Genomic DNA, 72,089 nt, shown 5'->3' with positions numbered 1-72,089 from the left:
CTCGCAACGACAGTTTGTCGACTGCAGCTGCTTCAGTTGCAAGAATATGTGGAGGCTATTGGAGCAGGCGTTCTTGTTTGTGTTTTTTGGTCAGGTCGTACGACAGCTTGATCGTTTGAAAAATTTCTTATTGAAAATTCCTAATACAGTGTAAAATAAATCCCTAGATATTGTATTTAGTTTTCTTAGAGTCAAATATGGATTGATATTCTCTGCGTTAAGTTTGAATACGATTTGCAGGTCTCCTAACGGACAAAATATTACTCACGGCTGCTACACATGTTGGATGTCTCCTGCCATCCAACAGCCCGAGTTGTCTCACTAAGTAATATAAGTGAGCTATATTGAGCGTAACTTGATACCCCAATTTGTTTTCTGGTTGCCAGTACGTAAGGATCAAAGCACATCACCATCATCAGATGGGCGGTTGATAACCGTCACGTGCCATCGATGAACAGTTTGTAGTGAGCGCCTGATCATGTTCCGAGATTCTATTTCAAAATAATTGTAGTGCCCTGAGGAATGAAGAGAAATGAAAAAGAAGATAATCTAGCCAAGGAAGCTGTACTACTGGATCAGTGAAACATGATAAAGCGTCATCCGACGACCTTCTTCATACGGTAAGGACTAAAATCAGGGCCCATTGGGATGAAAACATCCAATAGTCATATAAAATAAAAGGGAAACACCATGCCGCAGTGGTGACTAATCTCCCATCACTTCTTTGCACCAAAACAGCAGTGAGAGGAAAAACTTTATAGTGACAATCGCATGAATTCGATAAAGTCGCTGGATATTCCGAAGACATCTCTACCACCGTAACATGACACATTTTCTTCGTCTGCCACAGAAGGTATCTAGAGAAAACGAAACTAATACAACATCTGTTGACCTCTGTAAATGCTTTATCGACATGCTTTAGCAACAGAAGACATGAAAGTTTGCAAGCTCTTATACGACTTTACAGGGTGTTGCAAAAATGTACGGTCTAACTTTCAGGGAAACATTCCTCACACACAAAAAAAGAAAATATGTTATGTGGACATGTGTCCGGAAACGCTTACTTTCCATGTTAGAGCTCATTTTATTATTTCTCATCAAATTACATTAATCATGGAATGGAAACACACAGAAAAAGAACTTACCAGCGTGACTTCAAACACTTTGTTACAGGAAATGTTCAAAATGTCCTCCGCTAGCGAGGATACATGCATCTACCCTCCGTCGCATGGAATCCCTGATGCGCTGATGCAGCCCTGGAGAATGGTGTACTGTATCACAGCCGTCCACAATACGAGCACGAAGAGTCTCTACATTTGGTACCGGGGTTGCGTAGACAAGACCTTTCAAATGCCCCCATAAATGAAAGCCAAGAGGGTTGAGGTAAGAACAGCGTGGAGGCCATGGAATTGGTCCGCCTCTACCAATCCATCGGTCACCGAATCTGAAATGTGCAGGAGCTCCATCGTGCATGAACCACATGTTGTGTCGTACTTGTAAAGGCACATGTTCTAGCAGCACAGGTAGAGTTGGAATCACGTTGGAATGAAGCCTCATCCGTAAAGAGAACATTTGCACTGAAATGAGAATTGACACATTGTTGGATGAACCATTCGCAGAAGTGTACCCGTGGAGGCCAATCAGCTGCTGATAGTGCCTGCACACGCTTATATGGTACGGAAACAACTGGTTCTCCCGTAGCACTCTCCATACAGTGACGTGGCCAACGTTACCTTGTACAGCAGCAACTTCTCTGACGCTGACATTAGGCTTATCGTCAACTGCCCGAAGAATTGCCTCGTCCATTGCAGGTGTCCTCGTCGTTCTAGGTCTTCCCCAGTCGCGAGTCATAGGCTGGAATGTTCCGTGCTCCCTAAGACGCCGATCAATTGCTTCGAACGTCTTCCTGTCGGGACACCTTCGTTCTGGAAATCTGTCTCGATACAAACGTACCGCGCCACGGCAATTGCCTCGTGCTAATCCTTACATCAAATGGGCATCTGCCAACTCCGCATTTGTAAACATTGCACTGACTGCAAAACCACGTTCGTGATGAACACTAACTTGTTGATGCTACGTACTGATGTGCTTGATGCTAGTACTGTAGAGCAATGAGTCGCATGTCAACACAAGCACCGAAGTCAATATTACCTTCCTTCAATTGGGCCAACTGGCGGTGAATCGAGGAAGTACAGTACATACTGACGAAGCAAAATGAGCTCTAACATGGAAATTAAGCGTTTCCGGACACATGTCCACGTAACATATTTTCTTTATATGTGTGCGAGGAATGTTTCCTGAAATTTTGGCGGTACCTTTTTGTAACACCCTGTATAGCAGAGGATCAAATAAGGATATAGGAGCAGAGAATTTTTTTTACGTTGTAATGCAGTAAATATGTTAATTCCCTTAGATCACTGACTTCAGTTCATTTAAAATGTGTGTATACAATTTCTTTTTTCTTTGTTTCTGAGGCTGACTCTATGAGTGATGACCAAAATCCATTACTACATAAAAAAGAACCTTTGAAAGTCTTGAAGAAGACGAAATTTAATCGACAGAGTATTAGCGTTCTCTGCTCGATCTCTGTAAATTTTCTTGAACAGACATTCAATGTGTTGTACTGAAGGCACCTTGTCGTCGCAAAACGTTTGATGCCAGCAAAACCCTCTAGCACAATGGTCTGTCAACCTTAACGCAAGTTTAGCACACAAACTTGTGACAATTGGGACTGAATAAAAACACACCGAACCACATTCTGATTTTTTAATACATTTATCTGCATTTTTTCGTAGTATGTGGGTAAAAACTAAATCAGTGGCATTCCTGTAGTGCACTGAAAGTATCGAGCAGTACATTAAAAATAATGCTTGATATTATGTTAGAATGTTTTGATGAATGCCTCAGAACAAGGTTCATGTGTTTCGCTGTACAGAGTGGCTAGGAACCTTAAAGGCATAATTTCTTAGGTCATTTAGGAATTGTTTCTGAGTATTTTGGTGTGTGGAACACGTAGTGTCTGGTGGTTGTTACAGAGTAGTTGCATTTCGTTTGGGTTCTTCATTGCCTTTGTATCTATATTGCACTCAAAATATCTGCACAAAGTGCAAATGTCTACGGTATGTACTGTGTGTCATGTCTGAAAACAAGCTTGTTCCCTTCATTTATTGTCAACAACAGTAATGCTCCCTGTACTCTTCGCTCTCAAGTTGTTATTGAGCACTACTTTGTTCTGGAGACCATGGCCAGTTCTGTTACCAGACATGAAACCAGCGGACCTATTTTTCTACTGGGGGCATATGAAAGGCCTAGTTTACGAGACTGGACGATACTCGTAGATCTGGTAGCTAAGACTGTCGTATCAACGGAAGTGGTACGCCAAACTCCTGGGATTCCTGAGCGTGAAATGTGGTCAGTGATGTGTCGCTGTACAATCTGCTGTGAAGTTGGTGATTGTCATTTTGAACAATATCTGCAATTTAACGGTAGTGCAGTTGATACGTTGTGTACTGAAATTTGGCTGAAGAGACAGGAGACACCATGGGAAAGCTCCACATTGCTCATCTGACGGACGTTGTATTACTGTGTGGATTGTGTTGAATGTGTTGGTGTTCGCATATCAAAGGCATTTCCACAGAAGCAAAGGTAATGTAGAAACCGAATAGAATAAATGACAACTGAATTATTAGTATGTGACGAGTTGAAACCTAGGTAAACACCAGGTAGTTTGTGGAATCGAGGAGTATTTTTTATAATTATTTCAATACTTACGATTGCTGACGCGCTGCAATGCTGAAAGTTCTTAAAGAGACGATACCCATGAATTCCGCGTGCCACTCTGGGGCAGGAGCTGCGGGCCTTGGAGCGCTGTTAAATGTGGCTGTGATTGCAGCCGCTCTTCGACGAGTGTCGCTTCTTACCTGTTGCACAGCATAGTCGTCATCGGATGCTGTAGCTGATTGTGATCGACCATCTTTTTCCCTGCGGGCAGCAGGGCCTGTGTTTCGAAACGCACCTTGTGCACGTGAAACAGTGCTGTGAGTGTTTGGTTGGCTGAAGAGCCAACACTGTGTTACTAGAGGAGGCCGAAATGCACGCGTTTTAGCTCACGCAGGCTGGCGTAAGGAGGGAAGGACTATACTGACGTGAGGTCTGGAACGTGACAAGGAATTAGAATTCAGAAAGCGGACGGAATTAGTTTGATACTTAACTTTAATCCATTAATGATGAACGTCGCTCTTGACGGTACATGATTCACAATATCAATTCAATAATAACTGAATATGGCGCCTTGCTAGGTCGTAGCAAATGACGTAGCTGAAGGCTATGCTAAACTGTCGTCTCGGCAAATGAGAGCGTATGTAGACAGTGAACCATCGCTATAAAAGTCGGCTGGACCACTGAGGCGAGTGTTAGGGAGTCTCTCTAGACTAGACCTGCCGTGTGGCGGTGCTCGGTCTGCAGTCAGTGGTAGTGGCGACACGCGGGTCCGACGTATACTAACGGACCGCGGCCGATTTAAAGGCTACCACCTAGCAAGTGTGGTGTCTGGCGGTGACACCACAGTGAGCAATTCCAAACGCCTGGGCTACACTCATCCTACTTCCAGTTTTCCGATAATTGCTTCTCTGATGAAGTCATTGAAATGCTGTCTCCGTGCCATTTAATGAAGACCACCACCACAGGACACCACAACTGTTCGCTGATTGACAAACGCTGTCATTTCCCGTTCCTTCAACTGCCTCGTATTGCGGGGCCGGCCCCATTTGGAGCTAGAGTCTAGCTGACTTCAAGCCATGAGAATTCCAGATTTCTCAACATGACTGACAGGTGTCTGGCAACATGCTCCCGGGGTAGTTAATTTGTTATGTTATTTTATCTAGCTCACCCTTTTGTTCTGTAGGGCAGTGTATTTTCTGCAAACTGTTGGCGATTAGGACATCGGCGGAGTGCTAAAAATCGTCGAGGCAGTAACAATAAGGAAATACACCACTCCGATTAACAGTTGAAGCAACCGCTTTCGCTAAAATCTTTTAATTTTAGACAACGTGCGGCGAACTTTGCGCTCATTCGACACATGCACCTGATTTCCGGACACACAGCGGCGACGTCCTGCGTCCAGGTGCATGAGCAACTCTTCCCTTTCTCACCCGAACACCGCTCCAGCCGCCACCTGAATTCCACGTATTCACCAGAGGCAAGTCGTATAAACTGTCATGCTACAGGGCTCAGCCGCACGGGGAAGCCGCGCGGTCTCAGGCGCCTTTCACGGTTCGGCTGGCTGCCCCCGTCGGAGGCTAGAGTCATTCCTCGGGCACAGGTCTGTGTTGTCCGTAGCGTAAGTTAGATCAAGATAGATAAAGCAGTGTGTAAGTTTAGGGACCGCTGACCTCAGCAGTTTGATCCCATAAGACGTTACCACAAATTTCCAAAATTTTACAGGGTTCCTCATGCACAAGGCATTTCTGAGTATCCAACAGGTCATATTCGTTGGGTTTATTGTTTCAAGATTTATTACCACTGATTACTATTACTTTTCTCTAAAGAAAAGAGAGGAATTTTGTCTGTTAGAACTGTCTGTTTCATTTTTCTTCTTCATAGCTACACTCGACATTACAATGCCGGTGACAAATGTGCTGCCGGCTACAATAAAGGGAAGGTAAGAATGCTACGAATACAGGTATGTCAAGTGCGGCAGAGGAAGCAGACCGCAGAAAGCGTTCCATGGCGGGCGCCGGCCGGCTGCTGGGTCGCGGCGCGCCTCCAGTTTTAATCTCCAGCGCATCCGCCGCGGCTCCAAACTTTTTCCAAACTTGTTACATACACAAAAAGCGGCCGCGCGCTGCCACAAAACACAGAGGCGCGTCTTGTCGGCCGCGGCCTGCGTAGCCCAAGCCGTGCCCTGCAAGCCGTTTCCTTCATTCACCAGCCTTCCTTCATCCGCAATTGTAAGAGGGATTTCAATTCACCAGCAGCGACTGACTACATTATATCGCCATCCGACCAACTTTTCTTAGACTGATTTTGAGAGCTCCGAGGAAGTTCTTGGCCGTATCTAACATTTTATGCAAAGAGAAGTATGTTAACAGCCGTGTCAGAAATGGGAGACGTACCTTATACACTTCATGTAAGAGAAATATATACGAACATTTGTGAACAATTCTATACCGAGAAAGAACCTGTGGTTGAATGACATTTTGTATCGTAAATTAGGTGCATTATAGTAAATGAATGATTACCGAAGTCTTATGTGATGAAGAGAGATGAGTTGAAAATTTTTCTCTTTGCGGATTTCGTAAGTGGTATTGCGAAAGACGTGGAATATAATGTAAGTGTTATAGGTAATAAGGCAGTCGGTAATCTCTGGAAATTGTTTCCGCAGAACCGATTAATACTTACAAGCAGAAATGAGATGCATCAGGGCTTGCCTAGGAGCTATGCGTTCACGTTAACAAAAGCATCTTTAGCGGAAGCAGCAGAAATACCCAACTCCTTAAAATGGAAACTAATGACAGACATACTTCTCCTCAAAAGACTTTCCGCTGTACTATGGAGAATGGAAGGAGCATAGAATAAACACTGCCCAAAAACAGGAACTGTTTACGAGCTTCTTAGAATTATCGGAAATTTTAACTTACCTCTGAAGAACGCCAATGCATCCTGATTTCGGTCATCAGTATAACTGTATAATGGAATGATTTGGGTAATCAGCGTTGTCTATTTACCAATATAAATATTCTTCTGAGCAGATTAATTAGTACAAAACTCCATTGTTGATAGTTTCCCGTAGTATTTCGAGAGTAGAGGGTGTTTGTTTTAACTTGAGTCAATCAGACGTGTAGAAAACGACGCACCGTACGAAAAAAAATGATCTAGGTGAAAAGTTAATATTAGTGAAGGGGACATGTGTATTTTCTACAACTGTCCACCTCCTAATCACCCCTCCTGCGTAGGCGGAGTCAACTTTGTATTTTCAAATTAGAACCCACCCTATTTATTGCATATTCGGATTCTAGGCCAAAAAAATACACGCGGCTTACTCAAACCACTATTTCCCATTCGTGATAGATAGTGCAGTAATCGATAAATATCAAGTATGCCTATTTTTATAATTAAGAACCGGCCGATATGAGTCTACATTTCGTTTATGATGTGAATTTAAACATTTATGTTCTTACATTTAATACTTAAGTTTGAAATGATACTTGAGTGTCGCAAACGTAATTGTACAGTATAAAAATTATGACTACACAGCGACATCTGAAAATAAGCTGCTTGTATGGTAGTGTGGTTTTCTGTTCCCGGTTGGGTAAAAGTGGTGAGTCCCCAGATTTAGTTGTGTGTTTCCATCAAACTGCCGTAAATCCCGCGCTGGACGCTACGTGGCTACCGGCGGAATACAAACCAAAACCACTGTAATAAGGTAAAATGCCCATGAAGTGGTAGTGATACTCGCACCAACCATAGACACACACTGAAATCAAGCACCCCAATGGCTAGAGAAAACGTGACCCCCCGAAATCAAGCACCGCAATGGTTAGAGGAAAGAGGAGCCACTGAAATCAAGAACCCCAATTGTGATAGAGGACTAATCAATATCAAACATCCCCTTGGGAAGAGAGAACCGTAACATCAACTTCGTTGTTGCCGGATCACACTAAACGTAGTTTCTAAGCTTCTAACCAGATATTGAAACCGCTAACCATATCGTACTGCACAATAAAATTTGCAACACTAAAGTCAATATTGAACGTGTATGTCAACCGTTCGAACACTAAGATTTACTTTTACATCGTATATAAAATATACAACCCAATGTGTGGGTTCTTAATTGCAAATACAGCGCATTTGTTATTTGTCGATCACAGTGCCATCTCCCTGGAATAAAAAAGTGGTTTGAGTAAACCGTACGTACTTTCTGGCGCAGAATCCGAATATGCAATAAAGTAGGGATTCCCATTTGAAAATAAAACGTTGATGACGCCCACGCAGGAGGGGTAGATAGGAGATGGCCAAGCATAGCACAGACAGATGTCTCCTTTAATACTACTGACATCTCAACTAGAACATTTTTATCGTAAGATGCGTTGTTTTCGAGATATTTAGTTTTCTCAAGTTAAAACAAACATCCAGCATGCTAAAAGCTCCAGAACCACAGGTAATGGCAGAATGGGTTCTGCGTGCATGTGTTCCAACATGGGTTATAAGGAGTCGATTTCGCTTCCTAGTGCGGTTTCTAGTTTTTCTGCAGAAGCCATGGCTGTACTTGTAGCTTTCCACTACTTGCAGAACTTCATAGGAAAAAACATTTTGACTTTATCGGATTGCAACAGCTTCCGCCAAGATATTCAACCACTAGCCCTTCTCAGAGAAGCTAAACCACAGATAGTGGACGTCATGAAAGTCACCAAGAAAAGTGGAAATCCGAGGAAACAAGTAAAATTTATGTGGATAAGGGGCAATATAACATTAAATGTAATGAATGAGACTATACAAACGAAGACAGCAGCTCAAACGACACATTTAAAAACATCTTATTACCGATCTCCGACCTGAAGAATACATTATATGTAAGAACCATGCACCCATGTTAAAATTAAAATCAACTATCGATACTCAGTAAAGGGAAATATTAGGGACGAATACAGCCAAACATTCCATAGAAGCGTTGATCCCACACAATGTTAACCAATGAAACCTAATGAATGACCATAATTCGCATGAGATGTAATCATGGATCATTCCGCATCCATCTTCAACGAATACACGTTCCAGATAGTAATTTTTCGAATGTTATAGAGTTACAGTAGCAGCTACCGATAACATTTTTTCGGTTGTAAACTGTATGCAAACCAGAAAATTAATTCATGAAACAGATAATCTGATCTCATCGACCATTACCGACTAATATGGTAGCTCTCCTTCATGAAAACAATATGTTGATTTTAAAAAGAACTATGAACTTTTAGTTAAACGTAACGTTACAATATTATATCTAGGAAATTTGTGAAACACTGGAAGATGGCTGCACGCCCTCAGGCCAAAAGCCACAAAAAGCAGTATAATAATGCCTCTGACACTGGAATTTCATAAAAGCTGGTGTGATTACTATATGAATAATATCCGCTGCCTGTAATAATCAGTTGCAAAGGCTCGTTTATTTTGCTTACGTTCACTCTACTATCTCCTACTGCATGATTTTTTAGAGCAACTATGTACCCTTAACGAAAACATTTGTATCTCATAAAGGCTGGTCATTTCACCAACTGCGTGTGGGCTCTCGTTTAGGTACCTCGGAATTCTAGCTCTGCCATCCATGTACATATATCCCGTTGAAAATATTGACTCATTCAGAAGAAACTGAGACATTCATTCAGTGAACATTAGACGAAATATCGACTTGCACCAGGTAACACTTCCTAAGGTATGGTAAACAAGTTATAGAAACGTGTGAGCTATTCAGAAACTGCCGGCCTGGGTGGCCGGGCGGTTCTAGGCGCTACAGTCTGGAACCGTGCGACCGCTACGGTCGCAGGTTCGAATCCTGCCTAGGGCATGGATGTGTGTGATGTTTAAGCAGTTCTAAGTTCTAGGTGACATGACCACAGCAGTTAAGTTCCATAGTGCTCAGAGCCCTTTGAACCATTTTTATTTAGAAACTTCCATTTACAATAGCTTTCCAGTAGAACTGAAAAAATTGAGTGATAAACAACAAGACGTTAAGCTGAAGTTGAAAGGTATCCATGTGACACGCTCCGTCTGTTTGTACAGGAATTCCTAGCAGTAGTTGCGAACTTTTCCCTGTAAAACGTTACTCGTTCCTAAGTTCTCGTTCAGGTTTTTTTTTCGTGTTCCATTCACTTCTCAGTTCTTTTGTTTATAAATTGTCTATTCAGCATTCTGTGAAATATTTACTGCCTTGTTCCATGACCCGATAGCTTTGACTTGCGTGGTCACATGGAACCTGATAAATAATAGGTAAAATCACTGACAACTAACACTCGTTGTAATGTGAACCGCCAATGTGCTGAAATAAAAACAATTAACTGTCAAGGCATGGAATTAGGAAGGAGCCCGGAGGTTTTAAACGGGGAGATCTAGAGTGTTCAACCGAGATGTTGTTTCTATTTTCCTCAGTATACTTCGACGACAGACCTAGTCGCCTTCTTCAGATTCTACGAACTTTGTTTTGTGTCTACTCGCTGCTTGGGCATCGAGCAGACTCTGAAGTAATGTTGATGTTGTCCTGCTATTTACAGCCGAATTTGACTCTGGGCACGCTCTACGCATTTTGACGGTTATTTGCATTTCGGTTTCCACACTGTTATTTCTTGAAACGCAAGTTATCTCAAGTTTTGCAAATCTTATGAATGGGTTGGGTGGTGTTGTTCTTAATACGTGCGGGTTCCAAATCCCATATTAATTGGAATTATACGTTACCGTTTGTTACCTTTTAAGACATACATTTGAACCAGCTTATTGCCGTCAAGTCTTACGCACCGCACTCCCCTCCTTTACCAGCAAATGGAGTGAAATCGACCGCGGGGATGAGGCCGACCGCACGGTTGAAGTTGACCAAAAAGTTCAAAAAACATTTCATATTAAATAACTACGCACTGGTGATGAAATTTCTTTTATTTTAGTTATTATAGTTACTGTTCAAAAGGTCTTATTTTGAGGGAATGGCTTGATGTGTAGCATTCCGAACATCTGTCTGGTTATTAGTCGTTTTCAGAAGAACAGAATTCTTAAACTTTTCTAATGAGCTAAATGCTTTATTCGTGTGACTGATATAAAGCAGCTCCTGTGTCTAGGTCGTATGTATGTCGTGCATTGACACTTCGCAAGAACTGCAGCAATAACAAAAGTGAATCTGTTACTCTTCCCCATTTGTGCACACAAAAATAAAAATATTCAAATTCTTGGTGGAACTGGGCTGAAACTGGGCACCTGAGAAACCTGGAAGGAGGCTGGCCGTCTTTTCTCGAGAGATTCCTTTATTGAAAAACATTCGTGAATACGGGCGGCATCTGACCCAATGGTGAAAATGCTGCATGTATTCACACACAAATCGGATGAACTGAAGAAATATAGCCTGGGTGTCTTAGAACTGTGTCGCCTAGAAATTTTAGATGAGATATAAGCGTTAACAAGGCTGGGCGAGTGTGTAAGATTCTCAAAAGAACGCTAATAAACAGGATTCATAGTCGTCATGGTAAAACACGTAGGTGTTCAGGCAGTTTGTACAGCTAAAGAGGAAGAGGCGCTACTGATGTGACTTCTAGATTTTGAAAACTATGGATTTACGCTTTCTACCAATGATCTTCGTTAGTGGCAAAGGTATTTCCTGATAGAAATGACGTTAAGTCAAAATTTACGAATAATTCCTGATTCGGCAAGAAGCTTGATGTCCTGACACGAAGATCAAATTTGCGTTCGACTTAGTAATAATGTACACAGGGTTAGACCTGATGTGGGCGCACTTGCAAAAATAATAGATGGTATTGGCATTGACATGTTGTGATTCTGTGTACACCGAACACGTTTTATGCATGTGTTGGAATTTCATGAAGCTAATTTGTGATTACAATTTTTTCCCTGTTTGTTACTCGTAAATTAGTGTCATAATTCATTTATTACGCCAGTTTTATTTCCCAGGTATTGATAAAGTTACACAACACTTAAAGCCGTACTAGACTCATACACAATCCATGGTTGTCACATGACAAATAGTAGATCTAACTCTCCCCGGGCTGGGGTGAAGTCGAACAACGCAGATTTTTAAAGATTGTCTGGTTTGAAACTTACTGGCAGATAAAAATTAGCCGGCCGTTGTGGCCGAGCGGTTCTAGGCGCTTCAGTCCGGAACCGCGCTGCAGCTACGGTCGCAGGTTCGAACCATGCATCGGGCATGGATGTGTGTGATGTCCTTAGGTTAGTTAGGTTTAAATAGTTCTACTAGGGGACTGTTGACCTCAGATGTAAGTCCCATGGTGCTTAGAGCCATTTGAACCATTTGATTAAAATTGTGTGTAGGACCGAGACTCGAACTCGGGACATTTTCCTTTCCCGGGCAAGCGCAAACTGTAAGGACGGGGTGTGAGTCATGATTGGGTCGCTCAGAAGGCAGAGCACTTGCCCGCGAAAGACAAAGGTCCTGAGTTCGAACTCTGTCCGGCTCACAGTTTTAACCTGCCAGAAAGTTTCATATCAGCGCACACTCCGCTGTATAGTGAAAATTTCATTCTCTATTATCTGGTCTGTTATTATAAAAGGTAATAAAAACAAAACAAAAAATTTTATTACAGCTGAATACTCATTCTCTGAAAGGAAAAGAAGTGTATTACTTTTACTGGTGTCTCAGGATGTATCCTAACAAACTATACACTCATTTCATCAAGTTGTCACAAATTTCTTTTGCCCTCTGTTCGATTCTGTATCTACTCATTTCTTAACCGACCTACCAACTGATCTTCAGAATTCTCCTCATCAAGTTGTCACAAATTTCTTTTGCCGTCTGTTCGATTCTGTATCTAGTCATTTCTTAACCGACCTACCAACTGATCTTCAGAATTCTCCTTTAGCATCTCATTTTGTAAGTTTCTACTCGCCACTTGTCTGACCTGTTTATCGCTCCCATTTCACTTGTACACAATGCTACACTCGAGAAAAGTGTGTGTGATCATCCCATAATCTCTTTTTAAGACTTTTCCAACTGCTCTTCCAAATTGCTTGCCGCCTCTGGCAGAGTTATAAAGTCATCGTCTCACCTCAAAGTATTTAATTTTTTCCTAAATTTTAATTACCTTCTCGAATTTCTCCTTGGATTACTTTGCAACTAGCTCATAATTATTATATTCTTCTTGAAATATTGGGTTTTTCAGCTATTTGATACAGCTTGCATACCAGCTGGAATATTTTTGTCACCGATGGCCCTCCCATGGACCTCAATAAACCTGAGGGAATGTCGACCACTCCAGAGGCCTTGTTTCGACGTAAATTTTTCTGTGTCCTGTCAAAGTCCTCCTGCAGAACCTTCTCAAGGAACTAGAAATTTATATGTACACGAGAGAATACCAGCAAAAATTACTAACCGAACATACAGAATTTAGACACAAGTACTACCTTAAAAACTTTATTTAACTTTTGTAACACGAAAATGGATACATCGGAAGTAACCTATGCATCAACCAAAGATAATCGTAACCAATTTTAGTTAACAAAATTATATCGCTGTTCATCTGCACAATCTTTGTAAACATATAGTCTCGTAATAGTGGAACTGTCAAACTGCTGTCACGTCGTTATGAACATTTCAATATCTTGACATCATTTACGATCTTATTAAAGCAGTGAAAGTTACAAAACACTCCACTAACGACACAATATGGTAGTGACATTAATCTAACCGTGAGTACAAGACAGCTACTTGAATATGAAAGACATTGGCATCCATACTTGTTCTCACCAAAATTGTAACTGCAGGTACTTGAAAATGGCGATTAAGCCGAGACAGTCTGTCGTAAATAAAGGTTACTTATCATAAGCAGCTATTTGGTGTATGTACTGTAATAATCTTGTAATTATTTCTTTACTGTATGTACGTGCTTCAACGCCACTACATGGGTAATGTTATGAAATAGTGGCATCCATTGTCAATTTGGTGTCCAGTGGCTCATATTTTTGGGGAGACAAGCCCCTAATATCCACTCCAAGGAGATGGAGATAGACGCTGCGTGTGGCAGTGATATAATTTCTACGGCACTGTTCCGCCTTCGGCTACCACGATTCCCAGATTTACGAGAAACACGTCCTACAGGGATGGCCGTTGGCTGTCTACAGGAAAATACACACACCTGCGGGCGGATTGACAGTTCTTATCTCACCATTGCACCTTCGTTATTTTGATTCTGGAAGAAAACTGTTACATTAACGTGGTTCATGACAGTGACCTACTCAGTTAGTGTCAGGCTGTGACACAGTTGCTGTTGTCAGGAACTCATAAAACTACTTGTTTTTATTGCAGCAAAGTTCAATGAGACTGCAACAGCCACAACAGGAACAGCAAGTACAGAGACAGTTCGACTTGCTAAATAAACAACAAGTAGACCTTCCGAAAAGCCGATGGAGCAGAACGACGTTTTGTCAGCAGTATCAAAACCGCTGCTACCTACGAAGCCGTTGTCAGTATGTAGTTTTCTGGTGTTTGACGATATGACCCAATAGAAGAACGCACATCTATTCACGGCGTGCGAAGAGAGGGGGAGAGAAGGTAGTAGAAGTGTTCCTAAAAGTGGAACTCTGCCAGAAATCAAAGGTGTCTATGCCTCACTGAACATATTCCGTATTTAGAACAAGAACAGAAACAAGATGTACAGTATGTATCACCCTGATGCTCACGAAACTCTTCTGGTAGTATACGTAAAACTACCACCCCAGCGATGTCGCTCTCTTCCATAAATCCATACTGATTTAGTTATTTCTCAGTTTCCTCATCTGTCAAAGTACGAGGGCCTGCTGAGGAATAATGCCTTCGATTTTTGTGTGAGAAAACTCTTAAAGCTCTTTAGATAAAATATACGTCACTTACATTCAATATCTTTATTCTTCGTGTATACATATTTAACGAAAGACCAGTATCTTGGCAACGTTAGCGTGGAATGTTTGACTTTGTTGATAGAGCCGCGACCTCACCTCTGCTTGCACCGCTTGATGACTATCAAGTACAGTCCTCCAAGGTGTTCTTTAAGTTTTGGAAACAGATGAAAATCGAAGGCGGCAAGTCGGGACAATATGGAGGATGGTCGATGACAGTGAATTCAAGTCGTTGGATTGTTGCAGATGCCGCAACGCTTCTGTGTTCTGGAATTATCACACTAAAGGAGAGGGTGCTCCATGTGTTGACGAACTCTTCTGCGGTTAGAAACTTGATTACAGCACGCTGTTTCTAGTGAAACGACGTAGTTCCTTTACACACCGCTATGTTACACACTGCTACCCCGAGGCCTCTAGGGACAGAGGGTTGGAACTTGAGTTAGTAAACCGGGAAAGTCGATCTAGCAATATGCATGCATCACATCAACCGATACTGAGAACAGAACAAAAATAATCGGAGGCTTTACTTTTCAAACCACCCTCGTATTTCTATTCCAGTTGTCACCATAAATATTTTTAATGTGATACATCGCACAACAATAATATGCAAACTGAATATATGGGCCAGTGAGTTTGCTATTTGGCCGCTGACGTCATGGTCCTGGGAACGATTCCCGGTAGCATGGCAGTATTTTCTTTGGTGGAAAGGTCTGCAAGGAGGTTTTCTCAGGCTTGTGAGTCCAACTGGAAAGTTACTTGAAAATGAAAGCAGCCAAACTGACTGTGTCCACAGTGGCGATTTACGTCGAAAACCTTGCACCGGACTGTGTGACAACGGCATTTATTTATCAACAGCCGCTGTATCAACTGTTACTTTCTCAGGTTATACAGCGGGGTGCCTGACGTATTACGAATACAGGTTTGCAATATTACAGACCAGATGCATAGGATTTAGGTGTCGATGGTATGGCGGACGTAGGAAGAGATCAATTTTCTTACAAAATTTTGTCATTATAATAAGCGGGACAGTGTTGGCTCTCGTTAATTAACGCCAAAAGCTTGGCTTGCCGATGTTTTCCTGTTAGAGCCATAGAGGAGAACTGAACACGAAACGAAACTCTGCGTTTACAACGATGAAACGTTGACCGGTACTGTTGTACACACTTGACACACCTTCACTTTGCAACGTTTATTCACATTATAGTGTGTATGAATCCATGGTACGTCTAAATCAGTGATCGTCAACACTTTTGCTCAAGAGCCGATACTGACGATGTGCGGTGGCATCGAGGCATGTACCGATCGCCGGCCGGGATGGCCGAGCGGTTATAGGCGCTTCAGTCTGGAACCGCGCGACCGCTACGGTCGCAGGTTCGAATCCTGCCTCGGGCATGGATGTGTATGGTGTCCTTAGGTTAGTTAGGTTTAAGTAGTTCTAAGTTCTAGGGGACTGATGACGTCAGATGTTTAGTCCCATAGTGCTCAGAGCCATTTGAACCATGTACCGATCTGATTATTAACTGGTAATCTGCACAAATTAGTATGTTATGAACCTCCAATCGTCTAGCTGTAGTAAGGATGCGATAAGTTGGCCACATAATTACATATGTTTGCTGAATGTTTTAAGCCTTATTTTTCTTCTTCTCATTGCCTTGTATCTCAACAGCTCTAATTTAATTTCATATACCTACATACAAATATGTAATACATCTGGAGATGACCATTTTTATAATGCGCATCCTCGAATCGGTATTATTTATGTGTACCATAGCAGGTACGAGTCGCCCACGCCTTGAGTTGCCACTACTGGAAGACAAACCCCTTCTCACAGCCTATAATTCTTGCAGTGGCCGCGCTACTTCTCTCTCTGCCCCTGAGGTAAGCGGTCAACTTTACTTTGCTCACGGCATAAATCAACAATGTCAATTAAAATTAAGCACATGTTAAAATATTGCTGTTTATGTATTACTGTTTACTGCTGATCTCTCAAGGAACTCTTACTATTAGTTGATGTTCTTGGATCTGACTGGTACTTGGCTACATGCGTATTATGATAAACTATGGCTGAGAACCACGGGCCGCACGAGTTCTCACTTCGGGCGCGCATGCGACCCAAGGGCCCAGTTTGACGACCACTGGTCGCTTTAATTCTGATGCTTCAGTGTTTCGCAAAGAAATCTAATGTAGGGTGCCCTTTTTACAAGTGTTCATTTACATGCATGACTCGTTCATCCTGGCACATTTTAAAATCAAATCTAAAAGACAGAACAGTTCTTTGATAGCCTCTAATTCCAGTTATGTGCAACAAAAGCTGAGATGTTTTTCCAACACATCATCTCTATCATCAGTGAAATAATAACTGTGTGCACGTTCATATTTCTGCTGTAATTTGCAAATCATTTGATTGCTTACCTTTTCGTCGCAAACTTTTACTTTCACTTTCCGCCAACTTCTCTTTCAGCACTGTCAGAACTTTCTCGTTCTCAATGACAGCAAAATTAATAACGTCAACATAACGTTGCAGTTTCTCGACAACTTATTTTCTGTGATCAGTTTTCTCGCTCGCACTGAGAGTGTGCGCTTCTTTGAACTGGAGCATGACTGTACGTCGCAACGCGATGAAGTTACCGCAGCGCTCGTGTAACGACTTTGCCTTGCCAAGTAATACATACTTGTTTGCATAGCTAGTAACGTTTGTGATACTTATGTTTAATCTGCTTCCTTGTTGTTTTCCAGTAGTCACATTTCTAAGCTAACACGTAAATGACAACTCGTAGAATATAGCTTCTTGTCGTTCATTATCTTTTGTAGTTTGCTGTCCGCTCGTTTCGAAACGCAGTCGGCGGCACAACTTACAGCAGTTCGCATCGGGAGACATACCGCATCATCTCCTAGATGATACTGAAAGTTTCATTTTGGTGTTCTGTGCCTAAATGTGAGAGGAGTCACTACTGCATTGTAGACGAAAAATAAAATGAAAATTTATCTCAAGCATTATAAATGTTTAATCCACCAAACAGGAAAGGAATTTTCAGTTGATAATGTCATTCTTACGTAATAGCAAGTGTTTTAACACATGTATCATATTTCTGTGTATTACAATTTTTTCAGTGGTGCACTTCATAAATTTGTTTAGCATGGAACGTTTAGGAATCTGGGCAGAATCTAATTGTAACAAAATTGTTTAACTTCGCGCACAAGTGAGCCAGAAATCAGGGTGGAAAATTTTAAGCACAAGTAACTGTTATTGGGTGTGACATTGTCGACAGAAGTACAGAAATGTTTGGATAAAATGGAACATCAAGAATGTAACATGTCACCGAAATGAACATTATACCTCAGATTCAATAGGTGGCTATAGAGAACTACACACTGTTTGTAACAACGGCACTGTAGTATGATCTATAGTTCTCTCGTTGTGTAGTAATAGGTGCTAATTGTCACTGCACGGAGTCACACATATCCCGAATATATTTGCCCCTTGAAAACGATTTTAGGCAAAGCCACAAATAATTTATACTGGCTGCAAAATTACCACGTCGACAAATAGCTGTCTACTCAGGTCCCTCACGAAATATGGGTTGTACAGTTGCCTGGACCTCAAGGTGTAACGTCTCCCTAATAAGGTATTTCTGTCTGTGTTCCCTCAGTACTTGAGTTTCAGTGTCTCATATTAAATGAATGGTGCCCCAAAACCGTAACATGTAGCCTTTGTTCCCTATCTCATTCACCGCAGTAACGTCTGACTCTTATGAGACCATCACTGTCATGAATCTCGTCAACAGTATCTACATTATGCAACTGGGTACGTCGTGACTGTATCATAATCTGAGACGTGGGTCGCATTGCATGTCAGCATGCAGCGAACCTTTGTTGCAGATGACTTCACACCATTGTTGATCTTACACTGTGCATGGAACCGAACGGCACTTGGAGTTACGTCCAAAGCTGAACACGTACGACCACTCGCTTATAAAATCGAACAATTCATTCGCGCAGAACTAAGCCTGAACCCACGAGAAGTGACAGGTATTCACTTCTCTATCACTGGCAACATGACGACGCAGGAATCATGCGCCGACGTAGTTTGACAACACGCACACGGACTAAAGTTTAAACAGTATGGTTGACATATTGGGGAGGTGATCGCGGACCACGCTGGTTTCGATCTTCGAACAGTTCGGGTGTTTGTGCTGTCTTTCGAGGTGCCACAAGACGTGGTCGATGAAGCACTCTGACCCCATGGCAACGTTGCGGGCCACAACGCGAAAAATGACAGACGTTCTCGTCATACCACGTGTAAATGGCGTCCAACAGATCAAGATAGAACTGTCAAAACACGTACTATCCTATCTGCTTACAGGAGGTGTGTGCGAACGTGATGTATGATGGCCATCTGCAGACATGTCCAGGAGGTAGACAAGATGGCCATGTTAGTTCACATTGTCTCCGTTGCCGTTTCCTCCAGATCCCGACCAGTGACGCAACTACCAAAGTGACGTTCACTTCTTTACGAGACACCTACACGTTGACTGTGCACAGCTCCAATGCGTCACTTCAGGAGCGACTGTTCTCCCGCCGGCACTTCTCTTCGGGAGCGAAGGTACAGAAGACCTCACTGGCATCATCTCTTCTGATGGCGATGAGACCAACAACTCTCCAGGGCTCGATAAACCGCCCGCTCGCCGCAGTGGAAATCGAACATGGGCACGACTACAGATAATCAATGGCCACATTCCAAACAGAATAGCACCTCCGAAAGCGGCGGCCGCTCCGAAAATGGAAGAAGCGATATAGAACGCCCTCCGACGACACACTTCTTCATATGGCATCGTGGGTAGGGACCATATGCAAGGCAATGATCTCCCTTCGAGCGCCCCAACGACAGGAATGAGCGCTCCTGTTGTCCCATCTGGGGAGTGTTCTATCCACCGTCTGCGATCCCGCCAGTCAACGACAGTTCCCATGGAGGGATGTTCCCTGGATACCACCGTTCCAGCGCCACCACCTCTAGCCCTCGATGGGTGTGACAGTCGCCTTCTATCGTTATCGATGTCCTGTGTTGACGATGTAAACGACAGGGCAGATCAGTGCTACCCACTGAGGATACAGTGTACCTTCGTAATGCTTGGGGTATGATCCTCACGCTGTTTGGTGTCCGCATCCTAAATGTATAACGTCCGTCCAGCTCCAGTTAACGTTGCGATTGACACACCTTCTTTGCTGACGAGGTAACGCCGCTTTTTCAAGGTCCCCAAGATGATCTGGTCCTCAGTGGGGACCTCAACTCCACACAAGAGACTGCAGATAACTCCCATGATATTCAATGTGTGTAGCCCTACCAGTCATCATCGACCAACTTCAGCTTATCGATACATAGATGAAGGTCCATGGCACTCGATCAAGTTTCACACACTATATGGGGCACTCTCCCAGTCGCCTCGGCCATGTATACTTCACACGTTCCCTTTCTGGCGACATTCGACATGACAGAGTTTGATCTCTGGCTTTCTCAAACCCCAAGGTCCAAATCTGTGATGCCACCCTTGCATGCCAACAGGTGTAGCGCAGTCCTGACCTATGGAAATTAAACATTGCCCATCTGACTGTCCCTGACTACCGAGAGATCGTTGGGGATGCATGGGCCCTCTGCCGTCAACGTCGTCTCACCTACAAATCGACGCTATATGGCAAAGACGTCAAGGCTTAGCATTCAGGCCCCATGGACTTTTATTAAGCAATCCTATCTGACTGTACTTCTGTGTCATTCTCTACCGCCCATCAGCTGATAGTGCAACGCGCTAAAGCTCGAACCACTTCACTAATACAATGACGCTTGGAAGGGATCATTGTCAGGTCCTGCATCCATAACTGTATCCCTCAAGAAAATCTGTCGATGTATCTCCTCCTCACAGAACGCCAGAGTCGTCGTCGAGCTCTCATATACAACCTCAATGTTGCAGAAGGATGACTACATACTACACACTGCGCCATTGGTCACGCTTTCCATTCCCACTTCACACAGCTGTGATCTGCCGTCCTGCATCACCCGACCGTAATTGAGGTAGTGGTGCTCACCTTAAACACAGCACTGGAGGACATAGCTGAAGAACTTAAGGAAGGCATGACCATGGATGAGGCCTAGACGCTGTCAAGGCAGGAGCCGCCCATAGATCCTCAGAACCTGACGGCCTCACCTTAGCCATTTGTTGGTACCCACTTGGACGTCCATCTTTCGTGAACTGATGTCCCCAGCAAGAATGATCCCAGCCACCTTCCTTCATGGGATTTTCATCTTGTTCCCTAAACCGCACGAGTGATCATGGATCCGTGATTGCCAGCCTATCACTTTTCTTAACAATGACACGAAAATTTTCACCCATTTGTTGGCATTATAACTGAAGAAGGCAGCACGATACATTATGTCTCTTGATCAGCTTTTCCTGGGTGGTGACAACAATATTCATATGCCCCTTCGCCGTAACAGGAACGTGATTGCATTCGCCAGGTTGCGACATCTGCCTGGAACAGTGTCATCGCTTAACTTCATTCTGGCATTCGATGATATCGATCACACCTTGTTGAAGACGATCCTACAGCACATGGTGGTGGTAAATTCCTATGGGACCAAACTGCAGAGGTCATCAGTTCCTAGGCTTAAACACTACTTAAAATAACTTAAACTAACTTACGCTAAGGACAACGTACACACCCATGCCCGTGGGAGGACTCGAACATCCGACGGGAGGAGCGCGAACCATGGCAAGGTGCCTAAGACCACGTGGCAAACCCGCGCGACTCCAGCACATGGGTTTTCCGGATCACATAATAACAGTGGTAATGCCCCTCTTGAACGGCGCGACTTCAAGAATACTCTACAATAGACGCCTCACTACGCTTCTAGCATTCAAGCGCCATGTCTTATAGGGTGGTGAACTTTCCATGATACTGTGCGCTTTAGCGTTAGAACCCCTCTCTATGGACATCACCAAACCTGGTGGGCCAGGCATTGCACAGACACAGTTACTGTTGTTTGACGTATGCTGATGATCTCAGCCGCGCGGGATTAGCAGAGCGGTCAGGGGCGCTGCAGTCATGGACTGTGCGGCTGGTCCCGGCGGAGGTTCGAGTCCTCCCTCGGGCATGGGTGTGTGTGTTTGTCCTTGGGATGATTTAGATTAGGTAGTGTGTAAGCTTAGGGACTGGTGACCGTAGCGGTTGAGTCCCATAAGATTTGACACACATTTGAACAATTTTTTTTTTTATGATCTCATCCTCTGCCTCCACAGTGAAGATGATTTCCGCGTGGCTCTGAGGTGGGCAGCGACTTATGGTGAGGCAACAAGTAGTTCTCTTAACGTCTCCAAATCGAAGGGTTGTGCTCATTGGTAAAGGCTTAACTGTGAAGGAGAGGAGGCTTGACGTACTCTGCTTACAGGAGCCGTACTCTCAAGCTGGGAAACTTTCATTTGCAGCCGCTACGTAGCAAATAGTTAGTAGTGGGAAAACCCCCAAAACGGCAATTGTCATTACAAACCAGTCTCTACGTGTAACAACGCTCGCACAATTCTCCACCAGTCACTGCAACGTCGTGCAGGTACAGGCTCCCATGGGAATTATAACTTTTATAAATATGTATTTTCAATATGGAGACAATATCGAACAACATCTGGATCACCTAACAAGAGTAGCCACGGCGTTGCGGGGACGCAAACTGGTTATAACAGCCGATATAAAAGCAAAATCCCCCCTCTGGTACAGTGGCACAAGAGATGAAAACGGCGAAAAAGTTGAGGATATGATTATGGCTTTACAACTTGTGGTTGCAAATAGACCTGGAAACCCTCCCACCTATGCAGCGGGAGGGGGCCACGGCACCAATATAGATGTAACGTTAGTTACACCAAATTCTGCCAACATCGTTCAGAATTGGGAAGTTAAAGAGAACGCTACAAAAAGTGACCATCATCTTATTATGTTTAGCCTAGGGAATAGAGGCTGTCACTGGGCCACGGGGTGAGAGTTGCAACTGAACTTCAAGAGAGCTGATTGGGAGAGACTAGCGAGAGAGTGCGACATTCCTCCATTGCCAGAAGGTGACGCACAACAAGACTTGGACATAGACAAGCGGGCCGAAGAACTAGTGGGCGCAGTTACCAGAGCGGTTAAAGCAGCTGTTCCAACCAGAAGGAGGGCCATGGCGGCCTCCCCGTCACCATGGTCAGTCTGTCAGAAGGCTGAGGAGGCACTACCAGCGCAGTGTCGTCTGGTGGGAAAAGCAAAGATGGTTGCTGCAATACCGGGAGGCAAAAGAGAAATTCCAAAAAGAATTGAAAGAAGTCAGATTACGCAGTTGGGAAAGATTTGTGCTGGACCAGTTGGCCTTGGATCCATGGGGAGTACCCTACATATTAGTTAGAGAAAAGATCCGATCCCCAGTGATGCTATCAACGGTCAGGCACGGGGATGGGATGACGGAGTCCTGGCAGGAGACTGCCGAGGTCCTTCTCCGGTCCCTGCTGCCTGATGACGATGAGGCCTGCGACACGGAAGGCCAGTCCCAGCTGCGAAATCAAGATTTGGACAGAAAAGCTAACAACAGGGCAGTCTACCCCTTCTCTGAGGAGGAGGTGGCTGGCCACATCAAAGAACTAAAAACAGGGAAAGCCCCCGGCCCAGACGGCATTGTGGCGGAGGTGGTGCAGTTCCTGGCACCTCAACTGTTGGCGCCACTAACCCAGTTATACAATTGAGTGCCTAAGGCAGGAAAAATTCCCGAAAATCTGGAAAGAGGCAAACGTGGTGATAATTAAAAAGGGACCCGACAAGGACCCAGCGGATGTCAAGTCCTACAGACCGATCTGCCTACTGGACATCCTTGGGAAATTATTTGAGAAACTGCTAGCTGACAGACTGACTGCACACCGAGTGCTGTGCGGGATGAGTGGCAGGCAGTTTGGCTTCAGGCCGGAGCGATCGGCAGCTGATGCCATCACTCTGGCGGCTGAGGTCTGCGACTCTACCCCATACAAGTACGTTGTTGGCATCATGGTTGACATCAGCGGCGCCTTTGACAACCTGTGGTGGCCTTCGCTCTTCTCCTGCTTGCGGGAGAAGGAGTGTGCAGGGTCGCTATATGGTTGCCTGAGGAGCTATTGTGAAGGGCGGGAGGTCTGGCTATCATCCCCCAGCGGTAGAGTAGGAAAAACTATAACTAAGGGATGTCCCCAGGGTTCCGTCTTAGGTCCCCTGTTCTGGGACATCCATATGGAGCCGCTTTTAGATAGTTTGCAGCAGAGTGAAGAAGTGCTATAGGAGATAGCCTACGCAGATGACCTCCTTCTGTTGGTCGGCGGCCGGAGCCGTGAGGACATTGAGTCAAAAATAGACAGAGCAATGACCAAATTACAACTGTGGTGTACGAATACTAAGATGACGATCTCACCAACAAAATCGACGTACATATTACTGAAGGGTCAGCTGGTAAGGAACCCTACAGTCAGAATCGGAAGCTCACCAGTTATAAGACGACATGAGACTCGCTACTTGGGCGTCATCATCGATGAAAGGTGGAACTTTGGAAGGCACATTGAGTCCGTAACCCAAAAAGCATTACAATTACTAAACAACCTTACTTCCATAGGCCATAAACGATTTCACCTCCCACCACACCTAATCAAGCTATACCATAACAGTATATTAACGTCAGTAGTGGGTTACGGATCGGGAGTCTGGGCACATAGGCTAACGAGGGTGGTGCCTGCCATGGCAGTGAGAAGAGTACAAAGAAACATGCTATTAAGATCTATAGGGGCGTATAGAACATCTCCAGGAAGTGCACTATTAATAATAATGGGGCTCTGTCCTTTAGATATAAAAATACGAGAGCAAGCAGCATCGTATTGGGTCAAGAAGGGGAACAATACGAAAATAGAGAATATCCTGGGAGCACTGGTGAGGGACAAGGGAGAAATAAGCAGAAGCGGTGAGGACTTATGGCAGCCGTCTTGGGAAACGGAAGAAACTGGCAGAAGAACTTTTGGGTTCCTGCCAAATGTAAAAGAAAGGCTAGGGATGAAGTACTTCGAGCCAACGCGGGGTCTAATACACTTTCTCACTGGTCATGGGCCCTACCCGACAGACTTGTGTCGGTTTGGGAAAAAGGCTACACCCGAGTGTTACTGTGGTGCTTCGGAGGGCACTCCCGACCATGTGGTTTACGAGTGCCCCCTTTTCGATGATGTAGCAGTGACACTAAGACAACAGCTTCCACATAACAATACATATAACCTACTAAGACATGAAGAAACTTTTGAAACTCTAAACAGACTGGCAGATGAGGTATCACGAAAAGTATTGACAGCATACTTGTGGGACTTTCACGACTAACGACAAATACCGAATGTGTCCAATTACCCTGATCCTATACTGCCTGTGCGTGGACAGGTCGACTTTTCAGTTGCAATCCGCCACGTGCAGGACTAGGGGGGCCAGGGTACTCTGATCAAAACGAAAGCACCGGAATTGACGTAGGTTAGTACAGTAGTTGTAGCTTTAGATATAGATATTAAGTTAGGAACCTGCAGCGACAAACAATCTTGGCCTGCCCAGTGTCAAGGGCACGCTCATCGGGATTAGCTCGATGAGCAGGGCCTAAAGTAGTAGGTTTATATCTACGCTGACACTCCTGTAACGCTGCAGGCAGTTAGGAATTAATAAGTAGGAAGAAAACTAACAATTAGCAACTAGAATAGATTAATAGCTGTAGTCTGCCTATTATCCTGTAGATCCTGTCTGTAGCTCACAATTATAAACATAGTACCAATATAATAATAATAATAAAAAGTAGCTGCTGAATATACAACATTGTAGAATTGTTATGACCCACTAATCACTAAGGTGGTGGGTTCCTTTTGTATAAATATTATTATTGTTGAAATAAAGATTTTTTTTTGAAAAAAAAGGCTTAACTGAGATGTGTCGGTCCCCTAATTGTGGCTACCACCACCCTCTGCTTGAGCATTTATTTTACGAATGATCTCCGTCGTTCTGCGGTAACAAATAGAGAACGTCTCATCCAAACGATCAGGACTAGCCTTGTTGATCACCGGCTTCGATCCCTTCGGTATTGAACAGCGTGTGCGATATGTGAATTTCCATCATGCCTCTCGCATCCCTCAAATGGCACAAGTGTTCCAGGTCCTGATTACCCTCGCTCGTCAAATGTTGATGGTGATGGGATATTTTGTCCGTACTGGGATGTTATTCAAAGTTCAATATGCCTCCCTTGCCCTCCCATGGGAGCTTGGTGGAATTGGCTTATTCCACGTGCCAGACAGAGTTATGCCACTTTTTGTTAGCTACCAGCTGATGTACGGCACCGTTTCTCAACGAGCATCTCCGGGCTGCTTTTACATGAATATGCGCCGGTCTCCGTGTCAGCCCCAATCATGTTTTTAGACATTCCACCCCGTTTTTATCACTTCCAACATTTCCTTCTGCAGTTAAGATACATCCTCGACTCCTCACAACTTTCATGAGTACTTCAGACAAAGACTCTACACGACGCATTTCAAATGCATCGGCCCCCAATCCTATTTAACACAAGTTTCCCAGACCATATGGCGTCATATATGGAAAGCGCTGTATGCAGGCTTTCTCGACACCAGCGTACAATCCGCCTGGTGTATCACCGTCAATAGCAAGCAGGTCAACCAGTCTCGTCTGCACTGCATCTGCCTCGCCGACACACCCCTATGTGTTCACCGTGGCGTGGGCGACACAAATGCCTACCGAGTCTCACGTGGTCCGTTGTCTAATGTATGGAGGTTCGAGCAACGTATCTTGGCTTTCTTTACCCGACAGACACCTGCTAAGATCACTGTCACGTGATTAATTACCCTGCAACGAAAATTAATCTTGTGAATTGGTTCAAAATGGTTCAAATGGCTCTGAGCACTACGGGACTTAACATCTGACTTCATCAGTCCCCTAGAACTTAGAACTACTTAAAACAAACTAACCTAAGGACATTACGCACATCCATGACCGAGGCAGGATTCGAGCCTGCGACCGTAGAGGTCGCGCGGTTCCTGACTGAAGCGCCTAGAACCGCTCGGTCACACCGGCCGGCAATCTTGTAAATTGGATATGTGTCTATACAACCTCCTAGCTTTTTGGCCCTGACGAGGAATCGAAACTGGGTTGTTGGACGAAACTTAATGATGGACACTGCACTTTATCCCAACCGCAGATACAACCTGTTCTTTTCAAATTTTCAATGGAACGCCTTTCATGACCCGACACTCAACAGGAACGTCCAAACCATGAGATGCTGATGATTATTTTTCCGACATCATGCTCTGAACGAACTACAGACGTAATCTTCACAAAAATTTCGAGAAGACACTTTTGGATGTTCCACCAACCAGAGCCGCAAGCGGCTCCCGGGATTCTAGTACTTAAAAAAGTAAATTAAGAAAACAGAGGCCCCTACACAACTACTTTCGTTTTCATCACTCCCTGTGTGTTCTCTACCCTTACTCTCTTGTTTTCCTACCCCCCTCCACCCGCCCCCACGCTTTTAATAATAGGTTAGTTGTTTCGGGATTAGCGTAGATAGGTGCCAACGCCTGAAGAAGTGCAGTTCTTTTTTTTCTTAGAACCAAGTGGCGATGCAAAGTAGGTCTTTCGTTTGTATTTCCCTTTCCTATCCAGGGACAGAAAAATATGACGCAGTGGTTAACGATAAAAAAATAAAAAAATGAAAGACAAGAAAAAAGTGGTCAGCTTGTCTGACTGCCATATGAAAGACCTGGGTTCGATTCCCAATTCTGCCAGGTATTTTTCCTAGGTTGAAGGACTAGTTCGGGTTGCATTTACTTTCGTGAAGCTAACTAAGAGGCTACTCGACTGATTAGTAGCGGTCCCAAGGTAGACGAACGCAACAACGACTGGGAGAGTGGTGTGCTGACGACGTGCCCCCAATATGGTATTCAGTGTCGCCACTGATGAAGGGTGACGCAGCGGTCGATCGGGACCTATTGGCCCGTCCAAGGCCAGAAAGCTGAACTTCACCTTCTTTACATTCACCGACTAAACTCTGTGTGTAGGCTTATTCCAATAGAATAGTTCCACACGGCTCACTGTGATTGCAGCATGCCTTGTAAAAGTCGAAATGTCATTTAAGTTTCCGAAAGCCGTTCATTTGTCCCTCTTCAAATCATCTTGTATCCCAATATTTCGCCATTTTACGTCATCGAGGAATGTTGAGCTCAATTTCTGTTCCACTTCGTTTCAGACTACATTACTGTATGAGGCAGACATTACTGCTCAAAAAGAGGTGACGCTCCTGGAACTTCTGCCATCACTCTTTAATCTACCTGTTTGTCACTTCTGGCCTGTACAACATTATACAAATTATATGAGCCTTATAATCATTCTGGACATTCTTCCGAATCTTCTGCTTTTCACAAATATTGGTATATTTCTCTCATGGTGTGTTTTCAACAACTTCATATTAGTAAAATTTGATAACACTCCAACCAGGATTTCATATTGCGACAATTGTCGTTCGGAGCGATCAATCACCTTAGTATGTGGAACATGAAACCTACATTTTATTTGTGTTGCGTTAGTATTTCGATCATTCAGTAAGCTTCCACCTCTTTTGCCACATTTCGATGGTTATGACATTTCGGAAACTATTTTAAAGACACTCGGAAATTATTTAGTTGGGGTGAAAAAATCTCATACAGTTAAACAAGGGACAGTTAAGAGCTATGACCGTGTGAATTAGTCCGCAGCTCGTGGTCGTGCGACAGCGTTCTCGCTTCCCACGCCCGGGTTCCCGGGTTCGATTCCCGGCGGAGTCAGGGATTTTCTCTGCCTTGTGATGACTGGGTGTTGTGTGATGTCCTTAGGTTAGTTAGGTTTAAGTAGTTCTAAGTTCTAGGGGACTGATGACCATAGATGTTAAGTCCCATAGTGCTCAAAGCCATTTGGACCAATTTTGACGTGCGAATAATTCCAACTTCATATCACAGTTTCAGTCTTTGTTAGAGTTTGATGAACTATTCATTTTAATAGATAATGAGATGTAGCTGGTTTACATTCAGTAACCAAGAATTGACGTTTGTAATTTCAGTCACAGCTTTATGAAACGTTTTTGACTCTGCCTCTTGCCATTTCTGAAATTCACCCATAGAAATGATTACCAGAGTTTACGAACTGCATGCATGCATGCGTACGTGTCCGAATGAACATTGCATCGTTCTTCTTAAGAACATAGGCACAGCAATATCCGCCAATAGCAGGCAGTGACTTTCAATTGAAATGTCCTCCCCATTACGGGATTCACATACTGTGTATACGAGTACAGGTTGTGACGCAGGAACGACGACGTATGGAAGTTTTGGTCTGGCCGTCTGTCGTGGATCGATACCGAAAGCGATCAGTCTGCCTTCGGCAGTGGTGAGGCGCGCACGCCTTGTTTGCATCTCTCCTGTTTTGCTGCTGGCGAGAGAGCGCACGTTTGTTTACTTCCGCGTAGCGGCTTGTCTCGGAGTCCGATTTCATCGGCGCTCATGGCGTTTGCGCGCGCGCGCGCGCGTGTGTGTGTGTGTGTGTGTGTGTGTGTGTGTGTGTGGCCAAGCCGCAATTATATTTTTTTCTTTGCACCATGAACGACCGAAAGTGTACGAAACAAACGTTTCATACGGTATGAAATGCGTCTCCCGTCACATGACGATCCTCAGTATTACTCTGTATGGCGAATGACGCGCTGAGCGCCGCAACACTAACTCTCTCAAGTTCCGATACTCTGACGGACATAAAGGGACTGTCGTGGTTCATCATGCTGGTTTTGGTCTCCGAACGTTGCGGGTTTTCGAAGTCCCATTTGAGGTACGGTGGGACGTTGTGGTGGCCGCTTTTAAATCTTACAGCAACGTCGTCATGCACGTTGCTGAAACGTGGAAGACGTTCGAAACATACCGTGTCTTCAATGACGTCCGTCAGATAAAAATTGAACTACGGAAACACTTACCTTCCTAATTGATTATTGCCGGCTGCAGGGCTGTCGTCATGTACGATGGCCAGCCGTCACCTGTTCAGGCTGTAACCAAGAAGGTCATGCCAGTTGTGAATGCCTCCATCGTAGACTGGCTCAGATACCAATCGGAGACGTCACTCTTCCTGCGGCGCCTACTGTGTTACCTCTATCTTATGCGTCTGCGGCGGTGCTACCTGCTGCGCCGTTCTTAATCTGGCGGTACCGGCGTCGACTCCTCTCGACGATGCGATGGACGTTTTGCCTGTCTCTCCTACACTCCTGCCGTAGGCAATACAAATGAACGATTACCGTTAGCAGGCACGTGCTGTCTGTTCCGAACTCATGGTTGTTGACCATGGAGCCCTACCGACCCCCATTTTTCTGCCATCTGTTCACATATCGGACGATAGTCGCCCGTCATCCGACACGGAACATCATGTTAGGAACGCACGGTCACCGAGGAAACGGAAAAGGCGTCGCCGTACCCCCTTCTGATATCTGCCTCCATGTGATACGTGCACTGGATGACGACCCTGGTACTGATGGTGCGCTGCCCTCTGAGGCCCTGACACCTGACGACGAGACGTCCTTCCCTGCCTCCATCTCCAGTCAGCGTCCGCCTCCGGGCAACAACCTTTCCCTTCCTGCGTCTGTTGTGGCTGCGTCGCTTTGTGTGTCTGACGCTACCTGTGGGCGCACCTCTGATAGTGTTCTACTGAATGGGACTGGTGAGACGCCTCTCGTGGGCGTACGATGTCGATGCTGAGGATGGATATTCATGGAGGTGTACAGAGCGATGGACCCCCCTTAGTAGGGTCGGCTCTCTACTCATCACTATGATGTGCCCTATGACAGGGGCCTGACAGGGAGTTCCCTGTGCTTCAAATGTTCAAATGTGTGTCAATTTCTAAGGGACCAAACTGCTGAGTTCATCGTTTCCTAGACTTACACACTACTTAAATTAACTTATATTATGTAAAACATACACAGCCATGCCCGAGGGAAGACTCGAACCACCGGTGTGAGGGGCCGCGCGATCCGTGCATGGCGCTTCTAACCACACGGCTACTCCGAGCGGCCCCTGTGCTTCCCCCGTCTTTAAATCGCCTGTCCTCCTGCCGATGGCTGCTTTCCAGACTTACAGTATAGTCACGATCAATTTCAATACCATTCGAACGTACTCAACAAACTGGCTTTACTCCATGATATGCTGTGTGATGCAGACGTTGAGATTGCTCTCCTTCAGTAAGTGCACGTTGCTCTGCGACCTCGGCCAACGCCTCTCTGGGATGTCTCTTGGTGACCATGTACTCAGCTGCTCTGCTTATGCAGACGATCTCGTCTTCGTTCTTCGTAGCGGTGCTAAGGTCGGGGAATCACAGGCCTGGGTTACCACCTACGGCGAAGCTTCTGGTTGCTGCCTTAACGTCCAAAAATCGAGCGCCGTGGCTGTATGTGCGGGGCTTCATGTGGACAGCGCTGCTCCTGTGCGTGTAGCTGTTACTAGCCGATGCTTAGGACTCGATTTCGCAAGTGATCTGCGATGCACTATTGCCCTCAACCACCGGCGTCTACTTTCCCAACTACGACCAGGGTTCTTAGATCACGGTTTACGGGCACTCGATCTCCTGAAACGGACACAATATGTAAATGTATATTTGGCGTCACGTATCCCCCACGTGTCACACACACTTCCTATGCCACCATCCATGGCCTGCTGCATGCTAGCGACATTGGGTTCATTTGCTTGCCACTGCTTTTTGTCCAAGATGAGGTACGAGACCCTCACACTCCTGCGGTGCAGGGGCGATTTACGTATGTATCATGTGCCTGACAGAGCGACAGCCCTTTTCATTGGCTCTCACATGGCGTCGTGGTACCGTTGTTCTGTGTGCCTTACCAGCCTATTGCAGGAGGCCCTTTCACCAATCTCTCTCTCAGTACCTATCTTGCTTTCCGACGTTCCGCCACCCTTCTTTTATTTCCGCCATTTTTCCTCAATCATCCAGCGATAATGGCAGCGCACTTGACATCCACTAAGGCAATCTAAAGCTTTCTTTAGCAGCACAGGTCACGGAATGCGGTTGAGGGGAGGCATCCTCATGTCGACTGGCATACCGTTTGGCGATCGCTGTGCTCTCCGTATCTTGACACTTACGTCCAGTCTGCATGGTACCATACCGTCAATGGGAAGCAAGTAAGCCGGACATTCCTTCACGGGATTCACCTTGCAGACATCCCGCTTTGTATCGCCTGTGATGTTTTGGGCACAGACGAGCATCGCGTGATGTGCAGCTCGGCAAGAGATATTCGGTTATTGGTGCGACAGATGTTGTCCCTACTTACCCATACGACTCCTCATCAGATACTCATTCAACTACTCCTCTTTGCGGACGCGGGATACTTCCCGCAAGCGAAGAAGAACTCTGTGAAGTGTATTTGTGGTCATGCAGAGCTCACTACTTGTTTGCTGATGGCGAGAAAAGTATCCTTAATCTTTGGCAGTTCCTTAATAAACGCCACTGTGCAGTTGTTCGCAGTCCAAAACACAGACAATTTTTCTCCAATTTCCTTTGCAGTGTCTTCCTAAACCTATCCCAGAGCTGGCGTGTTCCTGTCATTATGAGTTGATCCTCGCTTCTTCCAAACTCAAAGCCGATATATTTTCTGGTCATCGGAATGTTCTTCTCGGAAATATATATCGATATTATCAATTAGAGCCGACGTCTTGATGTATCCTTCTCCTCGTCCGCCTGTTTCCTGCAATTCTCGGTGGTATTACTGTCAATTAAAGAAAGGAAAATAAATAAATAAACCACTGATGTTCATTGTACATCTGCTCCCCGTTCTGTACGCTTTCCTTTGGTTCCTCGAGGGTGGGAACGGGACACACTGGCCTAGCCCCGGATTGCGACCCCTGTCCACTTTGATCCCACCCCTGAGTTTGGGCCCCAGGGAGGTTCCTTAAAAAAGTGGTTAAGACGATCGCGCTCTTCAAGCGAGAAATCCGAGTTCGAATCGGCCGGCCGGAGTGACCGAGCGGCTCTAGGCGCTACAGTCTGGAACAGCGCGACCGCTACGGTCGCAGGTTCGAATCCTGCCTCAGGCATGGATGTGTGTGATGTCCTTAGGTTAGTTAGGTTTACGTAGTTCTAAGTTCTAGGGGACTGATGACCTCAGAAGTTAAGTCCCGTGGTGCTGAGAGCCATTTTTTTTCGAGTTCGAGTCTCGGTCCGGCACTAATTCTCACTGTCGTCATTAGCTTATACAGCCGAAGGTTCCGATGGCTATTCGTATTCACAACTGCATTTCATGTACAACAGTTTATCTCACACAGAACAACTGGTGTTCCTCATCTTGCACACACGATTGTTAACCTTGAACACGTGAGCCACTTAAACCCGAACATAGCTTTCTCAGTGACATCTTATTACCACATTTCCTCTGAATTTTGTAATTACTAGCTCTCTTGCCCCTCATCACAGTACCATCTCTGACCTATCGTAGACATTTGAGACGTTTAATCTTCACTGATAGTCAATGTAACTCTGTCCTACTCCAATTCCGAATTTATTCATTCGTGATGCGACCTACGCGCATGTTCAAATACTAAAACTCGTATATTCAGCACAAAAGTACCTAACGAATGACCACCTTCCAAAGATCTTGACCCTCGATAATGGTAGTGTACAAGTGGAATACAGAGAAATTACTCCGAACAACTGATGACTTCTATAAATTATTGTTCCTGTTGGACTTCCTGGCAGTACTCTATCGCAACAAACGCTGAAGACTTCAGAAAACGGAAGACGATATTCTAAATGGTGCAAATGGCTCTGAGCACTATGCGACTTAACTGCTGAGGTCATCAGTCCCCTAGAACTTAGAACTACTTAAACCTAACTAACCTAAGGACATCACACACATCCATGCCCGAGGCAGGATTCGAACCTGCGACCACAAGGATCGCGCGGTTCCGGACTGTAGCGCTTAGAACCGCTCGGCCACTCCGACCGGCGACGATATTCTAATATCAAGTATCGAATCATTCGCGTGTTATTTCTTGTTTAGCAGGACATGGTTAAACTGTCAAATTCTGAAATAAGTTACTGGCAAAATGCGTAGACTGACAGAATACTGGTGACCTTGAAACCGGTGTCTGTGAACCGCAAACTAAGAAATATCGTGACGATCTCGTGTGGAAAACTGAAAGGATTTCGCCACGATTAGTGAGCTGGAGCAGCGCATTTCCACGATATACGAGAGGGGGAGCGATGACGGCACTCGGAAAATTATGTTCGTTGTTGTTCTCTGAAACATACTGTCCACCGTGTGTTTGGGCAGCTCGTCTGTCTGTATCCGAGATTGAAATCTACTTCAGCGTGTAGCGCACGCACTTTGCTTTCGGTGTATGTGATGGCCCTTATCCACGATTCATCACAGTCAATTGTCAGCGGAGAGCTATAAATCAGCGCGAAGCACGCGCACGCTCGCCTGTATGCAAATGCGTGGATATTGCGTGAAATTAGGTGGGAGGCGCAGGCGCGTCTGTAATTGACGACCGGCCACACTAACTTCAAAATTAGTCCCGCCAATTTGTCCTTAAATAATTATTCGTGTCATGTCCTCGATTATTTTGTGCTCTTTTTCTCTGTGGTTTTCTATTGTGTTTCCGGCCCCGTTGTGCCGATGCGAATCGAAGAGCTTCGGCACAATATCACCTGCTTAATCACCGTTCGCACGTGTTTTAAAACAGACAAGTTTGTAAAAATAGACTACATTTCTTTCATTTGTACCCGATGTAAGTACCTTACATTAATATTAATCTACCATAATAAAATTATTATAAAGACAGAATTTTCTACCTGAACGTTTTCGTGTTTTGATGGTTGTATTGGTGGGCTTCCTACCTTATGGAATTATCGATAGTTGTTTCCATCCACGATATGCAGCAAACTTATGAAACTGTGAGTATGGACTCAATAGTTGGTTTTAAATCTGATACAACACAATGACAAGAAATTTGCAATAAAAAATACAATTCGTCTGATACTCTGATAAGTGTAAATGATATCACAATACTACTAATTGCTATTCTGCATATTAAAAATCTCCTTAGTGTAAATACTGAAGATACTGTGCTATAGACAAATAATTATGATTTCTATAGAGCGGTGGTTCCCAACCTTTCCAGAACCCCCCACCCCTCAAGTGAACGGTTGTATCGCATAATTAAACTTTAAAATGAACAAGAATTTTGTTTGAACACATATTTTTAAAATGACGAAAGATAAATTATATTTAAATTCTGTAAATATTTTATTACCATTTTTTATAGAACGATGAAGCTGTTCTTATCACGTCGTGAGTTCTACCTGCAACTCGTTCTCAGAAAATAAAGTTAACTACCCACATGAAAGTAAGGTAGTTCTTACTGATAATGCGTCCTCTGCACCACTCCTCTCTGTAGCGGCCGTTACGTTACCCATACGCTGAACCCCATTGAAGTTTAACCACGTTAAAATGTGTGCACTGTACTTACTGTCTGTAAATCAATTACTTCTGAACCGACAGGAAGTGGAACATATCAGGCTGCCTATTCTTTGCGTCTGACCAGTGACACTGCTACTACTACTACTACTACTACTACTATTACCTCTACTACTACTGCTACTACTATTTTCCCTACTACTGCTCATAATAATAATAACAATAATAATACCGTGTAAACACTACAGCAAAGTAGAAGCCATCACATAGTTACTGTTGCGCTGTGCTGCCAGTCAGTTCGTTTACCTGCTGCGAAGTGAATAATGAAGCAATTTCTGGTTCATTGCTGGAACTACATACAACTCTAACCCTGCATTTTCACGTGATATTAAAGCATATCAGACATATCTGTCTCAATTTTACTGTCACAAATGCATGGTAAAAAGTATAAGGGAAATATGCAGTTGGTGGAGGATGATGTCCACACATTTGTTTCACAAGTTGAAACCTCCACCTCACTGTGTCACACGTTAATGCCAGTGTTTGAAAAAAATGTATTTATTGGTAACTTGATTAAATACGTATTAGGGGCTAACGAAACCGTGATAATAGAAATGATCTTTTAAAAACTGTTTAATTTCGTGACCGAAATACAATTGAACCCTTTTCTTTGCACCCATCAGTGGTTGCCCAAGTCGACAACCGCTGTTACAGAGAGAAACAACGAAGCTGTTGTTGCAAATTTGCACATGTAAGAGTCACTGAAATATTTCTTGAAAGTAAAGGAATATGGTTTCTGGCTTAAATACATGGTTCATGTCTACTGAAAGGAAAAAGTTCCCATTAATCATCAGTCCGCAAACAAGCCGATCGAGGTACAATTGCGATATGTGGATAGGAGACGTCTCTGAATTGTGATGAAATATTATCCTACCTGTACAGATGTAGGGCCTATGTGAAATGCACACTTATCGATTAAATATCCATGTCACAGGGTTCAGATTTCACCCAACGCCCGTCGTTGGAGAATGTGATAGATGCATGTTGTGACGCTGGCATTCCGATGAAAGCCAACATTTAATGAGCCAGAATCGTTCAAGACGAATAGACTGAGCATGGCCTCCACCTTGACCACCGAGCTTACCTAATTACGAATAAGGACTACCATCAGCTGTAGATTGGAATGACGACAGTGAAAATTTGTGCCTGCTCCTTTGTACATGAATGAATTTCCAAGGGAATTTTAAATCGTAATCAGAATAACACAGGCACCACAATATCGTAAGCTCACCTGACGTCAATCTTCTGGATTTTTCCGTCTGGGACCATCTTAAGAATGAAGCACACCAGCGAAAACGGTTGAAAAACTGGAGCTGCAGATTGCACAGTCCAAGCAAGATTTACCATATAGTCTGGGAGTGCATGAAATAATACCAAGCTCATGGGGTCCAAATGTGAGGACGACAAGTGCAACACCCTGTTCAATACGTGCGAGTAGACAGTATACTGCAACACATAACGGGTTTCACCAGTTTGGTATTTCTTCTTAAGACAGGGCATATGTGAAATTTGAGCCCAATTAAATGGGGACTTAATCGAAAGGTTTACATTTCAAATAAATATATATCAACTTGGACAGTACTCCATAATGAAGCCAGTGGCGGTTCGTAACCACGCATATGCTATTATCTCGTAAAATCCTCGTAGGCGAATCCACGTTTACTGAAACATATTTGCGTCTGCTGTCGTATCTTTACACCCGTGTCAGTTTTCAGTATTAATTGTAATATACCTCTATACATTGCAATTTTCAGTTGCAGAAGTGGCAGCGGTAAAGAAAATTAATTTGTAAACACGCAACTGAGGATGCAGCAGGTCATTAATACAAAAAGGCAAACAATGTTTACATAATTTATGTGCTGTTTGGCTAAAGTGAAATCCTAGTCAAAGAAATGTAGATTTCGGCCAACGATTTGGAAGTTGCTCAGACGTAAAACAAGGAAATATCAGTATTCTTGACTCAATAAACGCTAATTGCTTGAGAACACACATTTCCTGTAATCAAACAGCACATTTTGCTTTACCTTAGTAGAAGAAATTTCACACAGCACACTTTTTTAAGAATGGAAGGTATGACTTAGGACCTTGGAGAAATGTCCTGATTGAGGTATACAGAAGACATTCATCAAGAAGTGAAAGTACATGAACAAAAATGTTGTATGGAGAACTGAACTATCCAGAATGATCATCTGAAATAACAGTCAGAAAGTATGGCAAATGTGTGGTAAACATGTGATCTCCTCGATGCTGTACAAATGGAATTTCCTAAAATGTGAAGGAGAGGTACATTACTGTGAACATGGGAGCAAGAAGTTTGAAGAAAAGCGACTGATACTTCTGGGTCTTTCTGAAGTCTCTGTGAAAATAAAGTTTTGCCCTTACATAAGTTAAAAGTTGTGAAAAAACAATTTGATTAAAAAAAATTGTAGTAAGTGTGCAACATACGAATTGATTCAGTTCCCTCCACAGGTGTAAAGCAACGTATGTATATGAACACTTATTTCATATGTTAAAGGTTTAACCCATTTCCTGTGAAACGATAATCATGTATACTTCACACAGGAAATCAAACAGGTGAAGAGTGGTTCTAAACGAGTATCTCCGTTCTCTGTTGTAGCTGGAGCTCGTTACCGTCTGCTTGGCATCTGTAAGATATCACTGAAATTCTTAACTTCAGAAACAACATTTTTCTCCTCCACCCTACCAGTTAGAGGCACAACTGCAGTGTAATGTGGGATCAAGCTTAAACTGTTCATATACACAGTGAAGTATCGGAGCAAATATGGTGTGTGCATTATCTAAAATTTGAATTCCTCATATCAGAATGAGATAAATTCTACATGAACTTGGGTGGGAGAATCCCTTTTCCGAATTATCGTAACCGGGGAGACCGACATAATAACGATCACAAAGGGCCAACTCTCAGCGATTATTGGGTAGCACATAGGTTGATTACTTCTTTGACAGACCACTGAGCATCCTCTACAAAGTTGTCAAAAGGCTTGTAACCAACCTTCTACAACCAAAACACGTTGATAACCAAAGTTTTAAACTCCATTAATATAAGATGCAGCTGGGGGAAAGCTTGTAGATTTACGTTATCAAAATCGGGGCATTAATTTAGCTTGCATGCAAGAATTAGTAGGTCTAAAATTCGTTGTTGATTCCTTGGTTCTGGTATGTGCAGAGTGTTTGTTGCCCTATGAATGACGGACGATTCGTTATTATTTCAGTCTGCTATGGTTAAGTTTATGCAATGACTACCATGTTCGATCGCTGCTTCCTCACTTCAGACTAGCCCGCTATCGTTGTTACATGCTGGTGTGTATGTTCCAAGATATTCGTACTGAGGTACACACAATTCTGAGATGCGCTTCTTATAATGGTTCGTTTGAGGTGATTACCGAAATACGAAGAAACATGTCATACCAAATAACTCGACTAATGTAGGCATTATAACAACTTAATTTTCAATGTACACTTTTGGGCTGTTCATCACCACAATAGCAGTCGTTAAAGAAGTAAATTATTTGACGCGGGGATATCAGCCACAAGCTCGCCACCCAAAACTGCACGCAGCCCTGGAGAGGCAGCAGCCACAGCTTGCAGGCAGTGCCGGCTGCTGGGTGCGCGCCTGCTCCAGATCTTATCGTGAGGGGCGCTCACATGTGGCTCATTATCTTTATGGCGGCGCCACCCAAGCCCCATTCGTTTAATTCTCTAATGGCAGCCAGGGCTGGCGTATGAATTACTGAACAGCGCTGGTTTTGTCCGCTTGATGGGCCGCGCGAACCGCTTGAATATTTTCACACAGCCGTCGAGCGCAGACTTTGTGGCACAAAAGCGAATTGGCGTTCCGGGAATCCTTTCATGTGTAACCCGTCCCAGATAGGGTTCCGCAGTGATGGGAGTGACTGGCTTTGGTATTTCAAGTTGCCTTATCTAGCTCCACTGCTCTAACTCCACGTATGGATGTGGAAAACAGCAAGCTATTTTATCGTCTGCTTAGGAATTTCGGGAGTTCATCTTTTCACTACACGTATCACTTTCCCATAACATTTACGAGTCCGCAGCTTGTGGTCGTGCGGTAGCGTTCTCGCTTCCCACGCCCGGGTTCCCGGGATCGATTCCCGGTGGGGTCAGGGATTTTCTCTGCCTCGTGATGACTGGGTGTTGTGTGATGTCCGTAGGTTAGTTAGGTTTAAGTAGTTCTAAGTTCTAGGGGACTGATGACCATAGATGTTAAGTCCCATAGTGCTGAGAGCCATTTGAACCATTTTTTAACATTTACGAAGTTAAAAGTATACTTCGTACTATTGTGCCTGTATGACTAGCAAAATATAACGTGTTTATTGCAATTCAGCACAAGCCTTACATGCACAATACACTTACATGCATGGGTGTCACCTCCGGCGAGGGGGAAGGAGGTGGGGTGGGGGTAGCCATCGCTCCCCACACCCCCCCAACTTTTTTGGAAAACAGTTTCAATTTTTTGACGCTTAGTTGACGAATAAAGACACAATTGGAGGAATATGCTAAAAACTCTTGTGTAGTCAGAATTCATAGTTTGCAAGATTTATTAACGTGCTAGCAAATGAAATCCAGTTACATTTCACAAGCACGAAGCTGCTTGGTTTTGCTGTAAGTTTGTAGGAGGGTTGACCAGGAGGCAGAAAGTTAACAACTGAACGGCACGCGATAATTTCGAAAGGAAAAAAAGATTTCATAAGTGACTGTCTGAGGGCACAGATACACACGATTTTCTAGTGCTTGAAGAACTTTACACGTGGGAACACTTTGAAATCACTATATTGCTGTCCAAGGGCTAAGTTATCGAATACTTGACCATCCTAGCATGAAGAAACAGGTTTCCTTGCAAAAAAAGTGTCATTGGAGAAAACTGGAAATTTGTGGTAAGGTCTTATGTGACCAAACTGCTGAGGTCTTCGATCCATAAGCTTATGCACTACTTAATCTAACTTAAACTGTCGTACCCTAAGGACAATACACACACCCATGCCCGAGGGAGTACTCGAACCTCCTACGTGGGGAAACGCCCGGACCGTGACAAGACGCCCCAGACCGCGCGGCTACTCCGCGCGGGTCTCATTGGATAAAAAAAGACGCGATGTGGTAGTTCCATGCCTGGAAATCGATGTTCAATCGTTGAAAACGGAACCTGAATTTCATCTATGGTATAACATCGTATGCCTGAAACACGTAAAAGACGTTTTGGTTTCTATGAAAAGCAAGTTCGAGAATTATTTGCTAATGTTGAAGCTTTGGCAGCTGTGAAACAAGACGCAATTTTACTGCTCTACGATGATTGAAGAACTATCTGTGTTCGACAGTGACACAGAAGTGGCTCAATAACGTAGTAGTCTGCAGTGTGCACATGTTTCTGTTGAATCAAATAGACTTATGGTATGTTTCTACAATATTTACATCCAGTTTTGACAAAAAATGAGAAATGTATTTCGATCACTATAGGATGAACTTTATAAGATTATTTTACCTTATGCTCTTGACATTGTATTTAATTATCGATCCTGACTTTTCCACTACTTCCATTCTTATCCCTACTTCTCATACTTGTCTTTTTCAATGTATTTTTAAAGTCTGAAATAAACAAAATAAACTCATGTTTTTAATACTGTATTTATTCAAATTTCCAATACAAATCAATCAGAATTTAATTTGAGGAGTTATTCAGTTTGAAGTAGTTTCCAAGGTTGTTTAATACATAATACATAATAATCATGCACTCAATATCGATAAACTTTAATATTATACAACATTTTTATGCTCGGTAATCGGAAAATACATTTCCATTCAGGCTTACGTGGCCATGCTTTAGGAGTGTTAAGTGCCACTCAAGTATATACTCTGTGGTAACAAGAATGCTTCAAAAAATGATTTTAGGTCCTAATTTTTTCAATTTTTTTTCCAAGAGGATAACCAGTTTAGACCCCCTTGTGAACTATACACTACCTGTTGATCCCCGCCACATCCCTTCCATGAAAATAATTCAGTACTGGTGATGATCGCCCTTGTAGCCACCTTCTTGTGAGTCATTTAAGAGTAAACAGTAACATAAGGCGGTAATTCACCGAAATACGTGCAGTGAGTTGCATACCCTCCACTCTGCGGTTATGACGGTTATGACCGAACGATCTAACAAAATTACGTAAAGAGAAAGAGTCAAGAGGTTACAGCATCTCCATACTGACACAGTTACCATACAGCCGAAGACAGACACCATTGCTGCCTAGCAGATTTACGTGCGGTTAGCAACAACATCCAGTATGTGTGTGTGCCCGAGTCAGCTACAATGAAACATATTTACTACGCTGTCGGAGATGAAAATATTTAAGCCACAAACACCGTAACCGAAAGTTACTAACGCAACTACCTCCACGCATTTGGTGTATGCTGATTAAGACTTCGTCGTTATTACAAACTTATTTTTAGAATTTTCAACGCAGAAAAGAGGCATACCTACAGGTGAAGAATGTTGCGACTGCATGATGGCAGTGGCGTAAGTCTAACGCTGTAGGAACGTTTCAGGTGGAGATCTCAAGCATGCCCAGAGGATGTGCACATGGAGCTAACAACCACATTAGGACACAAGGGGCATAGGAGCATGATACCGACAGATCGCGCAGATACATAGCTGTAGTGCGATGGCTGCAGAACGAATAGTGACTAGAGAGACTCCACACAACAGTAACAGAAAATAAGTAGGTAGTGATCCTTCCAGAAGGACTACACCTCCAGAAGATCATAGGATGGTTCGACTGGCTCTGACGAATAGATAGATGAAATCCAGATAGAAGTTATCCACGAAACGTCTGGAACAGATTAGTAAAAGCTGGGTTGAGATCTCGAGTTGGCTTGCGACGATTTCCGCTGACAACTTACCACAGAACAGAGACTTAAATGGTATAGAGCCAGAGTTAACTGGGAATATGAGTGCCATTCACTGGTGTCCAGTGAAGAGTCCCATTTCTGTTTACGTCTGTAGACGACCTGTTCAAAGTTCAAAGCAAGCAGCCGTTATAGAGATCCATACTTATCCTATTCCTGGAATCAAGGTGTGGGGAACTACAGGATATGACGAGAGGAATGATTTCTTAATCGTCGTTCACCAGAATGTGGTAACAACTGGAACCTTGTTGCTATACCCTTCATAACCGCCGGCCGTGGTTGGACGAGCGGTTCTAGGTGCTACGGTCTGGAAACGCGCGACCGCTATGGTCGCAGGTTCAAATCCTGCCTGTGGTATGGATGTGTGTGATGACCTTAGATTAGTTAGGTTTAAGAAGTTCTAAGTTCTAGGGGACTAATGACCTCAGAAGTTAAGTCCCATAGTATTCAGAGCCATTTTTCAGCCTTCATAACCAGGGTACCAAATGCCATGTTCCAGAAGTATAATCCAAGACCCGATTGTCACTCACATGCATGTCTTTCATGAGCTCCCAGCGGCAATCTTCATGACTTAACACAGTAAAGTTTCAGGCATGGCAAGAAACTCCTCAAGGCGACATTCAGGGGCTGTCTGCTTCTTCGCCATAGCGGATACTAAAGTGTATTTATGTCAGTGGGGATAACAACTCACACTGACGTTGATGATACACGCCAGTTTCGAAAGAAGTGGAAGGTTAATCATTTAAGACCCGTTATATGATGAACACCTCCACAAAGTTTCATAAACATCAGGCTAATGATTCACAATGTAACCATCCGCATTTCTTTTAGCGAGTATTTCCATTTGGTAGTCAGTGCTAAGTCTGTGCTGATTTCTGTTTCACATGTATGTTACTTAACTACATTTTCATTTTTTCTGTACAGTTTTGTTCATTTCAGGACATTATATCTTAATACAGGAGTTTCACTAGTTCTTCACAAAACTTGAATTACAAGAAGAAAATGTTATGCTTGTTTCACAGTAGTGGGTAAGTGGAGTATAATGGACTAATTAAGGTAGGTTATTATGATATGATAGCAAGCAACACAGATCGACTATATGATACCTTCACAAATATAGAAAAAAATATTTAATCGCTTCATTGTCACCTGTTGTACCTTCCCTGCCGTGATAACATTTTGGAGATGACTCACTCATAGGCCTAACCACGGCGCTTCCGAAAAGAATTTCGGGCTTCTGAACAAAAATAAACAAGAATATTTATGCAACTTGTAGCAGTAAAGTGCTTGATCGTGGCGGCTCTACCATTCTCAGAGATTTTTAGCTGAATTAAGGCATTTTCAAACCAAAAAAAAGTTTTGGCGTTTCACAGAACATGATCTGTAAATCATACTCGGTAGATGGCAAGGGCAGTATTCCTGTTTGAGATATACATATTTCATGCTAAACTGAAGTTATCTCATGGGGAGAAGAACTCAAGAAAATGTGTTTTTCTTGTTAGTATGTGCACACGAGACTGCCTTCTTTCATCGGAAGCAATTAAAGCATCTTACCAAGATTTAAAACCCGTAAGTCAAGTGAAATTACGAGCAGTAATCGGAAATTAGTGATACTGCTGCGAAAAAAATTCCAGTTGTCTGTGATATTGAGTTCCTGAAACATGACTCTATCCTTATTTGCTAATGATGTACCAGCAACATTTAAGGCAGATTTTTCATCTCTTTCTTTCTTCTTCATTAGATTTTGTCAGCATCGACTTCATCCATAGAGACAATTAAACGTGGAATGATAATTCTAGTTGAAAAAGTGGAACTGAAAAAATCAGAAGGGTAATTTTTGTGTACTCATAACAACTTCGACACAGATACGAAATTTACAAAAAGTATCCTCTCTGGAAAAAATATCATCAGTGTCTATTCGCTCATGTTATATTTTTGTTCATTGCAGGACTTAAATAAAAACACATTTCTCTCATAGAAGTAATGTATGTTATTAACGAAATCATTATCTTGTCACGTTTTACAGAAAATGCACTAAACACTTTTTTACAGTTTGGATCAAAATGTTTTTACGTGAATTGCGGTGGCGTGGGTGTGACAACATACAGTTTTCTCAGAGAAAGGGAAATGGTGGAAGTGGGATAGAGTAACGCGTTTTGAACGGAAAGAACTGGTGAGTGTTCTATTTTCAACTTCAAACCATTTGACGGTCCGATTGAGCAGACTAGTTATTATTATTATGACTGTTACTATTATTGCAACAGGATTGGGGACTGGAAGCTGCAACAGTATATATTTCAGAAAATTATCTACAGAAAAGTGCCACCCTAATGTTCATAATGTATTTATGAATAGCTATGTAAGGTGTTAACATTCTTTGACTTATAAGTCACAGTATTTCTGTAGTTTCTCTTCGACCTGTGCACTATTTTTTTTTTTTTTGTGCCTACGATCGTTATTCAGTGGTACATATGTGTGTGTTAACGACCATCAACGGCAGTTATCTCAGAGACTCTCGCGAGTTTTGTCGTCGTCGTCGTCGTCGTCGTCGACGTCGTCGCCGCCGCCGCCGCTTCAGCAGAAGTAGCAAATCGCCATTGTAGCAAATGCGGCGAGGGCGCCCTGCCTTCGATTCCGAATGCACGAAGTGTGTGATCTTGATTTTCTCATTTAGAGTGTGACTTTGGTGGCATATTCTGATAACAGGTGGCGAATATTAACTAATAGAGGAATGGCAGCGAAGTAATGCCTGACGTAGAAGACTGGCAACATCCAGCAGAATAAATAGGCACATAACTCTGCATCCGCGTGAGGATGAGCGTATAAGTTCTCGAAACGCGTTGTGGAAGAATCTAAACAGGGCCGATTTTTGTTTCGGTTTGTCTTTTATCTAATGAAATGACAGATATAGATGAGTGTTGTGCAGACCCTCAAGAATCATTCTTTGTGGTACGGAATCTGTTGAACGGAACAAGAGGAGGATAAAGTGCATTCACGTAAAACAGGAATTTACCATAAAAAGGCAGTTTTTTAAATTTTAATCCCACGCAACACCAGGCAGAGATATTTTAACGTTAATATATTCTCTTCCAACGCCGAAAATGTCTATTTCGTTCTGATTATATACGACGAGGATATGAGAAATATTACTTATGGGTCAAGTATGTAATTCAACACATTATTGCTGCTACTTCTGTTGTTGCAGTTGCCGTTGTCTTATGTCCGAAGACTGGTTTGGTGCATCTCTCCACGCTAGTGTATCCTGTACGAGCCTCTTCACCTCTGCATAACTACACCAATCTTCATCCGTCTGAATCTGCTTCCTGTAGCCAAGTCTTAGTCCCTCTCTACAATTTTTACCCCCACAGTTCCCTCCTTTACCAAATTAACTACAAACTGACGCCTCGGGATGTGTACTATTAACCAATCTCTTCTTTTAATTAAGCTGTTACGTAAATTAATTTTCTTTACAGCTCTATTCAGTACCTGCTCATTAGTGTGCCAATCATCCCTGTTACGCTTCTGAATTCTTCTGTAGCACCACTTTTCTCAAGATTCTATTTACTGAACTATTCCATACAAGATTACAGTGAAGGAAAACACTATTACAAAAAAAATTACTAGAACTTAAATTCATATTTGATGTTAACAATTACCTCCTTTACAGTCTTTCCTTTCTTTTCCCAGTCTGTATTTTATGTCCGCTCTACTGCAGGCATTGTCAATGTCTTTTTCTGCCAAAATAATAAAAGTTACCTACTGATTTCAGTGTCCCATTTCCTAATCCAGTTCCCTAAGTATCACCCGATTTTATTCAACTACATTTTGTATTGTCCTTCTTGTTGATAGTCATCTTATAACATCTTTTCAATACAGTCCGTTCAACTGGTTTCCCCAGTCCGTTACCGTCTCTACCAGGAATTAAAGTGTCCTCGACAATCTTAAATTTTTCAGTTTCTTCTCCCTGAACTTGGGCTCTCTTGCCATATTTCTTCTTTACTGCTTGCTTAGTATAGTAATTGAAGATCGCTGAGTATATGCTGAAACTTCATCTCACTCCCTTCTCAACTGCTAATGCCATTTCATGTCCAGGTATTTCGTTCTCCTATAGAAATGTATGATGTTTTGGTCGACTTTATGATTATTATTTCTTATAGCGTCCATCAGTTTTCTGACTGGTTTGATATGGTCCGCCATAAATTCCTCTCCTGTGCCAACCTCATCATCTCAGAGTTGCAGTTGTACCCCAATGTCCCCAATTTTTTTTTTTTTTTTTTTTTTTTTTTTTTTTTTTTTTTTTTTTTTTTTTTTGCGTGTATTCCTGTCTCTCACCTCCAATACAGTTTGTACGTTCAACAGCTCCCACCACTACCATGAAAGTTATTCCCTGGTGTTTTAACACATGTCCTGTCTTCTAGTCCCTTTTTCTGTTCAGTATTATCCAAAAGTGCCTCTTCGTGCCGAGTTTACATAGAACGTTCTCATTTCTTATCTTATCAGTCCACTTAATTTTCAATATCCTTCTACACTGGGGTGACAAAAGTCATGGAGTGTCTCCCAATATCGTGTCTGACCACCTCTTGCCCAGCGTGGCGCAGCAGTTCGATGTGGCATGGGCTCAACAAGTCGTTGGAAGTCACCTGCAGAAATTTTGAGCCATGCTGCCTCTATAGCCGTCCATAATTGCAAAAGTGTTCCAGTGCAGGGTTTTGTGCACGAACTGACCTCTTCATTATATCCCATAAATGTTCGCTTGGATTCATGTCGGGCGATCTGGGTGGCTGAGTCATTCGCTCGAATCGTCCAGGATGACCTCAAAATCTGTCGCGAGTAGTTGTGGCCCAGTGACATGGCCCATTGCCATCCATAAAAATACAATCATTTTTTGGGGACATGGAGTCCTTGAATGGCTGGAAATGGTCTCCACGTATCAGATAGACCAGAAGACCCAGTCCATTCCATGTAAACACACCCCACATCACTATGGAACCACCACTAGCTTGCACTGTGCCTTGTTGACAACATCAGTCCATGGCTTCGTGGGGTCTGCACCATACTCGAACCGTACCATCAGCTCTTACCAAATGAAATCGGGACTCATCTGACTGGGCCAAGGTTTTCCAGTCATCTTAGATCCAACCGGTATGGTCGTGAGCTCAGGTGAGGCGCTGCAGGCAATGTCGTCGTGTTGTTAGCAAAGTCACTCGCGTCGGTCGTCTGATGCCATAATCCATTAACGCCAAATTTCGCCGCACTGTCCCAACGGATATGTTCACCGTACATCCCACATTGATTTTTGCAGTTATTTCATGCAGTGTTGCCAGTGACGCCATCGTCCACTGCGTTGTTCGAGGTGAGAGGTACCTCCTGAAATTTGGATTTCGGCACACACTACTGTGAGTCTCAGACTACTGAATTCCCTAACTATGCCCCCCCCCATTCAGCGTTCAGGGTGTGTTAACGCCTATCATACGGCCATAATCATGTCAGGAACCTTTTCATATGAACCACCTGAGTACTAGTGATAGCTCCGCCAATGCACTGCCCTGTTGTACCGTGTACTCGGTGCTACCCCCATTTGTATGTGTGCGTGCTGTAACAATGACTTTTGTCACCTCTATGTATAGCACCACCGAGCGAGGTGACGCAGTGGTAGCGCACTGGACTCGCATTCGGGTGGACGACAGTTCAATTCCGCGTCCGGCCACCCTGATCTAGGTTTTCCGTGATTTCCCTAAATCGCCCCAGGCAAATGCTGGGATGGTTCCTTTGAAACGGTACGGCCGACTTCCTTCCCCACCCTTCCCGAGACCGATGACCTCGCTGTTTTGGTCTCTTCCCCCAAACAATCCAATCCAATGTATAGCACCTCATTTCAGATCCTTCGATTTTCTTCTTTCCAGGTTTTCGCATAGTCCATGATTCACTTCGGAAGAGTGCTCTGCTCCATCGCACATTCTCCTTTTTATTTCCTCATTGCACTGTCCACGTTTTATTTTGCTTCCAAGGTAGCAGTATTCCCCCCTTTCGTCAAATAAGTAAGGAGAATTTTGCATTTCTGCTGCTTACTACTCTCGTCTATCTTCGGTTCATTCTCAGCCCATAGCGAACCCTCACTAGAATTTACTGCATGCAACAGGACCTGCAACTGATCCTCACTTTCACTGAGGATGACAACGTCGTCAGCGAGTCTTATGATTGATATCTTTTCATCCTGAATTTCAAACCGACTCCCCAACCTTGCCTTTCCTTTTGTCATAGCTTCTTCGTTACTAGATTTAACAGTAGGTGGAAAAACTCTATTCCTATCATATATATTCCTGTCATATACCCTTCTAGAATTCGAGATTTCGTTCTTGGCCTTCCATTCTTATTTTTGGCCTCTTCATTGTTGCACATACTGTTTATCACAGACTTTCTCTACAGCCTTCAACTATTTTTCTGACGCATTCGAAATATTCCACTATTTGACATTACAAAGCGGCTTTCCTAAGTAGAAAAACTCTGTCAACGTCTTTCGGTTTTTCTTGCTTTCATTTTTTTTATCAACTGCAACGTCAGCACTGCCACTCTGGTGTCTTTACCAGTCTTAAAGCCAAACTTGTCATCGTCTAACAGTACTTCAGTTTTCCTAACAAGTAATACAATAAAAAATATAATAGCTGAATTGAGTCGGTAAGCCGTCGTCAGAGCGATCACTGTAGCCGTGCGGCATCCTCGCCGTGCCGCGGCTTTGCGCGCACTCCTTGCAGCCACTAATGACCCGCTGTCAGGCGCAGCGCCTGCGCCAAGCGACTGCCACGGACAGCCGCCCAAATTGCTCTGTTCCCTGCATTCCCGTGATCTCACCGCTGATGCCCATTCCCGCTATTAAGATCTGCGGCGCCTATAGGGAAAAAACATATGATCGTCACAGTTTTAAAAGAGTTCTGTGGTCTGCGGCCACCAGGCAAAATTCATTAAGCTGTCCATTGCTCCCTCAACAGGAGACCCAATTCTCAGATATTTAGTTGCTGATTGACAGGCAACGTGTTTTATAACAGAGATTGTAAGGTCGCCGCAAGAGGTGACTAACGATGAGGCAAAGAAACTGCCAGAAGCTCTTAGAAAGCGTCGTCCGATCGCGGAATGGTCCTGGCCCCACCAATAAAGAGACAATACGAACCTGCGGCTTTTTTGAACAGGGGTTGAACCTGAGAGATGTCATGTCGATGTTGTCGATCCCGCAACAATTTCGGAGGCTGTACATGGTTACTTTCTGAGTATTTTGACCCAAGAGACTTGTGGTCCCCGGTGCCTCATTATATTGTAATAATGTATTTACGATTTATTCGGTTTACAACCTAAATTACCTTGCTTTCTTTGGATATGCATTTCAAACGGTATAAAAGCGTGTAATATATTACAAATGAAGAGAACAACACAAGACACAGAGTAATGCAACAACCCGAAGATGCAAAAGTACACTATGTGATCAAAAGTATCCGGACACCACTGAAAACATACATTTTTCATATTAGGTGCATTGTGCTGCCACCTATTGCCAGGTACTCCATATCAGTGACCTCAGTAGTCATTAGACATGGTGAAAGAGCAGAATGGGGCGCTCCGCGGAACTCACGGACTTTGAACGTGTTCAGGTGATTGGGTGTCACTTGTATCACACGTCTATACGCGAGATTTCCACACTCATAAACATCCATAGGTCCACTGTTTCCAATGTGATAGTGAAATGGAAACGTGAAGGGACACGTACAGCACAAAAGCATACAGGTCGACCTCGTCTGTTGACTCACAGAGACCGCAGACGGTTAAAGAGGGACGTAAAGTGTAGTAGGCAGACACCTATTTAGACCATCACACAGGAATTCGAAACTGCATCAGGATCCACTGCAAGTACTATGACAGGCGGGATGGGAGAAAACTTGGATTTCATGGCTACTCACAAGTCACACATCACGTCGGTCAATTCTACACGACGCCTCGCTTGGGTAAGGAGCGTAAACATTGGACGACTGAACAGTGGAAAAACGATGTGTGGAGTGAAGAATCGCGGTACACAATGTGGCGATCCCGTGTCACGGTGTGAGATGGCGAATGCCCGCTGAACGTCATTTGCCAGTGTGTGTAGTGCCAACAGTAAAATTCGGAGGTGGTGGTGCTATGGTGTGGTCGTGTTTTTCATGGAGGGGGCTTGCACACCTTGTTCTTTTGCGTGGCACAATCACAGCACAGGCCTACACTGATGTTTTAAGCACCTTCTTGCTTCCCATTGTTCAAGAGCAATTCCAGGATGGTGATTGCATCTTTAAACACGTTCGAGTACTTGTTCACAACGCACGGCTTGTGGCGGTGTGGTTACACGACATTAACATCCCTGTAATGGTCTGGCCTGCACAGAGTCCTGACCTGAATCCTATAAAACACCTTTCGGGTGTCTTGGAATGGCGACTTCGTGCCAGTCCTCACCGACCGACATCGATACCTCTCATCAGTACAGCATTCCGTGAATTCCCAAAGAAACCCTCCAGCACCTGATTGAACGTATGCCTGCTAGTGTGGAATCTGTCATCAAGGCTAAGGGTGGGCCAACACTGTACCGAATTCCAGCATTACCGGTGGAGGTCGCCGCTAACCTGTAAGTCATTTTCTGCCAGGTGTCCGGATACTTTTGATCACATTGTGTATTTTGCTGCGGTTGCCGTCGCTGCCGGAATGTGTCAGCATAGCATCATTGCTGAATTCGCTGAACTCATACGCGAGGAGTATATCGACCAACTCTCCATCGATAGACCTATGATACACTTCCGCTCATTAATTTCAGTACACCCTGGTGCTTCAGATTTGCAGCACAAAGCAATAATTATTTCTCACAAAATATAATCATATTAACTTCCACATATATAATACAATCACAATCGTTATATTTCACTTTCATCAAAGTATCCTCCTTTGGATTTAATGACTGCCTCACAAACACGAGGCATACGGTCAATCAGTTTTTGTAGGTATTGCGAATCTATATTATTCCACACATCCTTAACAATATTCCAGAGATGTTCCTTGTTGGATATATTAACTGCCCTGACACGTCTGTCCACTTCGTCCCAGACCATTACAGTAGGATTAAAATCGGTGCTTTGAGACGGCCATACCATATCATTCAGTACTTTGTTTTTCCTTTGATGCAATGTAGTTCGTTCAGTACAGTATGCCGACCGCTTTCCCTATTAAGCGCAATCCACTTCGTATTGCATGATTGTGAAGTATGCGGTAGTACTGCTTCTGATCCATACATCCTTCTATTTTCACAATTTCGCCAAGAAACAAAAAAAAAACTTTTTTGTTTTTATAGATTTTCCAACTTTCTTACTAGTAAATTATTTCTGAAAGTTAGTTGTGCTCTGTCTGCAGCATGAACACGAATATCACTCGCTGGTCACTCAGGAAGGGCAAATCTCTTTCCACATTCATGACAAAAGTGTCTAAGGAAGTCATAAACTGTTATCACTGTTATCTGCAACCATATATCAGTTAGATTTTTTCCATAGTGCTCCTTAACTTACTGCAGGAATTTTTTCCATTATATGGTTCAGTTTGCAGGATGGTGATCTTCTACTCCTTTCTAACTTCGCACCTATCGCAAATGCAGACCCGACTCAATAGACAAACCGTCTTTCGCATTCCCCGTTGTATTACAGACACCTCTATGACTGAAACCACAACAACCATTACACCTAACTCTAACGCTAACGAACCTAAGAAAAATAAATCAGTTTGCACTCGTGGTAAACAACAAAACTATTGAAAATAGATCCATTTATTAATGAGTAACTACAACGACTCGTTTACATAACAGGATTAACCCTCTTATTTTTTATGTCTTGGAACGAAAACAATGATATTGGCGCTTTTCCTATAAGCGTATTTAGGACTACGCAAGGCAATTCCCCAATTTAAAACTTTTCACTTTTTCCGAATAATAAGTATAGAAAAGTGAAACGTATTATAGAAGTTATAGACTAAGTACTAACACATGAATCTGCTAAGAAATATTAACTTACGAAATTCTGAGTAGGCTTTCAAAGAATTTAAATGGTTTTTCTTCACGGAATAACATGAATTTCGCCTTCCGTACGGCAGCTACTCGAAAGAAACGTGGATTCTGGTGCCTAGAGCTCATAAAAAAATCCTTCTATAAATTGGGGAAAGTTCACAAACGAAGTTTTTTCAACGTTTTGGAACCTGTAGTACATTGTTACCAAACGACAATTCACAAGACTACCACATGTAAATCGGATGCTCTGCAGTCTCGCTTCGTCAGTTGAACATTGCAGACATTTTCATGTTGGATATGAATGCAGCACGTAAATATAGTGACAGAAGACAGCTAAGATCTGATACATGATACAGCGGCAAACAGGCACCAGTAACTGCAGGATCGTCGGTAGCCTGGAGGCTGTTGAAGCACACAATAAGGTGGACATGTGACAAATTTTTATGTGTTATCAAGTTTTACGGGTCTACATCTTAGTAGTTCAATTGTGTTTACGAACAGTTATCTCTGGAATATTTTACTAACCTCTCTTTATTTATAGTGTTCATATTTACAGACTGTTATCGATTTTGGAATTTTATAAACTCTTTCTGAGGCGGCAACATGGCTGTACAACTCAATCGACAATGGAGTACGTAGAGCAGATTCGGCTAACGTACACCAAGGAAATCCTGTATGTTTACGCTCTAACGTGAGGTTAGAAAGGATTACCAATGTACAAATACTGAAATAATGGAGATTTTCACATACTGTACATTGAATATCGTTAAAAAGATAATAAAATACAATGTTTGACAAAAGATACATACAGTTTATATGGTTCAGTAAAGCAGAATCTACACTATACGTCAGTGCAGAACTGAAACAATGTGTGCAGAGATTTTGCGATCCACAAGTCCACCACGGATTCAGTCGTTTTCAGAAAGACTCTCAACTCTGTCAACAAAATCATGAAAGAAGACGTACACACTGATTAATGTGCACGCACCAAAAAATAAATACAACAGAAAAGATCAACCGGTGACAGAATATTTCTGTGAAAGCCTGACAGAAATCACAAACAAAACACCTAAATGTTGAAACAAGATTCTTGAATGGACAGTTGAGAAAAAAAACGCCTCAGGATCGTACACCGCTCACAAAACGACCAGTAACAATGGTGAACATCTCGTTAGCTTCTACCAAAAATTGAATCTCAAAATTATGCAACACTATTCCAAAACCCCCCACACAGAAATTAAAGACATGGGAATTCCTCAATAATACAACCGAATAATTCCAGTTTGAGGATATTGCTGTCTCCAGAAACAACACCAAAGAAGTCCTCGATGTAAAACCAAGAGACTATTCTTAGAGTCAAACCACGGCAAAGATAAATTTCAGTCCACAAAAAACGAACAGTGGTAACCGAAGGTTTACGGACTGATCACGAATGCATGGAACTCAACAAGAAAGAATCATTGAAGATATCCGTAGGGTTGAATCACAAACTGGTATGAACTCGCGGAGAAAGTGAGGCAAACAATGAAATTAGGTCCACCCTTAGAAGAAGGAACATCAGATGCGATCAAGCAGTCAAATGTGGGATTAAAGTATGGAAAAATGTCAATAGCCATAAGGCAACAGAATAGTGACAATAATTCACACAGAGAAGAAAAAGTGTCTTAAATTCTTCAACGAGTAAAATGCAACTACAATGATAAGAGAAAGGACGATATAGAAGATGACTTTACCAAGAAAAATGTCAGAAGTTTCCGCAAGACATTCAGAGAAAATTCTTCTGGCTATAAACCTCCTAGTCTACGCTTCAAACAACCTAGTGGATCCCTGGAAACTTGTATAGAAAAGTGAAACTCAGCCAAATATTTCATTACACTCCTCAGTTGCGAAGAGTCATCTGAACGACTCCCATTTACAAAACCAGCACCAAACCTGACTGGCTTACAGCCTCACACGAAGATATAGTGAAAGTAATTAAATAATTGAAGAACAATATAGCACCTGGCGAAGAACGAATTATTGGAGTAATATGGTTACTGGACCACAAAAATCTAATAGCGAAAATTCACAAAATAATATCAGAAGTTTTTAAGACAGAGAAGGCCCCAAATGGACGAAACAGATCCTTGAAACACCAACTCCAAAAGAAAGGAGGTAAAACATATCCGAACAAATTCCAGAGGACTCTCACTTCTTCCAGTAATCTACAATATTCGCTCTAAGGCTTTGCTGAAACGACTTGAGCCGCAAACGGACCAACATAGTGGCACGGATCGGTCGGTAATCGTGAAAGGGAGACGCTGTTTTGAACAGTTATGGAAACTCAAAACCATACGAACCTCAGACGATGCCGAAATTCTACAACCATATTTGTTGATTCCATAAAAGCTTACGATTCTGCTGACTGTCAAACGCTGTTATTATATTTAATATGGTCTAATGTATACAAATTAAACAGTAAAGGTGCTAAGGTAATTTGACTCAGCTGGTAGTCTCTAGGTCTCGGTCTACTTTCACCTGATAGGATGACTGCTTTCCTTTTGCTCGGATAGCTTGATTTGCCATTGACTAATTTTTTGGGGAATTCAAGGTTTTCCATGTATTCCACGAAGCTTAATATGTAGAAATAGTTATATGCTTCGAACAACGTTATTAACGGTATGAATATGTAATATTTGCTTGTAAAATTCAGCTGTAGGTCTTTGACAATCCTTAAAAGCTTTCCAGCTCCGCACAGTCTGTGCAGCGTTGTCGTTGTCTGCTGCCGTGGTCATACTTCGTACAATTATAGCGTTGTAAAACGGTTGGCATATACGCTTGAGCAGGTTAGCGAACTCGGTGAATATAAACAAACTGGGGTAGCCGCTGTGACATGGATGACCAAACACAAACTAGTAACATCTCTTTATCCCTTCCCTGTCCACGTTTATACCGTTACTAAATCACCTAACTGCACTCATTCCTCAGCAATACGTCATTTCAGTTAACAGCAAGTTCTCTGTTATTGAGGTTTCTACGCGAATAACAATGCCCTGTTTATTAGTGCGGCATTTCCGAATGCATACGCCATCATAAAAAAAAAGTTCAAATGTGTGTGAAATCTTATGGGACTTAACTGCTAAGGTCTTCAGTCCCTAAGCTTACACACTACGTAACCTAAATTATCGTAAGGACAAACACACACACACCCATGCCCGTGGGAGCACTCGAACCTCCGCCGGGACCAGCCGCACAGTCCATGACTGCAGCGGGGCCTACACCTCTCGGCTAATCCCGCGCGGCACGCCAGCATCTGCTTTGGTTAAACAAGAACTCTGTTCTAGGGCATTTCCGTTAAATACTGACATGCTTCGTTTTCACACGCTCTCTGCCTGTTGCTGTAATGTTAGTAGTGTGTGACCGACAGTCATTCTCATAAAGAACTGTCCCAATAGTCAGAGGGTGCAGACCTTCTAAGTTCTTCATTATGTTTGCAATAAATATAAAACAAACTTTTCAGTACCATCTGAGCAAAACTGGCATTGCGGGCGCTTGTATTTTGCTGTGACGTCGCTGTACTTTTTTGAGTGGCGTCGATGCGAAACATTTCGCCTGTTTTACCTCGACCGCCGAATACCTCCTGCCCTTACTGCCTACTGGTGGTTTCAAGTCTGTTGCTCTCGTAGTCTCGATGTGCTGAATTCATTATGGCAGCTCACGATTGTGTGACATGATAACTGCATACTACCCTCACAATGAAGCAAGTGGCGGGATGACTCCTTTGAAAGGGTACGGCTGAGCTCCTTCCACAACCGTAGCTTGTACTAAACGTCTAAAACGTCTAGTGATCTCATTGTCGACACGATGTTGACCACTAATTTTCCTTCCTTCTTTCCCGTGAGGTAATGCGAAATTTCCGCATCCAGGACTACACACGAGGAATGTGACACATTGGTGCTACAATTGCAGTCGTACATAATACTGATCGTTACCTAATAAAAGTTTTCGTAATTTCTCAAAATGAAAGAGATGTTCATTTAATCAGAGATGATAGTTATCTCTCTTTCCATGTCTGCCACAGTGACGGGACAGAAACTACTTTCACCCTCCTGTTTTAGATCTTTCACGTCTAGGAACAAACTCTACGATCCACTCGACGTGCGGAACTTTGCATCCTTTTAGGTGTCGCTGTAACTCCACAGGACTGCACAGATGCAAAACTTGGCGCTTCTATACATCCCCGTTATCTCGCAGCTGGTGAGGATTTCATCCGAGATTACGACAATAGCTGGTCTCGCAGGGCTCGTCTCGTGGAAGAATGCTCTCAACAGCGGACGGTAATGGAGTCACTATGGCCATTACTACTCCTGTCGCTACTGCTTGTTACTACTCCTACTTCTGTGGACCCTCCATTATTACAAGCATGACGCATGTCTGTACGTAGTGATGCCTGCTAGGCACATCAACGTTACATACTGATGTTACTTCCAATATAGCCAATTACCAACACGATGCAAATTAAAACATGATGCAAATTTAAGCATTAATTCTTCCTCTGAAACTTATTTGATGTCCGATTTATGTCAATTCATTGGACAAACAATTCTGAGATATCATTTCTCCCCTGAAATATGGTCCATGAGGAATATCAGACGTTCATTAGACTTGGTGCTTGACCAGCTGGCATGTAATTACCACAACGTGCTTGGAAAACAACTAATAGTATTCGGACAGACCATGGTATCTGCGCAGCAAACATCCGCCGATGGGTAAAGACTTCATCTTCTCAACGAGATTGTGGCAACGAACATCAAACCATCAAACACAATGTAAAAAGCTGTAGCAGACGAGCTTACCCTGGAAATGTAGAAGATTTCTTTGAAGTCACAGACGCAGTCCTTGAATGGATACAAATTTAGGTATTAATTTATAGATTTAGTTGCTTAATTCTATTTATTTTGCAGAATTACGCAAATCCTGAATGTTAGTTGCAGTTTGGTTTGTACTTCCAAACGCTAAATGAATAAATCCGCTGGTATATTACATACTTAATGCCGTAAGAAAACTTGTAGTTCCTTTATTTGCCGTATTCTATTACGTTATTGCGTTTAAACGAATATGTTGTGGAATTAAATCAATTATTTATGTTACCATTAGTCACCTATGTGGTGCGTTATGTGATTGGCTGATGTTTCATGCATCAAGAGCCTACAACTTAGTTCTCTCTCTCTCTCTCTCTCTCTCTCTCTCTCTCTCTCTCTTTCTCTCTTTTTTTCCGGCCGCGTAACTCTACGTTGAAACTCTAGCCCTGCGAATATGCTACCAGTCGCCTGTCGTCACATATATGATAGCGTTTTAGACAAAAGGCGGTAACATTTTTGTGCCCTGAAAGAAACGCTTTTTTGGCTTATTACACATTCTATATATGGCAGGAATCAGCGTTCCGCTACTGTGGTATTATATGGGTGGTCGGCGAGCGCCGTGCAATTGGGACGCTCCGCCCATGGCACTGTGCCAGAAAGAGTTTTTTCAATTTTCTTTTTAATCGTCGTCTGCTTAGCCCTTGCTACATGGCCCCGTAATATTCATGGGCTTCTAAGTTTTCTTGTCGAGTGATCAAGTGTAAATTTGTATTCTCGGGAATTCGACTCAACACCCGTTGTCTTTACAAATTAGTCTCTTCATTACTAACACATAATTTCAATACAATTACGATAGACGCTGCTGGATATTATATATGCAACACCATGAAGGAAACATGTATTAATAGATAAATTGACGTGAAGTGTACGCTGACTTGAGAAAAGTAATGACATAGCGATATGCACATACACAGATGTCGATAGTATCCCGTACACAAGTAATAAAAGGGCAGTGCATCGACGGAACTATCATTCACGTGGAGACGTTTCCGTAGTGATTATAGCCGCAAGACGGGAATTAACAGACTCTGAACACGGAAGCATAGTTGGAAATAGATCCATAGGACATTCGATTTCGGACTGCCGCGAGTGCCTTTGCTAACAGCACATCGTCTGCGGCACCTCTTTTGGGCTCGCGACCGTATCAGTTGGACCCTAGACGACACGAAAACCATGCCCTGATCAGATGAGTCCCGATTTCAGTTGGTAAGAACTGATGGCAGCGTTCGAGTGTGGTGCAGACCGTACAGAGACATGGGCGCAAGTTGTCAACAAGGCAGTGTGCAAGCTGTTGGTGGCTATATAATAGTATAGGGTATGTTTACATGGAATGGACTGGGTCCTCCGGTTATGTTCGTGTACTTGCAGACCATAGCAGTGATTCACGAACTTCATGTTTCAGAACAACGATGGAATTCTTATGAATGACAATGCACCATGTCACTGGGCCACAGTTGTTCGCGATTGGTTTGAAGAATATTGTGGACAATTCGAGAAAAAGATTTGGCCACCCAGATCGGATGACATGACTGTCATAGAGCAATAACGGGACATATTCGAGAGGTCATTTCGTGCAAAAATCCTTCGCCAGTAACACTTTCGCAGTTAAGGACTGCTATAGAGGCAGCAACTCTCAATATTTCTGGAACACATGTTGAGCCCATGCCAAATTCAGTTGCTGCAGCACGCCGAGCAAAAGGAGGTCCGACACGATATTAGGAGGTATCCCACGACTTTTGTCACTTCAGTGTACTACAGGCTTGAATGTGAAGAGGTTTTAGTATTGTAGTGCTGTCACAAAAGTAAGCAGGAGTAACGCCATCTACATTCTGCACATAACGTAAGATTACGCAGAAGTTTCATCATTCAGAGATTTCATGTTAATGTGCGTTGTTAGTGAGAAAATCGTATTATGTCTCTGTAATAAAGAGAAACGCCCACAACCACCTGTCTGAATCGAACAGCTACAGAATCCTGACCTATGGAGACTGGGGCTTATCGTCACACCTCACGACTGTCGGATGAGTGTGGAATCTGTGGGTTTAGGAGGACCCCATTTCACGCCTCACAGGATCTTAAGGACTCGGACTGACATATTCGCCCGACCGTGTAGGATTGTACACATACAATACGCGCCTTAACTCAGGAAGTTAGCCTGTCTGTATCAAGACAAGTATCTACACGAACATCCCGACGACCACTGGAGTAGCACGTCTATTCGGACTTGGAGTACACTACTGGCCACTAAAATTGCTACACCACGAAGATGACGTCATACAGACGCGAAATGTAACCGACAGGAAGAAGATGCTGTGATATGCAAATGATTAGCTTTTCAGAGCACTCACAAAAGGTTGGCGCCGGTGGCGACTCCTACAACGTGCTGACATGAGGAAAGTTTCCAACCGATTTGTCATACACAAACAGCAGTTGACCGGCGTTGCCTGGTGAAACGTTGTTGTGATGCCTCGTGTAAGGAGGAGAAATGCGTACTATCACATTTCCTACTTTGATGTAGGTCAGATTGTAGCCTATCGCGTTTGCAGTTTATCGTATCGCGACATTGCTGCTCTGTTAGCAGAATATGGAATCGGTGGGTTCAGGAGGGTAATACGGAACGCCGTGCTGGATCCCAAAGACCTCGCATCACTAGCAGTTCAGATGACAGACATATTATCCGCATGGCTGTAACGGATCATACAGCCACGTTTCGATCCCTGAGTCAACAGATTGGAACGTTTGCAAGACAACAACCATCTGCACGAACAGTTTTACGACGTTTGCAGAAGCATGGACTATCAGCTCGGAGACCATGGCTGCGGTTACCACTGACGATGCATCACAGACAGGAGCGCCTGCGATGGTGTACTCAACCACGAACCAGGGTGCGCGAATGGCAAAACGTAATTTTTTCGGATGAATCTAGGTTCTGTTTACAGCATCACGATGGTCACATCCGTGTTTGGCGACACCCCGTGAACGCACATTGGAAGCGTGTAATCGTCATCGCCATACTGGTTTATCACTCGGCGTGATGGTAAGGGGTGCCATGGGTTACACGTCTCGTTCACCTCTTGTTCACATTGACGGCACTTTGAACAGTGGACGTTACATTTCAGATATGTTGCGACCCGTGGTTCTACCCTTCATTCGATCCCTGCGAAACCCTACATTTCAGCAGGATAATGCACGACCGCATGTCACAAGTCCTGTACGGGCCTTTCTGGATACAGAAAATGTTCGACTGCTGCCCTGGCTAGCATATTCTCCAGATCTCTCACCAACTGAAAACGTCTGGTCAATAGTGGCCGAGCAACAGGCTCGTCACAATACGCCAGTCACTACTCTTGATGAACTGTGGTATCTTGTTGAAGCTGCATGGGCAGCTGTACCTGTACACGCCATCCAAGCTGTGTTTGGATCAATGCCCAGGCGTATCGAGGCCGTTATTACGGTCAGAGGTGGTTGTTCTGGGTACTGATTTCTCAGGATGTATGGACCCAAATTGCGTGAAAATATAATCACATGTCAGTTCTAGTATAATATATCTGTCCAATGAATACCCGTTTATTATCTGCATTTTTTCTTGGTGTAACAATTTAATGGCCAGTATTGTAGTATATAAATGGCCAAATTTAATTGGCCATCGCCGTACGAGCCCAGCAACTGGCAATATGCTGTGCGGTGCCGTGGCATAAACAACGTGATCACCCTTGGCTTGCAGTAGCCGTTACGTCACTGACGTGCCGAGGCCGGTGGCTGAGCCCTATCTTTAAGATCTCTAGATGACGCTAAACTGTATGTGGCCTCTCTGTCCTGAGCTATCTCGAGACAGAGGGTTTTTCTTGTGGCCAGAAGGTTATCCTGTTGTCTCGCTCACTAGAAATCTATGGTCACGGGTTTCTGAGAATCTGGCACACCACAGCCAGCCAAACTCATGAATAAAAGTAAAGTTGCATGGCATGACGTACCTGTATCTGCCATCCAGATTCAGTTCGACTCCATTCCCTGCTACGTCATAGCCAGTGCCTTAGGTGGGAAACATCTGTACTACGTTTCAAAATCTGTAATCTCCAAAGCACCTCCAGATTTAATTGTGTACTTTTCATAATATACTGTACGAGCACAACAAGTAAAATTTCGTTTGCTGTTATCCGTGTTGCAATTTTCATGGTCAGTAGTTAACATCCGTACGTTGATCATGTTCCGGCGTAACGACAAGCGTCGGTAAGAAGATCAAGAACGATACGGCAGAGAGGCCTGTGAGACGACGTCAGCCAATAGCACGCTGACTAGAATGTCACCACGACAGGAGCGGCCTTAAGAGCCGTGACTTGTGATCCGTACCAATTACGTGCATGGAAATTGTAGATTTCGAAGGACACTGATTATTCACATGTTGCCAATTGCTTGCGACACCACATTGTACATACACAAGTTAAGTGTTGTCAATTCAATTAATGTAATAAACTCCATTAATATGATTTTCTTGTATGTTGTCTAGCTGTCCGAGAAACCAGCTTCCTAGACACCCCACAGATCAACTACTGAAAGCCCAATCAGATTTTAAGTCTGGATTCTTCAACAAATGCACACAGTGGCAAGACGGTAGAAAAGTCTGTTTCAATATATATTTTTTTAATTTAATATCACGCACGATTTTCTAAGAAAGGTGATCTCAGTATTATCTTATATGCACTGTATAATGAGAAGTGTTATCGGAAAATTGTATTGAATTGAAGTGTGATATCTACGTTGAACTTGATGTAATCTGAGATCAGGATACTGGTAGCAGAGGGACTTAGATTTGGTTTGATAAAAAAAGTAGAAGGGCTGGTACATCCATTTCAAATAGGCAATAAACAATACGGTACCGGTTAAAATTAAGGACGAAAAGAAGATTATAACTCTGTGAATCAGAGCTTTATAGACAGACAGGCAAGGTGGCGATATCAAAAGGGACTTAGATTAGAAAATCGCAAGAGAAGGTTGGAATATTACAGAAGCGTTTAACAGCAATACAAAGGCATCTTTAGTAAAAGCGAACTGAAGCATTGAGAATCTGATGTTATTGATCAGTTCCTACTAGATATCCTAGATGTCTGTGGGATGCCTTACAAAACTATAACAAACAAAATAAAAACCTCACCTATCATTTCCACGTTGAGGAAACAAGAAAGGACACTGAAAACAGATTAGGAATCTTGCTAATGTAGGCACTTTTCCCCGATGACACCGATGTCACACAAGAAACAGCAGTGCCGACTACGGACAGCAATGTAGGTTCGTTGTAGAAACGACAAAACTGTAATTCCGTTTGCCGAAGAAGTAGTACGCAACGCAATGGTAAAACAGTAAAAACTGAATGCGCCAAGTACAGATTCAGTACTCTCAGAGATATAACGAATGTTGAGCAACCGTATTGTTTCACTCACTGCGACACGACGACATGACGACATGAAAGCTTTACAAAACAGGACATTTCGGAAATGTAAAGCCACAGCAGTAGTTCCAGAATGAATTGTCACTCTGCAGTGTAGTGTGCGCTAATCTGAAACTTCCTGGAAGATTAAAAATGTGGGCAAGTGGGAGACTCGACTTTCCTAGCAAATGCTCTACCGACTACTCTGCCTTTTTTGTTATTTATTATCCACAGATTTACCATTCAGCTACAGTGACGACCAGCTATCCAAATACATGAAAAAGGCTACATCTCCTGGGTATAACCATGCACAAAAAAGCTATAAACATGATTTTACAATATTCAGGAAACATACTGCGAATAGAAGTGATCCACAACCAGTCACCCAGTAACACATAAAGAACCCAACTTCCGAAACTTATTACACAGAGTGAACAGAACACCCGTGAATAAAAATTATTACATAGAAGAACTAAACACAATAAAGGAAACAGCACTCGAGAGTGGCTGTGATCCGAAGACAGCAGATAAAATAAACAACAAAACAGAGAAACAAAAAAAAAAACATCATCATGAAGCACACACACAGACGCGACATTCAGAAAGGAAAAGGAGTCAACATGGCATACAGAACTAACAGCACAGTACGGACGACATACTACTAACAATGATGAATGTAGCCAATCCGGTATCTGTTAGTTAACCTGCAATTTCTATCAATCTCTATATATCTGGCCCGAACATATAGGAAATTCAGCACAAAAATGGTCCAGATGGCTCTAAGCACCATGGGACTTAACATCTGAGGTCATGAGTCCCCTAGACTTAGAACTACTTAAACTTAACTAACCTAAGGACATCACACACATCCATGCCCGAGGCAGAATTCGAAGCAGCGACCGTAGCAGCAGCGCGCTTCCGGATTGAAGCGCCTAGAACCGCTCGGCCACAGCGGCCGGCAAACTTCAGCACAAAACACACTGACCGTCTAAGGGCATTATAAAGTAGCAGCTATCTCTCGACGTTTGCAGATGTTCTAATGGCACAGAATTACCATCCAACAAACATAGAAACCGATTTGAAAATTCTTAAACCTACCAATCGCTAGCATCAAAAATTAACAGTAGAGGAGAATTATAATACAAGTGAATGAGTTAACATCACTCTGTAAGTAAACACTGCTTGCCACAGTAGAACTGTGTAAATAACCACAATTTCTCTCTTCCCCCCCCCCCCCCCCCCTCCAACACACAAACATACAAGGTGCTAAGAAACAGTCTGAATAGCTCGTAAGGATGTTGCAGGGTAGGTTGTGCTGAGAGATAGTTGTTAAGAAAAAAATTCGATACGTTGCATGGTTCCCGAGTTAATTAGCATCAAAATCAGCCAACCAGGCCGTTGTGCCCAAATTCAAGCGGTCCGCCAGATGCAATTTGTGTCACTTGTTCCCACAGTGTGGATGACAGCGCACGAGGCTGCTCAGCCTTTGGCTCCCGTTTCATCATTACTACCGCACCATGTCCAATTTTTGTACCGTTCTCTTATTAGGTTTCAGGAAACCAAATACAGAAAACGTTTCACGACACAGTCCCTGGCGGGGTCTTCAAATGGCGTGCGCAACGACCCAACTGACTCACTTCAGTGCTAATTAACTCGGAAACGGCGCAACGTATCGAATTTTTTCCTTAACAGTTATTTCTCAGCACAACCTACCCTTCAACACCCTTACAAGCTTTTCAGACTGTTTTTTACCGCCCTGTGTAATCTATATATCTGTACTACTATACAAAGACAGGTTGTTGTTCAATGCTGTTACCAAGTATCTCCAAAACTTCTCGACCAATTTACTTCAGTCTTTTACCTGATGCCCTAATAACCATTCAGACGGACATACGTTAAATATTTTTAGTAAATATACACGTAGGGGAAACGTTAGCAGAAATCTCAAAACGTTCTTGACCGATTTGTTTCATATTCTTACACGATATCCTAATAAACATTCAGATGGACATAGGCTACATTTGTTTTGAACGATAATGTGCCAGTTTTCTGTTAGAACTGTCTGTGTGAAAGAAAATACTCTTCTGTGGTGCTTAAATGTGCCATTTCGAGGCGGCCGGAGTGGCCGAGCGGTTCTGGGCGCCACAGCCCGGAACCGCGCGACCACTACGGTCGCAGGTTCGAATCCTGCCTCGGGTATGGATGTCTGTGCTGTCCTTAGGTTAGTTAGGTTTAAGTAGTTCTAAGTTCTAGGGGACTGATGACCTCAGCAGTTAAGTCCCATAGTGCTCAGAACCATTTCAACCTTTTTTTTTTTTTGCCATTTCGATTTCGTTCTCGAGTTTTTTTGTGTACGTTAGTAGGGTATTTAAACTGACAGACAAATCGCTTCTCCTCTACATTCCACACACAAAAAAAATGTTCACATGTGTGTGATATTTTATGGGACTTAACTGCTGAGGTCATCAGTCCCTAAGCTTGCACACTACTTAACCTAAATTATACTAAGGACAAACACACAGACCCATGCCCAAGGGAGGACTCGAACCTCCACACAAATGTTTCAGTAGTAAGAGAAAACACGTGTTTTGTAATCCTACTCGTTTGCAGAACTAGTAGAAAATAATCGAGATCTTATGATACTGCTTCACACATGGTTTCGGAAAACAAACTTCAGATAATTACTAATAAGACAGTATATATGGTGCTCAAAGGTAAATCGGCATGGTCAAGAAACTCGAAAATCAGAGTAAACAACTATTCGATCAAAATATGTGTTGTAACAATGTTCATCAGGCTGCATACTGACGAGAAGCAAAAGTTCTATAAACACACCTAACCCATATACCAACAGGCTCTAAATCTGATTAACAAAGTTGCAACGATTGCACACAATAAGTTCCATTTACCTCTCGACTTCGTCAGAATACATCAATGAAGCTTTGGTTGCTTCCGTAGTAGGCTAGTCAGCAACTGTGTAGACGAATAAGGTAAGACTGAACAAATATAGTTTAGCTCTAAGCACAGTGCAGGGGTGCAGGATAAATTTGCCGGTCGTTGTGGCCGAGCGGTTCTAGCCGCTTTAGTTTGGAACCGCGCTGCTGCGACGGTCGCAGGTTCGAATCCTGCATCGGGCATGGATATGTGTGATGTCCTTAGGTTAGTTATGTTTAAGTAGTTCTAAGTCCAGGGGACTGATGACCTCAGATGTTAAGTCCCATAGTTCTCAGAGCGATTTGAACCATTTTTATGATACATTTAAGCTGCAGCCTCGCTGCAGGCACATCGCTAGTCGCGAAGGTATCTTTCTGCTCTCTGGGAACCTTTACCCCGCGGCTGTTCACGTCGCTAGTTGAATGGATTACTTGCAGTGTGTGAAGTAGTAACAATATTCCATTTGTCGTCTGATGACAATAATGACGATTCGTTCATACCGAACATTTGGTTATTGATACAGATAAAGAATTTTTTTTATCTGTGCACCATTTTAATGTAGACTGTCAATAATGAGATATTTTCAACAGTACTAACAACAGCTCAGAACTATTCAGGGCACTTTTTCAGACAGTTATGAATGTTACAACAAATTTACGACTTTATTTTGAGATTACTGAGCTGGTAATAGTTAACCATGATTTGAAAATTCGGTCTGCAATCTTACTAACTTAACTTCTGAAGTAATATTTCGTCAGTTTTTATCCACACCTACTTTACGTGCTACAGCTATCATTTGGAGGTTTTCGTCCTGCTAGGGTAAGGTTGCGGTTGTCGTACCACAGCGTAAGTCGTACTCCAGTAACATATGATGCGACAATAGATGGTGTAAAATTGACCTAAGTAGTCGTATGAGCAAGTAAAATCAGCTGGTCAGATCTATGGTTGTCGTGGCAGAAAAATTAACAAGTAAGTTTGTTTCATTGTTTTTATAACATTCGGTCTTTCAGTTGTAAGCAACATCAGAGAAGAATCTGACGATAAGCTAATTGTTTTGTATCATATCTATTTTTGTAATAAACCGTCATTCGCTTAAGCGTAATCAAACGATAGAAAACTTTGAGGTGATTCCTGTAGCTCTGATTTGAAACGGTAGATGCTTCATTGCCTAAGTCTTACCTGTGAAGAATTGGTTTATATTTACTGGTACGACTTGGTCGTTGTGGGAAATTACGATGGTTCCCCTGAAAGTAATCCACCGCATTTTTTTCTCTCAGCTGAAAACAATGCTACGAATGCGAACCGGTACGTATGTATTATCTCAAGTCTCCTGATTGAGCGCACTAAGTTGCCGTCACTTCCGACAGATAGCGTAGCTGCAGGACAGTTTCAAAATGGTATTTGTAGGTGATATACGTTATAAGCGACGTGTCATCATTGAGTTTCTCACTGCATAGAATGAAAATGTGTAGAATATTCACAAACGCTTGTGCAAAGGCATGGAGCATCTGCTGTCGACAAGCACAGTTAGTCGCTGGGCAGGCAGGGTGAGGTCATAAGAAGGCGGTTCGGCGGAGCTCCACGATCTGCCGCAGTCGCGGAGACTATCCACGGCTGTCACACCTGACGTAGCCCCCTTGGACTTCCACTTATTTGGGCCATGAAACGATACCATTCGTGGAAGACATTTTGAGGACGGTGAGGAGGTGATTCACACAGTGAAGCACTGGCGACGCTACCAGAACAAGGATTGGTACCGACAGGGCATACACGCTCTTGTTTCGCGCTGGAGCCATAGAACAGGATGGAGATTAGGTGGAAAAATTAGAGTGTAGATAAAACACCATTCTTTCGTGTGTGTAATACTCATTATATTCAATAATGAATAGCTGAAGAAAAAATATGGTGCATTACTTTCTGGGCAAGCCTGGTACATACCAGCTAATAATTGTATGTTTCAGCTCATCACCTATGACGAGAAGAGCGAACTACGTGGAATCAGTGGAAGCAGTAGAATATCGACGAAGCTTCACTGAAACATCGGAATAGTGAAATTGGATTTAATGAAGTATGTAGAAGATATGATATACTAAAGGCTGCACTGCATCGACATTTGAAGGGTTTGAATAAAATATAAAAATTTGGAATACTAAAGCCTACACTGCATCGACATTTGAAGGGTTTGAATAAAATATCAAAATCTGGAAGACCTAATGATATGACAGTAGAAGTGGAAATAAATTAGCACAGCACATAATTATTTTAGAGACTATTTCTTCCGAATCACTATTGTTGAATTAAGGAAACTTGTCTACCAACTTGCTGAGAAATGTCATCTACTGCATCTTGATAAAGAACGACAGATAGCCGGTGAAAATGGTGTTAGGTGTGTATGATAAATCATTCCATATTTTCCTTGCGGGTGTCTGAAGTAATACCGACCACGTTAATGAGATTTTTGATAAATAAGAAGAGATACTAGATCCACAGTTCACAAAGCGACCAAAGTAATTGCCTGGAAAGGTAAATACCAAACGGGTGCAATCAGAAGCGGAGAAAGGGATCTTATAATGATGTCTGAATATGCAGTAAGTGCAGCAGGTGAATTCATACCTCAGATGTTAGTATTTGAGCGCAGCACAATAAATAATGACTTAAAAAGTGGAGCTCCGCCACACACAGGATTTAATTTCTCGACAAGTCGAAAGATAGCTTCAGAACTGTTTGTGCAATAGCTGCCGGCCGTGGTGGCCGAGCGGTTCTAGGTACTACAGTCTGGAACCGCGCGACCGCTAGGGTCGCAGGTTCGAATCCTGCCTCGGCCATGGATGTGTGTGATGTCCTTAGGTTAGTTAGGTTTACGTAGTTCTAAGTTCTAGGGGACTGATGACCTCAGAAGTTAAGTCCCATAGTGCTCAGAGCCATTTGAACCATTTTTTGTGCAATAGCTAGAGCATTTTATAAGTGTTCAAAAGTAGAAAAAAAGGGACCAGAACCAAATTTTGCTTCTATGGATGGACATAACAGATACGCCAAAAATTCATAGGCATTTCAGCTGGCTAGTGCTTACGGTATAATCATGCTATCATTTACTGATCACACGGCTCATCCTCTGAAGCTTTTTGACAATCGTTCGTTAAAGCACTAATAAAACAGGTACAAAGAAGCGGCATCTTCTTGGCTACGTTTACATCCTATCAATGTCATAAAACGAGCTAACATTGCAGAACTTCTGGGTGATGCTCTCTGAAGTTCACTTGTATGGGCATAGCATTAAACGATTTATGTGATAGAAATGTCGTCATAGAGGAGGACGTCGTGGCTACTACTGTACATATTGTTCATCAAGTAGACCAAGAATTTGTCGATGGAATCGAAGTAACAACGCGAAATTCTAGAAGGCCGCCTAACGTTGCAACGTCATTCGTCTCATGATTGTAGACGCTAAAACTATAATGTAGCAATTGCCCAAATTAACTGTCAACAAATATAATCTTACTTGAACACTTTGTCTCCTACCCCGTGCATAGCAACAGTTTCTAGAAAAATACGAAACGACCTAAACCAACAACGGAAATAATATCAAGTCCTTACAGAAAGGAATCAGAAGCCAAAGAAAGAGCAGATAAAAAAAAGAAACCATCGCTCAAACATATAAAAAAGAGGCAAATGACTGAAAACTTAAACAAGAATATAAAAATAAAGGCGAGAGTGGTTATGTCAGCTGCGCACAGAAAATCGAGAAGAACACATGATTCAGTGTACGAAATGTAACAGTTAGGTACATTATTATTTGCTGGCGAGGAATGTAAAATTAAGAAATATTTCTGTGATATCTGTGTTCAAACCTATTTATTTTCGATAGGCCAATTTAATAAGTTAAATTTACACTCCTGGAAATTGAAATAAGAACACCGTGAATTCATTGTCCCAGGAAGGGGAAACTTTATTGACACATTCCTGGGGTCAGATACATCACATGATCACACTGACAGAACCACAGGCACATAGACACAGGCAACAGAGTATGCACAATGTCGGCACTAGTACAGTGTATATCCACCTTTCGCAGCAATGCAGGCTGCTATTCTCCCATGGAGACGATCGTAGAGATGCTGGATGTAGTCCTGTGGACCGGCTTGCCATGCCATTTCCACCTGGCGCCTCAGTTGGACCAGCGTTCGTGCTGGACGTGCAGACCGCGTGAGACGACGCTTCATCCAGTCCCAAACATGTTCAATGGGGGACAGATCCGGAGATCTTGGTGGCCAGGGTAGTTGACTTACACCTTCTAGAGCACGTTGGGTGGCACGGGATACATGCGGACGTGCATTGTCCTGTTGGAACAGCAAGTTCCCTTGCCGGTCTAGGAATGGTAGAACGATGGGTTCGATGACGGTTTGGATGTACCGTGCACTATTCAGTGTCCCCTCGACGATCACCAGTGGTGTACGGCCAGTGTAGGAGATCGCTCCCCACACCATGATGCCGGGTGTTGGCCCTGTGTGCCTCGGTCGTATGCAGTCCTGATTGTGGCGCTCACCTGCACGGCGCCAAACACGCATACGACCATCATTGGCACCAAGGCAGAAGCGACTCTCATCGCTGAAGACAACACGTCTCCATTCGTCCCTCCATTCACGCCTGTCGCGACACCACTGGAGGCGGGCTGCACGATGTTGGGGCGTGAGCGGAAGACGGCCTAACGGTGTGCGGGACCGTAGCCCAGCTTCATGGAGACGGTTGCGAATGGTCCTCGCCGATACCCCAGGAGCAGCAGTGTCCCTAATTTGCTGGGAAGTGGCGGTGCGGTCCCCTACGGCACTGCGTAGGATCCTACGGTCTTGGCGTGCATCCGTGCGTCGCTGCAGTCCGGTCCCAGGTCGACGGGCACGTGCACCTTCCGCCGACCACTGGCGACAACATCGATGTACTGTGGAGACCTCACGCCCCACGTGTTGAGCAATTCGGCGGTACGTCCACCCGGCCTCCCGCATGCCCACTATACGCCCTCGCTCAAAGTCCGTCAACTGCACATACGGTTCACGTCCACGCTGTCGCGGCATGCTACCAGTGTTAAAGACTGCGATGGAGCTCCGTATGCCACGGCAAACTGGCTGACACTGACGGCAGCGGTGCACAAATGCTGCGCAGCTAGCGCCATTCGACGGCCAACACCGCGGTTCTTGGTGTGTCCGCTGTGCCGTGCGTGTGATCATTGCTTGTACAGCCCTCTCGCAGTGTCCGGAGCAAGTATGGAGGGTCTGACACACTGGTGTCAATGTGTTCTTTTTTCCATTTCCAGGAGTGTATTTAGAATTTATATTTTTGGTTTCCTATGTGTAATTTCATTACGTGTAACTATGGAATGAACATCACATAATCTTGTATCAGACGTCACATGACAGACCGTGGTGTCATCTACACTGTCTATATGTTCTGGGAACACTCGAGTTCTAGTTGCAGTTCGCCATTTCAACTCTCAATATGTCTGTTGCAGACGGAGAGGAAACGTTAGAAGAAAGTTTTATACATCGACTATGGCCTAGTAGTCCAGAAGTTTTAAATGATTACAGCACCAGTCGTGAAAGCTCACATTGTATGATATGGAAGCAACACTACGTTTATAGTATGTAATTTGTTACTGTGACGCTTTGTTACATTATTTCATGGATTTATTATGTCGTCGCTGACTTCGGGTCCTAAGTAGGAGTTAGGCCATAGGGGGCAGGGATTAGGAAACAGAGCGGCTTGATCGAACCGAAGATACATATTCGAAAAAGGTTGGAAATACGTTCTGAGAAAATATTTTTGTATTTTTGTGTTGAAGCTGGTTGATAGCTTAAAAAGTAAAGATTCAGTGTACGAAAAACAAGTTGTTATTTCAATTACCCTACCAAATGCAGCAGTTCTCCCTTAGCGGGTACAACTTGAGTAACGTTACCCTATTTTATCGAAGAATAGAAAACAATAAATTAGGTGGAGAGAAATTAATTTGCTGACATCATTACACCTAATATTATCTGTCATGAAATGGTTGTGATGATCTGTATGCCTCTGATACCAGAAAGCTCTGCGTCCAAAATTGGCTGCAATAAGTGTTGGTTTAAAATTGTCATTTGAAATTCTCACTCTCGAAATCATCTCATAAGGTCACAACAAACATAACTGTGTTTGCATGTTGATATTTTTTAGTAGGATTCGGAGAAAATGCTGTTACCACGAATTAAATTGCGTGTAAAACATTCCTGGACCCATCCTAGAATACTGCTCAATTGTGTGAGATCCACAACAAAGAGGAGTATCAGCATAATTAGGTTGAACGTATACGGGTATGAGCAGCATCAGTGGCTGCATGTCAGTCTCACACCAGTGAGAGCGTCAGGGAAGTTCGAAAAAACCTGAACAGGTCGGTGCTTTAAGACAGGCGCAAATTTACTCGCCAAAGACGATTCACAAAGTTTCAAGTACCAGTATTAAGGGAGAAATATTCTACAGCCCCTGTGTATTGCTCTTGGAGAGATCTTGACTACAAGATGAAACTAAATACAGATTGCGCAGAAGCATTTAAACAGTCATTTTTCCTGCGCTGTGCAATGGAAAGAAGCCTTGAAATGTGATACCATGGGACAAACTCTCTGATAAGGAGTC

Source organism: Schistocerca piceifrons, chromosome X, assembly GCF_021461385.2.
Source record: "Schistocerca piceifrons isolate TAMUIC-IGC-003096 chromosome X, iqSchPice1.1, whole genome shotgun sequence".
Lineage (NCBI taxonomy): Eukaryota > Metazoa > Arthropoda > Insecta > Orthoptera > Acrididae > Schistocerca > Schistocerca piceifrons.
The sequence above is the reverse complement of the archived record's forward strand: the minus strand, read 5'-3'. Positions refer to the sequence as shown.